Source organism: Lactuca virosa, chromosome 4 (assembly GCF_052849685.1).
Source record: "Lactuca virosa cultivar CGN04683 chromosome 4, Lactuca_virosa_CGN04683_v6, whole genome shotgun sequence".
Classification (NCBI taxonomy): domain Eukaryota; kingdom Viridiplantae; phylum Streptophyta; class Magnoliopsida; order Asterales; family Asteraceae; genus Lactuca; species Lactuca virosa.
This window is the reverse complement of record NC_136429.1, coordinates 245,202,789-245,274,877: the sequence shown is the minus strand read 5'-3', so window position 1 is coordinate 245,274,877 and position 72,089 is coordinate 245,202,789. Positions and strand designations below refer to the sequence as shown.

General features: G+C 37.6%; 3 protein-coding genes across 3 annotated transcripts; all 3 read left to right on the top strand.

Moving 5' to 3' along the window:
* Window positions 1-42,600: 42,600 nt before the first annotated feature.
* Window positions 42,601-44,774, top strand: LOC145108163 (protein NUCLEAR FUSION DEFECTIVE 4-like). The gene is made up of 2 exons (XM_079045162.1): window positions 42,601-43,124; window positions 44,495-44,774. Exons 1-2 carry the CDS (start codon window positions 42,657-42,659, stop codon window positions 44,504-44,506), a joined length of 480 nt encoding a protein of 159 aa, XP_078901288.1. The 5' UTR covers window positions 42,601-42,656; the 3' UTR covers window positions 44,507-44,774.
* Window positions 44,775-46,945: 2,171 nt separating this feature from the next.
* LOC145105773 (uncharacterized) lies at window positions 46,946-48,799 on the top strand. Its single transcript, XM_079042851.1, has one exon. The coding sequence runs from the start codon at window positions 46,946-46,948 to the stop codon at window positions 48,797-48,799; it is 1,854 nt and encodes a 617-aa protein (XP_078898977.1).
* A 9,674-nt stretch (window positions 48,800-58,473) lies between these two features.
* On the top strand, window positions 58,474-61,533 carry LOC145108162 (protein NUCLEAR FUSION DEFECTIVE 4-like). Its single transcript, XM_079045160.1, has 2 exons — window positions 58,474-59,154; window positions 59,497-61,533. The coding sequence occupies exons 1-2, from the start codon at window positions 58,684-58,686 to the stop codon at window positions 60,586-60,588; spliced, it is 1,563 nt and encodes a 520-aa protein (XP_078901286.1). The 5' UTR covers window positions 58,474-58,683; the 3' UTR covers window positions 60,589-61,533.
* Window positions 61,534-72,089: the final 10,556 nt, after the last annotated feature.

Sequence of the window (72,089 nt, the reverse complement as noted above, 5' to 3'; positions counted from 1 at the left end):
TTAAATGAAATTCCTAGATCTTTTAAGATTCATTGAACTTTTCAATGGCATGTTTAATCTCGATTATGCCCTTCAAGTTTGTGACTGGGATACCGAGGATCACAAAGAAGGTGTGAATAACCAAGCAAATTAGCTTCGTACCCTTGATGTCATTTACCACCTAATCAATGTGTCGGTTAACCACACACACTCCATTGATCAATGATAATTTACGAGTTACCCATTTCCACTCTTTGCTAGTCCAAGTCAGTGTGCTGGTTAACCACACATGCTCCACTAACGACTTGGCAAAGTGCAATGTGCAATTTCATGGATTAGCTCCAATTTCACATTTTCCTAAAGTAACTAAGATTGTGAATTTTATAAAACATTTAGCTACTTCATATAGATCATTATACTTATTAATGAGAGAATTAATGTCCTATCCTACCCGTTCGGCTAACGATCCTCCACCAATCAAGGAAATGGTGGGTGAGAGTGGACACCCATTCAACCGCCATTTTACAGGCAGTTTCCTTATACCCCCTTATAGATCGGTTTCGTGAATGAGGCCTACTAACGGTAAGACTGACTCATCTTATACATACATACATACACATACACACACACACATACACACACACACACACATATATATATATATATATATATATATATATATATATATATATTAAGCTTTTAATATTATAATAGTATAAGGGTGTATTATACTATTAAAATACCAGGGTTTTAGAATTTTAATATTTTAAGATTAAACTTTTAATTAAATTGTAAATTCCAAAACTCAAAGGGTGTCATTTGAAACTTTCAAAATTACTAGATCAAATTTCAAATAATTAAATTAATCAATTAATTGTGTCATTATCTAAAATTTGACCAAATCTATCTTTTTAGATAAGGAAATCATATTACCATGCAGGAAATTCAATTTAAGGCATTAAACACGAATTTTGGTAATTATCCTAATCTAAAACAGATCTGGAAGTGGAAAAATCAGCTAATAGACGAGCCAACTCGTCGAGTCAGGTCATGGACTCGTCGAGTTCATCATAGAACTCGTCGAGTTGTGCATATAGATTGCGAATTTGCATTGCTTTCTGCTTTGGACAAATCACTATTGCATCAAATATAACAGAAAACACCCTAGGCTCTGATACCACTGATGGGTTTTGAGCATAACAACATCATATGTAACACTAATTGCTTTGGATCTAAGTTTTCCTCTAGTTATACGTACAAATAGAACTTCCAAAGCAACAACCCTAATACTAGCATACAAAATCAAGATCTATATGAAAACTAGGGTTAGAACATTACCTTGCTTGTTATCTAGTAATAACAAGTGTTCCTTGATGATCTTGACTCTTGAAAGCTTTAGTGCCCCAAGTGTTGCACCTCTAATGGAGTCACAAACACTAAAAGCAAAGAATGAGTGAGAGCGAGGTTATGGAGCACTTGAATTTTCTGCTAGGGTTTCTCTTAGAAGCATACGCCGAAAATCACATACCAAGGGGGTCTTTATATAGTTGACGCTGCTAGGGTTTTCAGGTGGAAACCCTAATCTGATTGCTTAGGCCTTAAGCAGTCCATGGACCTCCTTTCTAGAAGCCTTGGATGAAATCTCTCTAGGGCCTCCTATAGATTTCGTCCAGTCCTCCAACAGGAGTCCATCAGCCCAACTTTGCAACTATCAATGATTTGCAAAACTAGTCCCCGTTCTTTTAATCAATTCCTTTAATCCCAAAAATTAAGTCCAAATTAATTTCTGATTAATACTAATTAAATATTATGATTACTAATTAATATATCATTCTTATAATAAATTAATAAATCATTAAATAACCTCTTTCTCCAAAAGTCATCATGTCAAGTTGCTATGGTGAAGGAAACCCAAAAGGACCATGCTCTAATCAAATCAAGCACATACCAATTATATTTATGGGATTAGACACCTAATCCAACAAAATTAACCTAAAAGTGTAATAAGATCATACCAAAATATTTTAAAATCATACCAGAATTAACCGGATTCTCATGAAATAATAATTAAAAAAAAATCATAATCATCTCTAATATATAAAAAAATCATAATTAGTGTCAAGTCCAAAGATAGTTAATTTCAGTTTTGTTAAAATTAATTAAAATTATAATATAATATACATCTAAAAAATTATACCAAAAAATATTCAAGATCATACGAAACTTAATAAGGATTTTACAACATTTTCATTAAAATAAAAAAATGATATCATACCAAGTTTAATTAGAATCTTAACATAACTGGTTGGGGGATCTCGATATATGCAGAAATGATTAAAAATGTATGATTTAAATTATAGAAGAAAAAGAAGCTGTTGATCTGGCTCATTTCATATTTTATATGGTTTATCATATCTGCATTAGGATCATTTAAGAAATACTTTATTTGTTGGCTAAGAACCCTTGAAAATTCATCATTCATGCCATAAGTCTGGGCTAATAATATTGCTCGACCATTAGTCCTGACAAACTTTTGATGAATGTCTTTAAGAAAAGCAAAAGGAATCTGTTCTACAAAAAAATAATGTATCATCTACGTTGTCCATATTCTGCAAATCATGAAGTGACTTGGTCAAGCAAAAAGATAACAGTTACATTGTTCAAAAATGTTACTGTGAGAAGTTTAGATTACCCACGATAATTTAATTCAACTTCCTTTTTAATTGCCTATTGTAACGCCTGGTTCCTGGTATGTATTTAATTTATAATTATTCACTTTTATATAGAAACTCGACGAGTTGGAGGCCCCAAACTCGTCGAGTGGAGATGAATTGGACCGCGAATTTTGGAAACCTACTCGACGAGTTGGGGAGCCTCAACTCGACGAGTAGGCTGGAAAAAATGAAACCCTAATTCCAGGGTTTGGCAACCTATTTAAACACCTTAACCCCAAGGTGTTGGCCTCATCTCCAGCCTCCACTGCCCAAAACCCTAATCTCGAAACCCTAAACCATTTTTGGTGATTGTGAGTTAATCTTGTGCATTCTTGGTGGGTTTGAAGAAGAAGAAGCTTGAAAGAGGAGCAAAGACGTGTGGGAGGAGAGTAGATCCAGAAGTTGGGCATCATTTCTGAATCATCTGAGGTATAACGCTTCAAACTTGTCCATCGCATGCTTAGTTCTTGTTTTAGGATGATTTCTTCATGTTTTCGTCTAAGTATGTTGGTTGTTGAGTTTTGTACGTCCCATGTGGGCAAACCCTTCAGATCTAGGGTCAAGAGGGGACTTCATGGCATAAAGGTGCCAACTTTATGGCCAAGGAAGTCCCATGCAACCTTTGGGACCATCATTTCGGCTTTTAAGCCCTTATTAGGTCATGCATGCGACCAAGATGGGAAATTTACGTGACCAAATCGTCCCTTAAGTCCAAATCTACGACCTCATGGTCTATCTTGAAGTTTTGATGGCTTTTGGAGTTAAGTCTAAGCCATTTTGAGTTAGGGTTAGAGCTCCATTCTTCTAGGGAGGGTTACAATGGGTAAAGTTGGAAACTTTACCCTCCTAGGTGTGTTTTTAACCCAGATCTGGAATATGGGACTTAGATTTGAAGAATTATGGCTTAAAGCACTAAGAAGGCTTAACAGACTAAAGAACTCGACGAGTTCATAAAGGGACTCGACGAGTTGGGTCGAAGTGTCCCGACTCTGTTTGAAGGAACTCGACGAGTCCAAGGATGGACTCGACGAGTTGATTTGAAAAGTTCGGATGCTGTTGATAAGGAAGAATTTGATGAGTTCATGGAAGAACTCAACGAGTTGGATCGCGAAATCAAAATTCTGTGATTCATAGAAAATCGGCGAGTTGAAGGGGTAACTCGACGAGTTGAGTCAACTCGGAGCGTTGACTTTAACTTTGACTTTGACTTTGACCAAGTTGAATCTTAAGGGAGTTATGATTATGAAAGGGTATTTAAGGAAGTCTTTTATGTTTTGGGATTGAGCTGGGTTGATATTGGGGCCAGAGACTGTGTAGCTACTTCCCAGTATTCGAGCTGAGTTACCTTCCTGTAGGACTGGGTCGAAGGCACCAATGTCAGCCCACTACTAGTTGTTTAGAGGAGAGATGATTGTCTTTGCGATAATTGTCTGGTATGCCGCTATCTGTTATGATTTATGTGCTATGATATTATGTGATAGTGGTAGGGGTGAAATAGACCCCGTAACCGGTTGAAAGAGACCGAAGGGGTAGGCCAGCACCCAGATATGCTAGGCAGTATATGATTTATATGCTTATGATAGGATACTATGTGATAATAGTAGGGGTGAAATAGACCCCGTAACCGGTTGAAAGAGATCGAAGGGGTAGGCCAGCACCCAGATATGCTCGGCAGTTACCGGTTGAAAGATACCGAAGGGGTAGGCCAGCACCTAGATATGCTCGGCAGTTACCGATTGAAAGAGACCGAAGGGGTAGGCCAGCACCCAAATATGCTAGGAAGTATATGTATTGTATGGTATGTGGTATGATGGGGGAACTCAGTAAGCTTTGTGCTTACGGTTTTCAGTTTTGGTTTCAGGTACTTCTTCCTCGAAGGGAAAGGAGCCGACATGATTGCAATGCATCACACTATGATTTTCCGCACATGAGATCTTTGGGAGTTGTACTCTGACATTATTTTGTTATGACATGTTTTGATTACTTGATGTACTAGTTTTGATTATGACATGGTTTGGTACTATTGATGTTTTAAAACTAATGGTTTTTATAATTACTTATTTAAAAATGAAATTTTTGGTTTTGAATTTTGGGTTGTTACAAGTTGGTATCAGAGCCTTGGTTTGAGGGATTCGGACACACCTTCGGGGGTGTCTGGACTCAAATCGAGGGTTTGAAACGATTTTTTTGATAAGGAAAATAATTTTTCTAAAATTAAAATTAAGGGTTTTCGATAAAGAACAAGGAGTGTGATGCATGCAATCGGCCGAGCTCAAGTAAGTTTCCCCAAATTACCCATACAAGTTTGTTATGATATGATATTATTATGAGAACAACATGCTAGATTAGGGCTAAGAATCTAGGAAGGATTCCTTGTATGCCTGCTATACGTGTATAAGAACTGCATGCTAGATTAGGGCTAAGGATCTAGGAAGGATGCCTTGTATGCCTACTGTATGAGCTTATAGAATTGCATGCTAGTATTGATTAGTCAGTGATATGATGGCCTGATTAGGATATGCTTGGTTTTGGTTACTCAATGCTCGAATGCTGCTTGCTTTGTGCTTTTAGGAGTTCCAGTTATCTTTAACTAAATAGTAAACAAATACGTTAGGTTACATATTACGAGGACTAAATAATTTAAGAAGGTTAGGTTTAGCCCTATTGCGCAGATCTTGTTTGAGTCCAACCGTTGTAGGGTAGAATCTCTCATTCGAAGAATTATCTAGTCTTAATAATATGTAATGGTATTTGCGAGCTAGTTAGGGAAAGGTAGCAGGGACTTCTTATGCAGCTGATGGCGGAGAGTGGGTCGGAGATTACCCTAGGGTAAGCCTCGGATGAGATTAGAGCGGAGGGAAGTAGTAGTGAAAGGGACTTGGTGGAGTCAAGGCAATTCTTGAGGAAAGTACGGATAGATGTGGAAGGTAGTATGGGCCCGTACTACTGGAAGCAGAGGATCCGTACTCGAGTCAAGGAGTGCTGACATAAAACCAAGGAACTGGTAGTGTGTGTGATCCCTCTAGTTATGATGAGTATTCTAATGATTGTTATGGTGTATTTTTCAGAATGGTGGTGACACGTCACGGAGCAGGAGGCTCAGGATCTTGGTCTAGTTCGGGTATAGGTTTCGAGCCGATTGATGATGGATTGTGCGAGTTCATTGCATCCGAGATTACGAGAGGCATCCTTGAGGCGACCCCAATGATTTTCGGGTAGATCAAGGAGGGTATCATTGAGCTGATGGAGGATCGCCTTAGGGCATTCAGGAGTGACATGGCACCTGGCCAGTCTCGGACTCGTACGCTCTCCTTCAAGGATTTAGGAGATGTGGAGCACCAGACTTCAGCGGGGTGAAGGACCCCATTGCAGGTTGTTTGAGAGAGCGAGCTTGTAGCACCTGGTTCCTGGTATGTATTTTATTTAAAGTGATTTTGCATTTTTGGCTTGGGACTCAGCGAGTTGAAGGCCCAACTCTGCGAGTAGAAGCAGAATGAGACGCGGGATTTAAGTGATAGACTCATCGAATCGGGTCCCGGACTCGACGAGTAGGCTCTGTCTGGACAAAACCCTAATCTGAGGGTTTGCACCCTATTTAAACAAAATTATACAGCCTCCATCGCCCTTTTATTCTCCCAAAGACCCTCCATAGCAAACCCTAGCCGAGTGTGTGAAGATCTTAAGGCATTTGTGGTGATTTTGGTGGTTTTGGTTCACAAGGAAGAAGGAAGAGCATAGAAGGATCAAGAGGAGACTGACGGATTCGAGTTTGGTTCATCATTTGCAGTCTTTGAGAGATATAAAGTCTGTACCTTGCTCTTTCATTTGATAGATCCCTTTTTTGGGGAGATTTAGGGCTTTTATAAGCCATTTTTGGTAACCAACCATGATTGCAAACATGGTTGGGGGTTGAGGCTTCGGAATCAGGTCTGTAAAGGGGTCACAAGGCAGATTTGGGTTGCTTTTGCACCCAAGGAAGGCCCCATGCAACACTAGAGCCATTCTAGAGCCTTTTTGGCTCAAAAGTCCCATGCATGCACGTAAAGTTCGTAACTTTACGTGCTAGATTGAGCTTAGGAGCTTGGATCAATCATTTGGTCAAGTGTTGTACATCAGAAATCGTGGATTTAGGGTGTGGACGTTATCGACTCGGCGAGTCCGTTCTTGGGGCTCGACGAGTCCAAGGCTTTGAGTCCCATATCTGTTGAGGGTCAAAAGAACTCAGATGGGTGTTAGAAGGGTTGTAGCAGGACAGAAAGAGTGACCCAACGCATTGGAATTAGTTTTAGACCTGGAGTTCATGGGACTCGACGAGTGCTAGAACAGACTCGGTGAGTCCAAGGGAATCTCCTTATGTTGAAGATGAACTCGACGAGTTGTTCATACAACTCGGCGAGTCAAGGTCAGGACTTGTTCATCAGTTGAAGGTGAACTCGACGAGTTGTTCATCTGACTCGGCGAGTCGGATGAAGGTTCATCGATGTTCGTATAGAAGGGGAAACTCGTCGAGTCGTTGCCAAACTCGACGAGTCGAGTCGTGGATAAGGACGAGTAAAGGAAAGGGACTTGATGAGTTGACGACCCAACTCGGCGAGTCGGGTCAACTGGAAGTTGAGTTTGACTTGGAATTGGTTGGGGGTAAAATGGTCATTTTACCCTAAGAGTAGATATCAGTTTCTAACTGAGTGTTTTGTGGGGATTGTAGCCGGAGGATTTCTGGAGCAGCAGCGGACAGAGGTTTCACGCACAGATTATCAGCAGCTTCTTGTACGAGGTGAGTTACCTTCCAGTAGGGGTGGGTCTAAGGCCACAATGTCGGCCCACCAAAGAGGAGTATTTAAAAGATGATTATCTTTGTGATAATTATCTTGGTCTGGTTATGTGCTTTGGTCACGAGTTTTATCTGTATGATATGTTACGTGTATAGTAGGGATTAGGTTCCCTGACAGTGGTCCTTAGGACCATAGGGTAGGTCAGTACCCGGATATGCCTGACTGTATGTTTGTACCTTGCTGTTGTATGCTAGTGGTAGGGGTAGAATAGTCCCCAGTTACCGGTTGAAAGATACTGATGACAGTTATCGGTTGAAAGATACCGATGATGATTACCGGTTGAAAGATACCGACGTTGGTTACCGGTTGAAAGATACCGATGACAGTTACCGGTTGAAAGATACCGACGATGGTTACCGGTTGAAAGATACCGATGATGATTACCGGTTGAAAGATACTGATGATATTGTATGGTATGTGGTATGATGGGGGAACTCACTAAGCTTTGTGCTTATGGTTTCGGTTTTGGTTTCAGGTACCTCTTCGTCTAAGGGGAAGGAGTCGGCGGCTTAGCATCGCATCACACACAAACATGATTTCCGCATGGAGTTTTCTGGGATTGTACTCTGATATGTTATTATTTTATGACTTGGGTTTTTAGACATGAATCATTGTTTTATGGGATGATGTGTTTTCACAATATTTTCTTATGAATGTTTTTATGATTCAATTAATTAAAAAGAAATTTTTGGACTCGAAAATTGGGATGTTACAGAGCTAGAGGCTGGTGGGAGGCAGTCGGTGATACTTTGGGAGCCCCATCCATTGAGGCCATGACCTGGTCGGATTTTGTGTCCATCTTTCGAGTGGAGTTTGCACCAGCTGTGGAGATTCAACAGCTGGCCAGGGAGTTTTTGGATATGAGACAGACTACTGAGACGGTGGCGGAGCTTACCGCCAAGTTCAGGGAGAGGGCCTTGTTGGTGCCTCAATACGTGGGTGATGAGGAGATGAAGAAAATCTGGTATCATGATATGCTGAGAGCTGACATTCGGAAATATGTCGGTTATTCAGCGTGCCCGACTTTGGATGATATGATAGCCAGGACACGAGGGAGGGATATTGATATAGAGCACATTAGGAAGAGGAGGGCAGAGGCTGGGCAGAGGACTGGGTTTCGGTGAAGAAACCCAAGGGATTCGACTCGAGCTAGAAGGGCCAGTAGGGTTGGGGCCGCTGTGGGAAATGCGGCAAGTCGCATGAGGGAGCTTGCAGGGCAGGGGGATCGGGCTGCTATAGGTATGGCAAGACTGGGCATTTCAGTAAGGATTGTACTGCCCCTACTCCCACTATTCAGACATCATATATGCTTTGTTTTCATTGCAATCAGCGAGGCCATAAAAAGGCCAACTGCCTGAGATTGGTATCAGGAGCGCAAAGTGGTGGCGCCAGCTGCAGCGACCTTGTGGATCACAGATGGCCGCCAGGGCAAGACAGATGCTCCTGTGGTGAGGAGCCGAGCCTTCCAACTGATCGTCGAAAAGGCGCGTGCCACACCGGATGTGGTGACGGGTATGTTTTCTTGTCCCTAACTTTTATTATATGCCGCTTTTGATATTTATATTCTATGTGTTTTGTTTAGGTTTTTATGATTCAAATATCACCATGCATGCTAGTTTAGGTTTCATGCTTTGGAAAATGTTTATTGCATGTATAATTAGAGAAAACTTAGATCCAAAGCATTAGGGTTCTATGTGCATCATAGGAATGTTAGAGTACATAAAACCCAACAATGGTATCAGAGACATGGGTGTATTCTATTGTATTGATGCAACTGTGTAATTTTCAAAGCTGAAAAACTGCATTTCGGGATTCTGCCAGGGCCAACTCGCCGAGTCCATCATTGAACTCGACGAGTTGGATGATTTTTTCCTTGGTTCATAAAATTTGATTTTAATGATATGGTAATGTTTATCCCCATCCAATAACATGATGTTTATCAAATTCTAAGATAACTACTTGTTTTTGTGATATACTAGTTATTTGTAAAATTTGAAGTTATCATGTAACATGATCAAATTAGGTCAAATTGGTAAATGATCATCATATCATAATTGGATTAGTTAATTTGATCTATATGTGTTCTTGAAAAGTTCCATAACTTGTTCTCAAGTTATGGAATATGAAAAGTCTTTATTTATGAAACCATTAACTAATGTAAGTTATAGAATTCAAAGAGTCTTGAAAGGTTTCATAACTTGTACACAAGTTTGGAATTGGAAAGGTCTCACTCATGGAACATAAAAGTCTTTAAGTTATGAAGTTCAAAAAGTTTTTCAAAAATTACAAAACTTGCCCTCAAATTTTAAAAGTTGAAAAGTCTCAATTAAGAAACATTGAATTCATAGAAACCCTAGGAATTCCAAAAGTTTTCAAAAAAAATGTAACTCATGGGTTCATAGCTTAATATTAATTAAATAGTTTTAATTTGATGTTTTGAATAGTTCAATTAACTCTTGTGGACTTTATTAGTAGTTAATTAAATGTTTAATTAAAAGAGAAGATTAATAAATCCATAATAATAACATGGTTTAAGTTTTATTAAATTAAGAGTATAATTTATTAATTAAACCATCAAGTATTTTAAATGTTTAAAATACACCCTTATACTATATAAAATTAAAAGTCTAATATATTATATATGCATAAGTTAAAGGTCAGTCTTACCGTTAGTAGGCCTCATTCACGAAGCCAGTCTATAAGGGGGTATAAGGTTACTGCCTATAAAATGGTGGTTTAATGGGTGTCCACTCTCACCCACCGCTTCCTTGACTAGTGGAGGGTCGTTAGCCGAACGGGTAGGAAAGGAAACAAACTTCCATCAAAATTATAATGAAAATACTAAGTAACTAAACACTTATAAATTCCCAATCTTAGTTACTTAGGAAAATTGTGAAAATGGTGCTATTCCATGAAATTTCACTTTGCACCTTGTTAAGTCGTTAGTGGAGCGTGTGTGGTTAACCGGCACACTAATTTGGGACTAACAATGTGTGGCAAAGGTTAGCTTGGTTTTAATCATGGATCAATGGAGAGTGTGTGGTTAACCGGCACATTGATTAGGTGATTTGTAACATCGAGAGTACCAAGCTAATTTGCATGCTTATTCACACCTTTTTTGTGATCATCGGTATACCAATCACAAACTTGAAGGGCATAATCGAGATTAAACATGTCATTGAAAAGTTCAACGAATCTCAAAAGATCTAGGAATTTCAATTCATTTAAAACCTAAAGTTCATTTTCGTTTTTCATGGTGGAAATTGGTAAATCGTCATTTACCTACCTTCAAATAGTTTACAATTGGATTACGGCATCCCTCTTCCGAATTGTAAATTATTGTGTTGGGTCCTAGCCTTAATATTTCATTTAGGTGTTATATTAAGGACTTAAATCAACTAAACTTGAATTTCTCCCTTGTAGATGTCTAGTTCTGACAACTATGGTCTTCCCGAATCTTTTGGAAAAAGCTTTCCTTATGAAGATGATGTCCCACGATTGGATCGTGGAAATTGATATCATATTTCACTTCCTCCACCTCCTCCAATAATTCTACCTAACCCACATTTTCAAAGACTTGAAAAGTTCAAGGTCACTCAAAACCTATTGGCAAGCAAACACCAAGATGGAAGGTCTGTGTGTGCACATGTCTTGGAGATGAAGTCACACATTGACAGGCTGGGAAAGTTATGAGTCGATGTCTCGAGGAAGTTGGCTGTTGACTGGGTTCTTCAATCACTTCCTAAGTTATATAGTGAGTTCATTAAAGATTACTATATTACATACCGCGACATGTCCCTTATCCATCTTACCTATTTGCTAATTGTTGCTGAATCAAAAATGATTTGGCGCGCGGGTAATGCAACTCTGATTGGAAGGTCTACTTCCCACACTTCCATGGACATTGACAATGGAAACATTGGAAGTCCAGAAAAGATTTCTCTTCCCAATGGAAAGGGAAAGGCTAAGTCTGAGATTGTCCCATGTACCATTCCAAAAGAGTATGTTTGCTTCTACTGCCAAGAGAATTAGCATTGGTTGCGAAGCTGCCCTCACTACCTGAGAGATCTAAGAGATGGTAAAGTCAAAATTTATGACTCTGCTTCAGGTAAATCCACTATCTAACTCTATTAGGTTCCTATTTGGAGATTCTTAATACATGGTGTGATAAGATTACATTTTGATGTTTTGTAGGATCAAAGAAGAAAAGAAAGGAAGCTTAAAGAAAGAGCAAGTTGAGTCTGGTCGCGGAGAGATGGATTTCGATCGCATGGTTCGATGATCAGAATTTTGAGTTGCTGCTTAAGAGTTATGATAGATTGCTTAGGAATAAATAAAAACATAGTTTTCATTTGTAATTGCATTGTAAGGACAAGGTTTTCCGCACCTTTTATAAATAAAGAAAAATTTTCATTTCATATTATTTATATTTTCTTGCAATGGCATTTGTGAAAATTGATGTTTGTATGTTTCTATTTTTAGCAATATGGATTTTATTCTTTCGTTTGTGGTAGTGTCTAAATTTACCAAATAAGGAAAGATTCCCATCAACCAAGTTTCATTTGGACAGAAACTTGGAATCATGCAACTTGTATTGTATGATGAATGAGAACCTTCATCTTTGGGAAATTAAGATTAATTCCTTGTTCGCATGTGTATGTGAGTCAAGTGAAGGACTAAGGAATCTAGTACACATCATTGTGCACTGGTCAGGTCCACCACAAAGAACAATAAGGCTATTCGTCATGATTTAATAATAGCTTAGTAAATATAGTTATGCTTACAAGATTAAGTGTAATTCTGAATCATTGAAAAAGTTTCAATGTATAGCAGAACGAATAAGAGGAATCAAATTAGGCAGAAAGATAAAAGTTTCTCCAAACTGAAAAGTAGGGAGAGTACTTTAGCATCATGTTTTATTATTATCTTAGTGATTATGAAACCATATCACACTTGATCCTCTAAGGACATCTTAGTGCATTTGTATGGCTAAGAAGAGGAATCGTGAATTGTTGAAATGGTTAAATCAATTAAGGTGAATCATACTTCGTTCCAAAACCGAGTCTTGAGTTATTCTCCAAGATTATGACTTGAGTGACATATCTTAAGTAGTTTATAGCACATTTGAAATTGGTAAGTTGTGATGTCTTCGATAAGACAGAGACCAACTAAGACCAATTTTGTGAAGTGTTTTTCTTGATAAGAATCTTCACTAACTTAGGAATATTTGTTTGTCAAGGAATGTTTCTTGACAAGAGAATCTTATATGTCAAGAGGACAGTGGGAGTCTTAAAGATCTTGAATAGTTTCAAGAACTAATCAAGAATAAAACCTATTGTTTATCACTAGCACACGACTTGAGGTTTGTAACTTATCGTGTTGACATATTCTTGTTTCCGTGACCATTCCAGTTGAAGTTGACAATTCATGTGAGTTCTATGAGTGATCAATTGTTCGCATAACAACTTGGAAGCAACGGTAGGCCCTTGTGCTGGCAGGTGGCAAGAAATTAAGATTGAACAAGTTCAGTCCATATGAGTTTGGATTTGTCACTAACCTTGTCTTGTGATTATGGTTATGACAAATTCTCATGGATAGGAACACATACACCATTAATCTAAGGGATAAAGGTTTCTCTCCGCTTCATGAAAATGATTGTGAGGAAACATTTTCACTAAGTGGATTTTAAAGAGTTAGCAATTGTGTTAATTGCATTCTCAAATTCGATTATGATTATGGCATCCCTCTTCATAGTTCGAATTGTGAGAAATGGCAAAAGGTCTAAACATTTGAGACTTATTGTTGTAAGTTCTAGAATTGTTTAGACACACATGTGAGCTATCTAAAGAAAGGTGTGTGAGTTTAAGAAGCCTAGATAAAGTCTTATCGAAGCATCTTGTATCAAAAATCTGAACTTTGGTAAGAAAGTCAACAAGTATTGATTTCTAGAAGTCCAGCTTATTTATGGGTACATGTCAAAGCTAGTGGGAGCATAAGTGTTATGCTAATAAGAATGTAATTATTATGCTAGTGAGAGCACAATTATTACGTTAAGTGTTGCGACTTAGCAATGTTAATTATAGAAAACAAAAGTTTCAATTCGCAAAGTTGCAGAGTTTGAAAAGTTGTTTTGCTATAATTAAGGGAGAGGATACTTATACTTCATTTCAAATCTAAAAGCTTAGATTGAGATTTTAGTTAATATTAGTCAGGGACATATATAAATGTTATGTTGGAATGGTTCAACATAAGGAAATTCTATATATGGAAATATTATAGAAAGAGACTGGTATAGTATCATGTCTTTATGTAAGGCATTATGAATCGTGTCCCATATGCTTCAGCTATAGGATCGATTGCATATGCTATAATAGTTATGTGTTCTAAATTTTCCAAATTCCTAAGGCATTAAGAGGGAAAATGGACCAGAACTGTATATGACTAAAGTTGTTAAACGATTGCTAAGAACAAATCCAAGGTTCCCCAAAGATTGGTTTCTTATGGACAATTGGAAGTATAGTAATGGATGGACCATATTGACATGATTTTGAATAGATAGGATTCTATTAAGAATGGATTGTCATATGGCAAGTATGGAAATGTTTCCATACTGGTAGTTGGATATTAAGAATCTATGTGTAGGTTAGAAACTTTTATGCAAGAAGGATGTTCAAACGAATGTACTTTGAATTTGAGACTTCGCTTCCATGGAATGGTTTTGTATCAATCTCCAATGGAATACTTTGTAATTTCATTGTTCAAGTCTCTATGGCTTTGGTGCATTGACTTTACAGAAGGATCATTGCATAAAGGTTAGAGCCTAACACATTCTAATAGTGGAAAGAATTTGACATTATTACACTTGTGATAAAGATTTGGAGTTGTGAAATAAGTTTTATTGAAGATGTATTCAATTGATCTATTTCACAAAGAAATGACCATAGGTAAACATAGTATGCATGCTTGGAGCATGGGATAACTATTGTTTTAATTCAAGTATAAAGTTGATAAATCGAAACATTAAACAATGAATAATGTGTAATCAATATGGTGATTAAAGAAAAGGTGTTTTATTTATATTCTAAAATTTTGAGAACATATTGGATTCGATTATTCTTGTGTTTCACTTTGCATGTTTTGACTTCCAGAATAATAATATTATTCAAACTATCCACAGTCGATCATACTTTGGAAGTAGGTTATGAAAGAAGACTGTCATGAATGGGTTTTTGTATGATTGTCTAAGGTGTTAGACATAGAAAAAGATTGCTACAAACATTCATGAGTGCTCTTGAAATAAGATTTGAGTATTGGACTAAACCCACGCTCACATATCACTTCATGGAATTTATCACGGGTGATTGTGAGACGATAATATTGTATAATCTTCAAACCAAGATATATGAGTTGGCGATTATTTGTTGATTGTACATTAATAGTGTGAAACCGCATCAGTAACTCGATGTTATAAAACGTGCTATTATGTATGATTCAATGAATAGTTAGCTCAAGCATATAAGTCAAGTTTTATCTGTTCCTTTTATCCTAAGAGGATTAAAAGCGATATCTTGGGCCCATTGATGATTTTGTTTTGACTTATGTACCGGGCCCAATCAGAACTCTATTGATGTGTTCAATTATGTTCTGTGTCAGACAAATCGGAAATCGGGAAACAAACTGCAGGACAATAAGTATGACTATGTTCCATGTATTTGTCCACATGATATCTTGTAGAATAGAGGATTATATGATCACTTATCTAATGGACGCGTCAGAGTTCGACAACGGCTTTTTGAGAGCTATGATTGCTAATCGGATTTTAAGTTACATTGGCAATTACAGTTATTAGACTTATCCAAGTGGGAGACTGTTGGAAAAGGTGTCTAAGCCCATAACTATAATTGGTATGTACTTGACACGATAGTAGCGTGGTCCATTTGGGTTGCATTCATCAAAGCAATATGTTAGGAATGATATTTGAGTAAGAGGTAATTATGATTTATTAATATATTATAAGTATAATATATTAATTAAGGAATCATATTATTTAATTAGTATTGATCAAGAATTAATTTAGAATTAATTTAGTTATCAAAAGAGACTAATTAAATTGATACATATGAGTTGGGCTAATGATCCATGTTTTAATTTGTGATGGGCTTATGGGTTAATCCATGAAGTATTTATCCAAATCAAATGGATGGATCATGGGCTGATGTGTATGGATTAGGGTTACACATGACCCTTGATGTTGTACATATATATATATATATATATATATATCTAAGTCCAAAATCGACTACCACTTGTATTTGAAGAGTAAGAACCGGTTTTGGAGTCTCCATAACCTCTCCATATTCATCTTAATTGTTCTTGGTGTTTTGTGATTCCATTTGAGGCATCACACTTGGATTGCTAAGCTTTCTTGAGGCCAGGTTATTCAAGCTACTACACAAGGTAATATTCTAACTAGGTTTTTATGATTCAAATATCACATTGCATGCTTGTTTAGGCTTCATGCTTTGGAAAATGTTTATTGCATGTATAATTAGAGAAAACTTAGATCCAAAGTATTAGGGTTATATATGCACCATAGGAATGTAAGAGTACATAAAACCTAATAATCCTCTCCCGAGGATTGATGATTTATTTGACTAGCTACAGGGTACATCTTGGTTCTCCAAGATTGATCTTTGATCGGGTTATCACTAGATGCGAGTCAGGGACGATGATGTGCAGAATACAACCTTCCAGACTCGCTATGGTCATTACGAGTTCGTGGTGATGCCGTTCGGGCTCACCAATGCTCTTGTCACATTCATGGATCTCATGAACCGCGTATGCAGACTAGTGTTGGATCGGTCTATGATAGTCTTTATTGATGACATCTTGGTTTACTCCAAGACGCAGGAACAGCATGAGGAGCACCTGAGGGAGGTGCTGGAGACGTTGAGGAGGGAGAGAGGTTTCGCAAATTTCTCCAAGTGCGAGTTTTGGTTGCGTGAGGTGCAGTTTCAGGGGTACCTTGTCAACCAGAACGGTATACTGGTCGATCCGGCCAAGGTAGAGGCCGTGATGAGATGGGACGTTCCGAGGTCTCCATCCGAGATTCAGAGTTTTCTTGGTCTGGTGGGTTACTATCGGATATTCATCCAGGATTTCTCCAAGATTGTTGTTCCACTGACCCGACTGACCAAGAAGTCAGTGACATCCCGCTGGGGGCCTGAGCGGCAGGCAGCTTTCGAGACCTTGAGGCGGAAGTTGTGTGAGGCACCTATTTTGACCCTGCCATAGGGCGTTGAGGATTTTTTAGTATATTGTGATGTGTCTATCTCGGGTTTGGGTGCAGTGTTGATGCAGAGAGGGCACGTCATCGCTTACACCTCGAGGCAGTTGAAGCCTCACGAGACGAATTACCCGACGCACGACCTGGAGTTGGGGGCAGTTGTTTTTGTTGGATTAATGTCTAAGTCCATAACTATAATTGGTAAGACTTGACCCGACTCGGCATGGTCCATTTAGGTTGCATGGCATCATGCATTTGGATAGACTATAATGAGAGAAATAACACTTAAGGTTGGTTAATATATTATAAGTTCTAATATATTAATAAGGTTATTTAATTAGTATTGATCAAGAATTAATTTGGAATTAATTAAGTGATCAAAAGGAGACTAATTAAATATATGGGTTGATTGTGTAAATCATTCATTCTTATATATGTGGGCTTGTGATCCAAGATTCCTTATGTTGGACTAAGTCCATGGGGTGACCCATGGATACTCCATGGAGGTTAAAATCCATGGAGCATAAGGAATGGGTAAAGTTATGAGTTACATGGTGTAACCCTAATAGCCACCATATAAAAGAATCCCATGGCTCAAGAAATCGTGCACTAATGTGTGAGTGTGAGGGCTAGACGATTTCAAGGAGTGTTCAAGTTTCTCTCAAGTTATTCCAAGTGTATTTGGTGTTGTGTGAACCATTTGAGGTGTCACACTTGGGGCACTAGGCACTCAAGCTTCATGAAGACATTCTACATCAAAGAGGTATGTATTCTATCTTGTTATATTTATTATTTTGTATGCTAGATTAGGATAATACCTTGGATGTTCATAATTGTATGTATAATAGAGAAAACATAGATCCAAGGTATTTAGGGTTGCATGTACACTTAGGAGTGTTAGAATGCTCATAACCCAACAGTGGTATCAGAGCCTAGGCTTGTTTTCTTGTTATACTTGCAAAAGTAGCTGACAAATCGAGTTGGATGCATATATTCGATTGTTTTGGCTGGAATTGGACTAGGAACATTACCCTAAGATGTTTTTGGACTTATAAACTTGTTTTTGATGTGGTAATGTTCATGCTAATCCAATTTCTAAGATAATTGTCATAATTTCAAGATTTGTATTAGTTTGTATGTTCATGCTAATTTCTTGAAGATTGATGATTTGAATTATCTTGTTCTTATGAGGTTCTTAGATTAATAGAAAATTTGTGTGAAATAGTTGTTTTCAATCCATTTTAATCTAAGAGTTGATTCCAAAGTGTGTTTTTGTAACTTGCCCTCAAGTTATATGAAAAGTCACATTTAAGAATCATAAAACTCATAAAAGTTGGCAAAGGTTACAAAATGAAGAGTCTAGTTCTAATTAAATGGTTTTATGACTCCATAACTTGTCCTCAAGTTATGGAGGTTCAAGAGTCTCTTCATTAAATTAAAAAAAAGTGTAACCTTAATTAGTTCCATAAGTTACAATAAAAAAAGTTATTTTTTTTATTAATTAGTTTAAAGTCTTCCATAACTTGTCCTCAAGTTATGGAACTTGAAGAGTTTTTTTTTTAATTAAAACTACTTTAAACTCATAAGTTATGGAATTAATTAGTTTTGAATAGTTTCAAAACTTGCCCTCAAGTTTTGGAATTTGAAAAGTTTTCACTTATGAATACTTTAATTCCAAGTTAGCCCTTAGAATTTTAAAAGTTAAAATTCAACCCTTATACTTTATAATATTATAAGTTAATAATATTTATATATATGTATAAGAGTAAAGTCAGTCTTACCGTTAGTAGGCCTCATTCACGAAGCTGGTCTATAAGGGGGGTATAAGGTTACTGCCTATAAAATGGCAGTTTAATGGGTGTCCACTCTCACCCACCGCTTCCTTGACTGGTGGAGGGTCGTTAGCCGAACGGGTACGACAAGGACTATAATTCTCCCTTCATTAAAAGTATTAATGATAAATACTAAGTAACTAAACACTTATAAATTCCCAATCTTAGTTACTTAGGAAAATGTGAATAAGGTGCTAATCCATGAAATTACACTTTGCACTTTGTTTAAACCGTTAGTGGAGCGTGTGTGGTTAACCGGCACACTAACCTGGATTTAACAAAGTAGGCAAAGGGTAACTTAATATTTATCATAGTATCGGTGGAGCTCGTGTGGTTAACCGGCACATCGATTGAGGGGTAAATATTAAGGGTACCAAGTATATTTGCATGGTTACTTCACACCTTGTTTTGTGATCCTCGGCATCCCAGTCACAAAACCTGAAGGGCACACTCGAGATTGAAACATGCCATTGAAAAGTTCAATGAATCTCAAAAGATCTAGGAGTTTCAAATCCAATTAAAAACCTAATTACATTATTTCGTTTTTCATGGTGGAAATTGGTAAATCGTCATTTACCTACCTTCAACTATTTTATAACTCGGATTACGGCATCCCTCTTCTAAGTTATAAAATAGTTTGTTGGGTCCTAGCCTTAATATTTCATATTTGGTGTCATATTAAGGACTTTAAATCAACTATCTTGAATATCTCCCAAAAAGATGTCTGGTCTAGACATTTATGATCTTCCTAAATCTCTTGAAACAAGCTTTCCTAAATAAAGATGATGTCCCATGGATATCATACTTCTTTCACCTCCTCCAATTATTCTCCCTAACCCATAAGTTCCTAAAAAGTTTAAGGTCACTCAAGCCCTATTGGCAAGGCAAGGTCTAGGTGTGATCACATCTTGGAGATGTAGTCACATATTGACAAGCCGGGAGAGTTGGGTGTCAAAGTCTTGAGAAAGTTGGTGGCTCAACTACTTTCTAAGTCACATAGTGAATTCTTTTGGGAATCCTATGAAACAGACTAAGACAAGACCCTTAATGATCTTATCTATTTGCTAAGATCAACTTCCTAAAACGCTATGGACATTGACAATGATGACATTGGATATCCAGTAAAGCTCTCTCTTCCCAATGGAAAGGGATCGGCCATAGTCAACTCGGTTGACCCAATGGTAAAGAGAGAGGCGAAGTCTGAGATAGTCCCATTATCAAGGGTCCATAGGTAACTATTGCCAAAGGAAGGGGCATTGGTTGCGAAGCTACCAAATTTACCTAAGGATGTTAAAGTCAATAAGTTTGGCTCTACTTCAGGTAAAGTCCATTGTCTAACTCTATTAAGTACATGCTGATTCTGATCGCGAAGATGGATTTCAATCGCATGGTTCGGTGATCAGAATTTTGGGCTATTACTTAAGAGTTATGATATTTATATTGCTTAGGAATAGATAACAACAAGGTTTTCATATGGATTGAAAGGATAAGTTTTTCCGCAAAGTTTTAAAATAAAAGAAAAAGGTTTTGATTTTATTTATTTTAAGTATCCTTACAATGGCATTTGTGAAAAGTTGTTGCTTATAAGATTCCATTGATAGCAATATTGGAAAAATGGATTTGATTCTTTCGGTTGTAGTAGTGTCTAATATTACCAAATAAGGAAAGATTCTCATCACCCAAGGTTCAATTGGACCGAAACTTGGAATCATGCAAGTTGTATAGTATGATGAATGAGAACTATCAGCTTGGAAAATTAAGACTAATTTCTTAGTGGAAGCATGATAATTATGACAAAGGTTGCAAGTTAGCAATGTTAATTATATAAAACAAAAGTTTCAATTCGTGAGGTTGCAGGGGTTGAAAAAGTTGTTTTGCTATAATTAAGGGAGAGGAAATTATACTTCATTTCAATTCTAAAAGCTTAGATTGAGATTTTAATCGTATTTAATCAAGGATATATATATATGAATTTCATGTTGGAATGGCTCAACATAAGGAAATTCTATATATGGGTCCATTATTTGCGTTCTAAAATTCGATTATGATTACGGCATCCCTTTTCATAATCTGAATTTTGAGAACTTGGCAAATTGAAATGGAAATATTATAGCAAAAGACTGGTTTAGTCTTTATGTGAGACATCATGAATCGTGTCCCATATGCTTCGGATATAGGATCGATTACATGTGCTATATTCATCCTTTCTAAAATTTTCCAAATGCCTGCGGCATTATGAAGGGAAAAGGTCTAGAATTGGATATGACTAAAATGATTAAGCAATTGTCGAGGACAATCTAAGGTTTACCAAAGATTGGTTGCTCAAGGACAGTTGGAAGTATAATGTTAATTCTGGAAGGACCATATTGACATAATCTGTAAGGAGGCAACTCTTGTTCAGAAGTGATAGTCAAAATGGAATATGGAAATGTTTCAAAGTTAAAATTATTCAATCTGTGTAAGATTAGGAAACTTAATGAAAGAAGGATGTTTCCAAGGAGCTGATCTCCTTTGGAATGCTCTGTAATGATTGTTGTTAAGTCTTTCTGACTTCGTGCATAATCATTAAGAGGATCAATGCATATAAGTTTAGAATCTAACAGATTTCAGTAAATGGCATGAATTTGGAATTCTTGCATTTGCAGTAAGGATTTGGGACTGTGAAAAGAGGATCATTGGAGTGATGTTCAATTGATCTATTTTACAAAGTAAAGATCATAGACAAACATAGTATGCATACTTGGTGTATGGCATGACTAGTGTTTAGAAAACATAGTGTACATGCTTGGAGCATGGGACAACTATTGTTTTAAATTCAAGTATAAAGTTGATAAAACCGAAACAATGAATAATGAGTAATCAGTATGGTGATAAATAAAAGTGTTTATTTATATTCATAGGGTTTGATACCATATTTGATTCATTTATTCTTGTGTTTCACTTTGCATGTTTTGACTTCCAGAATAACTAAGTCGCTCTTCCTGAATGATTAAGTTATTCAAACCATCCACAGTCGGTCATATGTTGGAAGTAGATATGAATCAAGACTGTCATGGGTTGGTTTGTAGAGGTCCAAGTTGGTGGACAAAAGTGGTGCTACAACACTCATGAGTGCTCATAAGTTCTGAGTATTGGATTCAACCCGCGCTCATTTGAATCACTTCATGGATTTTATCACGAGTGATCATGAGACGATAATATCTTATATTCTTCAAACCTAGAGATATGAGTTGTTACTATGAGTTGGTTATACATTGATTGCACGAAAACGCATTGGTAACTCGATGTTATAAAACGTGCCTTTGTGTATGATTCAAAAAGTAGTAGAACAAGCCATATGAGTCGAAGTTTATCCATTCCTTTTACCTTCGGGATAAAAGCGATATCTGTGGGCCCCTCGATGATTTAAAGATGATACATGTGAGTGCTTGGCCAAGCCAGGACTGATTTGATTTGTTCAATCAGTCAGTCATCATGAATCGGAAATCGGGAAATAACAAATGGACAGAGAGAATGATTGATAATCCATGTCTCAGTCCATATGATATCTATAATGGAGGAATATATGATCCCTTATCTAATGGACAAGTCATTGACAAAGGTCAGAGTTCATCGACAAGGTCAGAGTTAGACAGAAGCTTTTGAGAGCTACGATTGCTGATCGGTTCCTGAAGTCATACGCAATAATAGTTTTAGACTTATCCAAGTGGGAGACTGTTGGATTAATGTCTAAGTCCATAACTATAACTGGTAAGACTTGACCCGACCCAGCATGGTCCATTTGGGTTGCATGGCATCATGCATTTGGATAGACTATAATGAGAGAAATAACACCTAAGGTTGGTTAATATATTATAAGTTCTAATATATTAATAAGGTTATTTAATTAGTATTGATCAAGAATTAATTTGGAATTAATTAAGTGATCAAAAGGAGACTAATTAAATATATGGGTTGATTGTGTAAATCATTCATTCTTATATATGTGGGCTTGTGATCCAAGATTCCTTATGTTGGACTAAGTCCATGGGGTGACCCATGGATACTCCATGGAGGTTAAAATCCATGGAGCATAAGGAATGGGTAAAGTTATGAGTTACATGGTGTAACCCTAATAGCCACCATATAAAAGAATCCCATGGCTCAAGAAATCGTGCACTAATGTGTGAGTGTGAGGGCTAGACGATTTCAAGGAGTGTTCAAGTTTCTCTCAAGTTATTCCAAGTGTATTTGGTGTTGTGTGAACCATTTGAGGTGTCACACTTGGGGCACTAGGCACTCAAGCTTCATGAAGACATTCTACATCAAAGAGGTATGTATTCTATCTTGTTATATTTATTATTTTGTATGCTAGATTAGGATAATACCTTGGATGTTCATAATTGTATGTATAATAGAGAAAACATAGATCCAAGGTATTTAGGGTTGCATGTACACTTAGGAGTGTTAGAATGCTCATAACCTAACAGTTTTTTCCCTCAAGATTTGGCGACACTACCTCTATGGGGTCTGTTGTACTATTTACAAGGACCATAAGAGCCTGAGATGCCTGATGGACCAGCCAAATCTGAACATGAGGCAGCGATGTTGGTTGGATGTGTTGAAGGATTATGATTGTGAGATCCTCTACCACCCGGGGAAAGCCAATGTGGTGGCCGATGCTCTTAACCGTAAGGTATTCGCAGCCCCAATTTGAGACATCTATCTGAGGATGACAGTGATTACTCCATTGCTGGAGCAGATTCGGGAGGCACAGGTAGAGGCCATGAAGGAAGAGCACCGGAAAAGTGAGCACAATGTGGGTCAGTTGGCTTCCTTCGATTATGATAGTTGTGGGTTATTGACCCTGCATCGGAGGGTCTGGATGCCGTATCTAGGTGGTGTACATCAGGCTCTGATGGAGGAAGCCCACAAGTCTAGGTTCTCCATCCATCTTGGGGCGATGAAGATGTACAGGGATCTTCCTCCTGATTATTGGTGGCCCTGCATGAAGCGGGATGTAGCTTGGTACGTTAAGAACGGCTTGACTTGCAGGAAGGTCAAGGCTGAACACCAGAGACCTCAAGGCAAGATGCAGCTGTTGGATATCCCTGTGTGGAAATGGGAGGACATTACCATGGACTTCATTATGAAGTTGCCTCGGACGGTGCGCGGAGTTGATGCGATTTGGGTCATCATGGATCGATTGACCAAGAGCGCCCATTTCATACCGATTCAAGAGATTATCTCGGCCGAGAAGGTGGCAGACATCTACATCAGAGAGGTAGTAGCTCGACACGGGGTGCTAGTTTCTATGATTTCTGACAGGGATGTGCGGTTCACTTCCAGATTCTGGAAGAAATTTCATGACGAGTTGGGTACTCGTCTGCCCTTTAGCACGACTTTCCACCTGCAGACGGATGGTCAGATCGAGCGGACCATCCAAACCTTGGAGGATATGTTGCGGGCGTGCGTTCTAGACTTCAGTGGTAGCTGGGATACCTACCTTCCCTTGGCAAAGTTTTCCTATAATAATAGCTACCACGCCAGTATCGACCGGCCTCCCTTCGAGATGCTTTACAGGAGGAAGTGCAGGACCCCAATATGCTGGGGTGAGGTTGGTCAGAGGTTCATGGGGAGTACCGAAGTGGTACTCAAGATGGCGGAGAAGATCCAGCAGGTCCGGAGTAGACTCCAGACGGCCCAGAGTCGGTAGAAGAGCTACACCGACAGACGCCGATCGGACTTGTAGTTTCATATCGGGGATATGGTCCTTCTGAAGGTATCACCTTGGAAAGGTGTCATCCGCTTCAGAAAACGGGGCAAGCTGGGCCCTAGGTATACCCGACCATTCAAGGTTATGTTGGGTTTTGAGCATTCTAACACTTCCTAAGTGTACATGCAACCCTAATAACCTTGGATCTATGTTTGTCTAATAATCATGCAAAGTTGAATTCCAAGGTTATATTCCTATCTAGCATACATGGGGAACATTTTTAACTTGAATGAAAGATAGAATAACTTACCTTGTTGTTGATTATGATCCTTGAAACCTTGTGAGCCTAGCACCCCAAGTGTGATGCCTCAAATGCTTCACACAACACCAAATGCAAAGGAGTAAACTTTGAGAGAATCTTACACTTGCAAAATCGGCTCTAGCCCTCTTGTTTCTTAGTGTGTAGCCTATTTTGGTAGAGAATGGGTTTCTTATATAGTGTTGACACATCTAGGGTTACACCATGTAAACCGTAATGTGTCATGACTCTTCATTTCCATGACTCATGGGTAACTCCCATGGAGCATCCTATGGGTGGAACCCAACTTGATAATCCATGGAGCCTCTTAGCCCACTATATAAGATATGGAAGATTTACATAATCTACCCATATATTTAATTAGTTATCTTTTGATCACTTAATTAATTCTAAATTAATTCTTGATCAAACTAATTAAATAATATTATTAATATATTAGAACTTATAATATATTAATAAACCATAAGTGTTATTTCTCTCATTTTAGTTTATCCAATTGCATGGTGCCATGCAACCCAAATAGACCATGTCGGGTCGGGTCAAGTACATACCAGAAATAGTTATGGACTTAGACACCTTATCCAACAGTCTCCCACTTGGATAAGTCTAATAACTATAACTGCAACACTTCAGGAACCGATCGGCAATCGTAGCTCTTTCAAGGTCTCTCGGAACTGAGAAGATGATGATACGCCATTTAAGATAAGTGATCATATAATCCTCTATTCTAGATATCAGCCGGACAAATACATGGAACATTGTCTTACTTTATGTCCAGCAGTTTGTTTCCCGATTTCCGATTTGTTTGACATAGAACTCAATTGAACACATCAACTTAGTTCTGACCGGGCCCGGTACATAGGTCAAAACAAAATCATCGAGGGGCCCAGATATCAGCTTCAAATCCAAGAAGGAACAGATAAACTTCGACTCATACGTTTGTTCTACTACTCATTGAATTATACACAAGAGCACGTTTTATAACATCGAGTTACCAATGCGTTTTCGTACAATCAATGCATAACCAACTCATAAGTAACAAATCATATATCTAGGTTTGAAGACTTATATGATATTACCGTCTCACGATCACTCGAGATAAATTCCATGAAGTGATTCCAGTGTGCGTGGGTTGAGTCCAATGCTCAGAACTTATGAGCACTCATGAGTGTTGTAGCCATGTATAACAACTTAGACCTCTGCAACCAATCATGACAGTCTTGATTCATACCTACTTCCGACATATGACCGACTGTGGAGGTTCGAATAATATGATATACCAAACATAATTATTCTGGAAGTCAAAACATGCAACAGAAATATAGTAAACGATCGACAAGAGATAGCAACACTTTACTCATAAATAAAACACCTTTTATTCATCATCTAATGTCAATTATACTTTACAAATTTCAAGGTTATCTAACTACTAAATCTAATATCATCCTTCAGCCCTATGCTCCGAGCATACTGGAGATGCTTAACCCGAGTCAGTCCTTTCGTGAGGGGATCTGCTGGATTCTCATCCGATGATACCCTCTTTGCCACGAGGAGTCCTTCTTCTATTCGATGTCTGATGAAATGGTATTTTATGTCGATGTGTCTGGATCTCCCATGATCCCTTGGTTCCTTGGCTAAGGAAACTGCACTTTCACTATCACAGAAAATTTCCATTGGCTCTTTAATAGCTGGTACAACTCCAAGGTCTCTAATGAAGTTCTTCAGCCATATCGCCTCCTTTGCTGCCTCGCTAGCTGCTATATACTCTGATTCGCAAGTTGAATCAGCCACTGTCTCTTGCTTGGAACTCTTCCAAGAAATTGCTCCTCCATTTAAGGTAAAGACCCAGCCTGACTGAGAGCGGAAATTATCCCTATCAGTCTGAAAGCTAGCATCACTATACCCTACAACTCTCAAGTCTTCACTCCCACCGAGGGTAAGGACCCAGTCCTTAGTCCTCCGTAGGTACTTGAGGATATTCTTTACCGCAGTCCAGTGTGCCTTGCCAGGGTTCCCCTGATACCTGCTAACCATGCTCAAAGCAAAGGCTACATCAGGTCGAGTACACGTCATAGCATACATGATCGATCCTACAGCCGAAGCATAAGGTATTCGACTCATTTCTACTATCTCAGCCTCAGTACTAGGGCTTTGTGTCTTACTCAATCTGGCATTACTCTGGATGGGTAACTATCCTTTCTTGGAGTCCTGCATGCCGAATCTCTTCAACACCTTATCCAAGTAAGTACTCTGACTAAGTCCAATTAGTCTTTTACTCCGGTCTCTCAATATCCTTATCCCTAGAATATAGGCAGGTTCTCCTAGGTCCTTCATAGAGAAACACTTCCCAAGCCAGGACTTAACTTCCTGCAGAGTTGGGATGTCATTTCCTATGAGTAGTATGTCATCCACATACAATACCAAAAAGCTAACTATACTCCCAATAGCCTTGACATATACACAAGATTCATCTTCACTCCTAGAAAAGCCAAATTCTTTGACTTTCTCATCAAAGCAAAGATTCCATCTGCGAGGTGCTTGCTTTAACCCATAAATGGATTTCCCAAGCTTACACACTTTATTAGGGTACTCTGTATTGACAAAACCCTCATGTAAACATCCTCAGCCAACTTTCCATTAAGGAAAGCGGTTTTGACATCCATTTGCCATATTTCATAGTCATGAAATGCAGCTATGGCTAACAGAACCCTAATAGACTTAATCTTGGCCACTGGAGAAAAGGTCTCATCATAATCAACTCCCAGAGTTTGTGAGAAACCCTTTGCAACCAGTCGTGCCTTATAAGTGTGTACATTACCATCCATGTCGGTCTTCTTCTTGAAGATCCATTTGCAACCTATAGTCTTACGACCTGGTACATTCTCAACCAAGTTCCAAACTTGATTGTCATACATGGACTGTATCTCGCTGTCCATTGCCTCTTTCCACTTGGCTGACTCAGGGCCTGCCATGGCTTCCGCGTAACTGTTAGGTTCATCCAGACCTATCAGTGTCTCATCACTGATAAGTGTATCACCTTCTGCAGTAATATGGAATCCATAGTAATGCTCAGGTGCATTCCTAACCCTTGTGGAACGCCTCAGAGGTACAGACTTGTCAATAGACTCTTGAATTTCTTCAAGGTCAACTTGCCTCCCACTGTCTCCTTGGCTTATGAACTCTCTCTCTCGAAAGAAAGCCCTCCTAGCTACAAAGACCACATTTTCACTAGGTCTGTAGAAGAGGTAACCAAAGGATTTCTGTGGGTAGCCGATGAAAATACACCTCTCACTTCGAGGTTCGAGCTTATCATGAGTCTCGCGTCTCACGAAAGCCTCGCAACCCCAAATCTTAATGTGGTCTAGTTTGGGTACTTTACCGGTCCACATCTCATGAGGATTTTTGGCAACTTTCTTTGTGGGAACTAGATTAAGGATATGGGCGGCAGTCTCTAAGGCATACCCCCAAAATGAGATTGGTAGCGAAGCTCGACTCATCATGGAACGAACCATATCCAACAAGGTTCGATTACGCCTCTCATCTACACCATTCAACTGCGGTGTCCTGGGAGGTGTCAATTGTGAGACAATCCCACATTCCCTAAGATAGTCGAGGAACTCTGAACTAAGATACTCACCACCTCGATCGGATCGAAGCATCTTAATGTTCCTGCCCAATTGATTCTCGACTTCCTGTTTAAACTCTTTAAACCTCTCAAAAGTCTCTGACTTATGCTTGATTAAGTAGACATATCCATATCTACTGTAATCATCAGTAAAAGTCAAATAATAACGATTAGCATCCCTTGTGGCATGTTTGAAGGGCCCACACACATCCGTGTGTATAAGATCCAACAAACCTTCACCCCTCTCACAAGAACCTGTGAAGGGTGACGTTGTCATTTTTCCAAATAAGCATGATTCGCAACTATCATCTGACTTTAGGTCAAATGACTCCAATACTCCATCCTTTTGGAGTTGGCCTATGCGCTTCTTGCTTATATGTCCAAGACGACAATGCCATAATGATGCTTTATCCAAGTTATTATCATTAACAGAATCAATACACAATACATTATTTCCTAAGTTATCAACCACAGATACAGTTTCATACACACCATCACAAGGTAATGCTTTAAAATAAAGAACATTATTAAAGAAAGCATTAATCGAACCAACTTCATTATCAAATGAAAAGGTGAAACCTTGTTTATACAATGCATGAAAGGAAATAATATTTCTTGCCATTTCTGGCGAATAACAATATTTATTCAAATCTAAACTAAACCCACTACTTAGCGATAAAGTATAAACTCCAATCTTGGTGACAGGTAAAGCTTTCCTATTCCCCATGATTAAGTTTATTCTTCCATGCTCCACATTCTCACTTCTTCTTAGTCCCTGCAAATCAGAACAGATATGAATACCACAACCGGTATCAAGGACCCAAGAGTTAGAATGGGGTGAGTTATTAGATAAGATAGTGTAAATACCTGCATGGTTGGGTTTAACTTTCCCATCCTTCACATCTTGCTGGTACTTTGGGCAGTTCCGCTTCCAATGTGACTTTTCATGGCAATAGAAGCATTCAGCCTCTTTAGGGTCAGAAGAAGGAGTGACAAAACCTTTCTTGGTTCCACTTGAAGAAGAGCCATCAAGGGTCCTAGCCTTGGTACCCTTCGAAGAGCTCTTCCGCTTCTTCCCTCTACCTTTCCCGATTGCCAAAACTGGGGCGGAGTTTGGAGTAGGAGTGTTAACAACCGACTTACCCTTAAGACCTGTTTCTGCGGTCTTGAGGAGTCCCTGAAGTTTGCTGAGTGTGACCTCTTCCTTATTCATGTGATATGTCATGCGGAATTGATCATAGCACGATGGTAAGGAGTGCAAAATGATATCTATTGCAAGCTCCTCAGGGAAGTTCACATTAAGCTTCAGCAACCGATCCACATACCTTTGCATTTTCTGCATGTGGCTCGTGACGTATTCCCCGTCCTTCATCATGGTTGTTATGATAGAGCATATGATTTCATACCTCTCTTGTCGTGCACTTTGATGGTATCTTTCCATCAGGTCTTGGTGCATTTCAAAAGGGTAGAAGTCCTCATAGGACTTTTGGAGTTCCGCTGTCATGGTGGCCAACATGATGCATGCCACTTTTGTAGCACCCCTTTCATGTGCCCGGAAGTCAGCGATCTCCTGGGGAGTTGCAGTGGTCTCATCAATCTCCTTAAGCTCCTTGTCAAGGACATATTCTTTGTCCTCGTAGCGGGTAATCATCCTGATGTTTCTGATCCATTCAATGAAGTTGGATCCATCAAAAGTGACTTTCCCACACAAGTTCATAAGGGTAAAGGAGTCATTAGGATTAGAGCCAGAAGCAGCATTGTTTGAAGACATCTGAAAGAAGAGAACAAGATTAGTTTAGATATTAAGAGAGTCCTTAATAAAACACCCAAATGTAATATTAAGGCTAGGATCCAATCACAATATATTATAACTTAGAAGAGGTATGCCGTAATCCAAGCTATAACATATTTGAAAGGTAGGTGAATGACGATTCACCAATTTCCACCATGAAAAACGAAATATAAATATTAGGTTTTTAATTGGTTCTTAGAAATTCCTAGATTCTTTTGAGATTCAATGAACTTTTCAAAGGCATGTTTCAATCTCGAGTGTGCCCTCCAAGTTTTGTGACTGGGATACCGAGGATCACAAAACGAGGTGTGAAGTAACCATGCAAATCACTTGGTACACTCAATTTTTATTACTCAATCGATGTGCCGGTTAACCATACGAGCTCCACCGACCTATAATAAACTTTAAGTCACCCTTTACCTACCTTGTTAAGTCCAAGTTAGTGTGCCGGTTAACCACACGAGCTCCACTAACGACTTAAACAAAGTGTAAAGCGTAATTTCATGGATTAGCACCTTATTCACATTTTCCTAAAGTAACTAAGATTGGGAATTTAATAAAAGCATTTAGTTACTTTATAATATTCATCATACTTTTAATGAGAATTTATAAGCCCTTGTCCTACCCGTTCGGCTAACGACCCTCCACCGATCAAGGAAGCGGTGGGTGAGAGTGGACACCCATTAAGTTGCCATTTTATAGGCAACAACCTTATACCCCCCTTATAGACCGGCTTCGTGAATGAGGCGTACTAGCGGTAAGACGACTTGACGTTATACATATATATATATTAGTAACTTATAATATTATAAAGTATAAGGGTTGAATTTTAACTTTTAAAATTCTAAGGGTTGGAACTAAAGTTTTAATCAAGACTTTACATGTTCCAAAACTTGAGGGCAAGTTTTGTAAACTTCCAAAACTTTTCATTTCTTATAACTTATGAATTAATTGAGTAATAAAAATGAAGACTCTTCATTTTTATAACTCTTGTGTTCTTTTAATGGCTTTAATAAAAGTGAGACTTTTGGTTTTCCATAACTTGAGGACAAGTTATGGACTCCATTAAAACACATTATGATCATGAATTAAACTACCATGAAGGTTACAAACAATTCCTATGATCATCTAATCTTCATAAGTTCAAGAACATGAATATGAACACTTTCAAGAATCAAAAAATTACACTTAAAAAAACTTGTAATTTTAATAATTGTCATTGTAAATGGATTAGCATAAACATTACACCATCTAAAACAAGCTTTAAAACATCAAAACAGTTTAGGGTAATGTTTCTAGTCCATTTCCAGCAACAAATGTGTAAACTTTCATACGAGCAGAAAACAGAAAAACAATTTTTTTCAAGCTGTTTGCACACAAAAAAAAACAACAAACAAACCTAGGCTCTGATACCACTGTTGGGTTTTGAGCATTCTAACACTTCCTAAGTGTACATGCAACCCTAATAACCTTGGATCTATGTTTGTCTAATAATCATGCAAAGTTGAATTCCAAGGTTATATTCCTATCTAGCATACATGGGGAACATTTTTAACTTGAATGAAAGATAGAATAACTTACCTTGTTGTTGATTATGATCCTTGAAACCTTGTGAGCCTAGCACCCCAAGTGTGATGCCTCAAATGCTTCACACAACACCAAATGCAAAGGAGTAAACTTTGAGAGAATCTTACACTTGCAAAATTGGCTCTAGCCCTCTTGTTTCTTAGTGTGTAGCCTATTTCGGTGGAGAATAGGTTTCTTATATAGTGTTGACACATCTAGGGTTACACCATGTAAACCGTAATGTGTCATGACTCTTCATTTCCATGACCCATGGGTTTGTAACTCCCATGGAGCATCCATGGAGCATCCTATGGGTGGAACCCAACTTGATAATCCATGGAGCCTCTTAGCCCACTATATAAGATATGGAAGATTTACATAATCTACCCATATATTTAATTAGTTATCTTTTGATCACTTAATTAATTCTAAATTAATTCTTGATCAAACTAATTAAATAATATTATTAATATATTAGAACTTATAATATATTAATAAACCATAAGTGTTATTTCTCTCATTTTAGTTTAACCAATTGCATGGTGCCATGCAACCCAAATGGACCATGCCGGTTCGGGTCAAGTACATACCAGAAATAGTTATGGACTTAGACACCTTATCCAACAGGTTATAGCCCAGGTAGGCAAGGTGGCGTATCGGTTGGATCTCCCGGAAGAGCTTAGACAAATCCACAACACTTTTCATGTTTTGCAGTTGCGGAAGTGCACAGTCGATGATATCGTGGTGGTTCCTTTGGATGATATTCAAGTGGATGACAACCTGAACTACATCGAGACATCGGTAGCCATTCTCGACCAGAAGACGAAGGATCTAAGGAACAAGAGGGTAGAGTTGGTGAAGGTGCAGTGGCAGCACCGCAAGGGCTCGGAATGAGATGAGGGAGCACTACCCAAAGTTATTTCCAGCCGCACCAGAGTTCGAGGAAAAAGTCTTAGATAAGTGGGGGAGAATTGTAATGTCTGGTTCCTGGTATGTATTTAATTTAAAATTATTCACTTTTGTATAGCAACTTGACGAGTTGGAGGCCCCGAACTCGTCGAGTAGAGACGAATTGGACCTCGGATTTTGAAAACCTACTCGACGAGTTGGGGAACCTCAACTCGACAAGTAGGCTGGCAAAAATGAAACCTTAATTCCGGGGTTTTGCACCCTATTTAAACACCTTAACCCCAAGGTGTTGGCCTCATATCCAGCCTCCATTGCCCAAAACTCTAATCTTGAAACCCTAAGCCATTTTTGGTGATTGTGAGTTAATCTTGTTCATTCTTGGTGGTTTTGAAGAAGAAGAAGCTTGAAGGAGGAGCAAGGACGTGAGGGAGGAGAGTGGATCCAAAAGTTGGGCTTCATTCCTAAATCATCTAAGGTATAAAGCTTCAACCTTGTCCATAGCATGCTTAGATCTAGTTTTAGGATGCTTTCTTCATGTTTTGGGCCAAGTATGTTGGTTGTTGGGATTGGGACGGCCCATGTGGGCAAACCCTTCAGATCTAGGGACAAGAGGGGACTTCATGGCATAAATGTGCCAACTTTATGGCCAAGTAAGTCCCATGCAACCTTTGGGACCATCATTTCGGCTTTTAAGCCCTTATTAGGTTATGCATGCGACCAAGATGGGAACTTTACGTGACCAAATCGTCCCTTAAGTCCAGATCTATGACCTCATGGTCTATCTTGAAATTTTGATGGCTTGTGGAGTTGGATCTAAGCCATTTTGAGTTATGGTTAGAGCTCAATTCTTCTAGGGAGGGTTATAATGGGTAAAGTTGGAAACTTTACCCTCCTAGGTGTGTTTTTAACCCAGATCTGGAATATGGGACTTAGGTTTGAAGAATTATGGCTTAAAGCACTAAGAAGGCTTAAGAGACTGAAGAACTCGACGACTTCATAAAGGCACTCGACGAGTTGGGTCGAAGTGTCCCGACTCTGTTTGAAGGAACTCGACGAGTTCAAGGATGGACTCGACGAGTTGATTTGAAAAGTCTTCATGCTGTTGATAAGGAAGAACTCGACGAGTTCATGGAAGAACGCGACGAGTTGGATCGCGAAATCACAATTCTGTGATTCATAGAAACTCAACAAGTTGAAGGGGTAAGTCGACGAGTTCAGTCAACTCGGAGTGTTGACTTTGACTTTGACTTGGACTTTGACTTTGACCAAGTTGAATCTTAAGGGAGTTATGATTAAGAAAGGGTATTTAAGGAAGTCTTTTATATTTAAGGATTGAGCTGAGTTGATATTCGGGGCCAGAGACTGTGCAGCTACTTCCCAATATTCGAGGTAAGTTACCTTCCTGTAGGAGTGGGTCGAAGGCACCAATGTCGGCCCACTAGTAGTTGTTTAGAGTAGAGATGATTGTCTTTGTGATAATTGCCTAGTATGCCGCTATCTTTTATGATTTATGTGCTATGATATTATGTGATAGTGGTAGGGGTGAAATAGACCCCGTAACCGGTTGAAAGAGACCGAAGGGGTAGGCCAGCACCCAAATATGCTAAGCAGTATATGATTTATGTGCTTATGATAGGATACTATGTGATAGTGGTAGGGGTGAAAAAGACCCCGTAACTGGTTGAAAGAGACCGAAGGGGTAGGCCAGCACCCAAATATGCTCGGCAGTTACCAGTTGAAAGAGACCGAAGGGGTAGGCCAGCACCCAGATATGCTCGGCAGTTACTGGTTGAAAGAGACCGAAAGGGGTAGGCCAGCACCCATATATGTTAGGTAGTATGTGTATTGTATGGTATGTGGTATGATGGGGGAACTCACTAAGCTTTGTGCTTATGGTTTTCAGTTTTGGCTTCAGGTACTACTTCTTCGAAGGGAAACGAGCCGGCATGATCGCAACGCATCACACTATGATTTTCCGCATAAGAGATCTTTGGGAGTTATACTCTGACATTATTTTGTTATGACATGTTTTGATTACTTGATATACTGGTTTTGATTATGACATGGGTTGGTACTATTGATGTTTTCAAACTAATGGTTTTAACAATTACTTATTTGAAAATGAAATTTTTGGTCTTGAATTTTGGGATGTTACACATATCTAAGAAAACAAAGAAATGAATTTGATTTTCCAGTTTAAATCTCTATATTTTGAATGATAATAAAGGCTAAGTGGAATAGAAATTCAGTTTACGCAAAATCCTGAATTTTTAAAATTTCAACACTCAAATTTTTCTAAGATCAAAAATCTATGGAAGAAATTCAATTTAAACACGCAATTAACAATTCTTGTATATGAGATTAGATTTAAAAATGAATGACAGAAAATTTTGTTTTAAAATTGGGATGCTTTTATTGGAATTAAATACATTTCATTTCAAAAAGATAATTGATTGAAAGATATTAAAGATTATTGAAATTAAATGCAGTGAAGGCTGATGTCAGCAAAATATCTGTAGGTGGAAAAGATAGGGATGAAATGCAATCAAGGGCTCTTATTGTTTAAGTTGATATCGTAAGGTTTCTATTTTAATATATATTAGAGATGAATGCTCAGTTTTCAACTTTATTCATTAAAACCACAAGGTTATAATATATATATATATACACATAACACTATATATAGTGCTCCAGACCCACAATATACCTAACATTAGTATATAGTATTCAATTTTAGAGTAACACTATATGTAGTGTTTTTTTTAGTGTAACACTAAATATAGTGTTGAATAAATAACAATATACTTATAATATTCTTTTTAATATTAAATATAGTGTAATGGGTTAGAGAACTTTAGTGTTTACACTATCTTTTACATTATAATTATAGATATAATATAAAAAAACAATGTTAAGGGTTGGAGTTGGTCTTAATTGTAACGTCCGTGTTTCTAGGCTAAGCATTAGTATGATAATGTAATAGTTAGGGTCAACAATTGTGACCTATTTTGAAGTAATAAAGAAGAATTATTTGAATATTATGTGATTTTATGTGCATTATCCTTATTTATAAGGTATAATAACTTAAGAATAAAAATAAGCGTCAAAAATAAAATAATAAATAGACCCAATATCTATGAAGAAAGTTGTAGTGTTCGTGACAAGGATTTCGTAGATATAACGAACACCGAAATCCGACTTATAATGAAGAAGTTATGATCTGTCGAAATTTCGCGACAAAACCGGCACGACGCTGTGTGATGTAAAAAGTGAGTTTGCGATAAAATACTTTTAGCCTTAGCGATCTAAACAAAAGTCGTAGTATACGTTAAACCGTAAGCTTGCATAAAAAGAACGCCCAAATCTGACTTCGTATGAGGAAGTTATGATTTTTCTAAGATTTGGCATAATAGTATGCAGCCCAGAATTCGAATATTAGATCGAACGATTTTTAGCTGACACAACCTAAACGAGAATCGAAGATCTCATTAATAGGAGCTCAACGATAAAAAGACAGACGAAAACGGATGTCGGGTGACAAAGTTATGAATTGTTAACGGACTTTACATGTCCAGGCCTATTAAAATATAACTTAAAAAATCAAAATTAGCCGACGGAGTCTAAACGAAAGTTGTAGAATACGTCTCTACCTACACGTGGATATAAAGAACGTCGAAAACGAAGCTCATATGCGAAAGTTACAGAATTTAGAAGTTGGAAGAGGCTGTTGTGAGGGTACATGTGTACGCCCCCGCGTACACAACATGTACGCCCCGCGGTCTCGCATACTCCGCTTAGAAGTGTCCACGTCACCCCATCTGACATTCGCCATCTGTCCCTCGTACACGAAGTGTACCGAAGTACGCCCAACACTCTCCGAGGAGTACGCCTAGCGTAGTCCGAGGTTGGCGCCTATAAATAGCATGCAAGGGCTGCCACCAAAACTCACACCATAACCCTTCTCTCTCTCTCTCTCTCTCTCTAACTTCTCTCTAAACCTCTCCCAAGCCTTACTACTTCCCAAGTGCTAAGAGGCGAGTCCCGGAGCGCCATAAGGCTCCGAGAAGAAGAGCTTTTCGACTCGGAAGTTCTGCCCCCGCAGAGCCCGGTTCCTAGCCAAACCTCCTGGTAAGTGAGTTATGCTTACCTTACTTTAGGTATAGCTTTTGTTTAAGTTTATTATCGTTATTATGAACTTATAAACAATATATATATATATATATATATATATATATATATATATATATATATATATATTAAAATATAATATACAAAGTGTTATTATAATATCTTTTAACTACTCGCGGTACGGGGAATCTGGTTTGAAAGGCCGCATAGGTTTGTTGGATTTCAAAAGTGTTATAATGCCAAAATGGTCATGCCCTCCGGTGTTTCATGTATGGCCCCTGTCTGTACATAGTGGTTTAAAAGTATTGTTTAACACTTATAAAACAAAATCGCTCGTAATTAGTCACAATAAATATTAGACTAAAATCTAGTGGTAATAATACTAGGTTTCGTCGAAGGAAAATAAATTATTAGAAGTGAAGCGCTGCCCGAGTTTGGAATCATCACTTTAATAAGTGAGTACATAGTTACTTTCATCTTACACATAGATATGAAGTATTTAATATAAATTACGTACTATGTGTGCATATTATTTGTGTTCCTGATATCTATGCTGGATGAACGATTTATACATGTTTTAAATGATTTAAACTGTATATGTATTTTATATCTACGAATATGTTGGGTAGAACATGGGTGATGAAATAAAATGATGAGAGGCCTCGATGTTTATGATGATCCAGTCATCTAGCGGAGTATAGATGACGACTACAGACTATTCTAGACAGTCTAGTGGAACGCTAGCAGGCTCGCAACCTGTAGGTGTTTGTGAACGATGTGTTCACCGGTATACTCCATCCCCCTCATGGTTGCCTTACGAACATATATTGTTGCGGAACCCCCTTAGCAGTAGTGTCCATCCCGATGAAAATCCTCACGCTGGGTCCCTTGAATTAGATGCTTTAGGGACAGAAAGTGAGGATAGCTGGAATGGGTAATTGGGTTGATTGATTTGATGAAACTAATGAAATTAATTATTGTGAGTTGAAAACCTTATGTGGTCACCAGACTCCCAAGCCTGACCCACTCAGTTTCTTGTATACAGGTAGTGGAAAAAGAGCACAGGAGTGATGATCTAATGAGAGATCAATGGATTATATGCCACTAGAACAAGTAGATGTTGTAAGGCCTATGTTGTTTCTGTTTATGCTTTTGATCTGTATTGACAATGACATCCTGAGGTTTTTAATATATATATATATATATATATATATATATATATATATATATATATATATATATATATATATATATATATATATATATATATATATATATATATACATACGTTTCTTCATAAATGCTTTTATAAATTCTTTATCATATTTTTGGAAACAAATTCCGCAACATATTTTTTCAAAAAGTATACTCTGATTTTCAAATAAAGCATAACCAAATTGGTCTTTTCTAGACGTGAAAATGGGGATGTCACATTAATGTATTAACCATATTTTCTAGTTTGGTCCCTCAAAACTTGTCATATTGAGACTTTAAACACCAATCCCAAAACACTACACTCTAACACTTTCAAAAATATCACTTTAACCCTTGGACTTTCTTTAAACCTTCTATAGATTATATTTACCCTTAATATTCCCATAATTTAATTAATTAAATTGTATACCCTTTATTTATTATCTAATTATAGTAAATATAAATGAACACCTATTAGTAAAGTTTTCTTTGAAATATTTGAAAATGATTTTGGAAATTTTCTTGTTTGAAAAGTAATAAGTCTTAGCCAGCAAAAAATGAATTTTTTTTATGAAAGAGTAAGCAAAAGGTTTTAAAAGACAACTATTTTAAAATAAATGAACTCTGTCATGAGTAATGGTTAGCTAACTACGATTTATTATGCGGATTGTTAAGAAGGATTAATAAAATATATTTTACAGTTAGGAAATATTTGAATGTTTTATTATGCAATGTTTTTATTGGTACTGTTCAGCATGTCATCTGCGTGTGATTGAGTCAATAAAAGAACATAGATGATCATGCGTCATACCAGTGACTTGTAGGGCCTTTCCCGGATAATTTGTTCTCCAGTAAAGGTCATCGCCAAATGTCACTTTATGTGACCAACCTGATATAGGGCGTTTATTTGTCACTGAGGTGACCAAACTGGTTAGGGTGTATATTGTCACTTTATCTGAACAGTCCAATTTGGGGGGTCAACTTGTCACATGTGGTGACTAACCCAATTTGGGGTAGTCCTTATAGACATTAGACTCAACAAGTAGCTAAGGCTCGGAAAGGCCCAGAAAGATTTGAAATAGGTGAGGACATGCATAACATGGTCAGCATGGTTTTATAAATGTATGTCAAATGAGTTTTATAATAATTTTATGTCCAAACCCATGTATCTCACGATACAATGATTGACTTACGTATTTTGTTTAAATGTCATGTATGCAAGGTATTGATTCGAAGCATAGAAGGCTATGCTGAGACAAATATCGAATAGTCGATGGATAGAACCTAGACACAGTTTCCATGACATAAGCAACCTTGCAACTTTAATGTGGTTTATTTGTATCAATCGTAATACCCAAATTTGATAGTTACAAATATATTTGTAAATGAATTGCAAATTTGAATCAAAAGAGAACGACAAATGTTTGTCGTTGAATGTGTAGTTGAAAGGTCGGCCAATTGTTTTTTATTACCCGATGCGAGATAAGAATTTTATGCCCTTATATATGTACCGTACGATAGAGAAAACATATATATAAAAGATTTATAAAATTAACAATATAGTAAATTTTATAATCAAACAAATAGTACAAGCAAAAACCTACAAAAATCACCTAAAACGATGTCTTCGTGTACTTTTTTAAGCAAAAGCATCTCTTAATTTACAATAACCAATATTTTGTAAAAAAAATCACTTTTGATACTTATATTTTTTAATCAATTCAATCTTTCTTGAGGCATGGTACTGCGAAGATACGGTTTCAAGAGCTTCAATTTTGAAAAACTTTTTTCCACGGAAACAACCATAATCGGCACAACCAACAATATCATATATGCAACCAACACATTAGGGAACATATTCATTTTGCATACACCACTATTTTTGTTTTTTTTTCGTTTGCTATTTTGAGCACCTTATGGTTGTTTTCGTAGAAACATATTTAAAAATCAACAAATCTAATTATAAAAGTTAAGCAACGAAAGATACAACCTGAACAAAGTTTATGTTTTTCCACTTTTTAGATGTCAAGAGATCTGAAAAAAAAATACATAATAAGAAATAAGAATATATTTTTCAAAACTCATGTATTATAACAACAATGGAATAAATTTATACCTCTCTATTGCCTCTAACAGTCTAAATAGTAAAACAATAGAAATCATAACTCAGAAGTTCAATAGATAATTAAATGTCTTTTTGCTTCCTGATACACATCAAATAAACTAGAACACAAAAGTTTAGAAGACAAATTCAACAAAAAACGAGGAGAATGCAATAGATTTCTCTTAAAACATAGGTGATATTTATACATTTTTACCGCCTCTAAAATTCAATCCAGATAATAAAAAAGAAAGAAATCATAACTTAAAAGTTCAATAGATAGTTAAATGTCTTTATGCCTCCTAATTCACATTAAAAAACAATAACACATAAAAGATTTAGAAGACAAACTAAAAAAACAAGGAAAATGCAACATAAATTTTACTTGAATAGATACAAAGCAACAACAGTTTGACTTAGAAATCTTAGCTTAAATAAATGAATTCGATACAAATCATCAGCGAATTTTGATTTAAATTAATCATATTATCTATGAGACTTTAACTCTTTTTAGATAAACTTGAATTCAACATGTAAAGATAAAAAAAATCATCCAAATCAATGAAAAGAAATCATAAACCAAAAACAAAAAAGAAAAAAGCAAGTAAATAAAAACTAACAAGAACTCATTGAAGAGATGAAGAGTGAAGAGATTCAGTCATTCAACAATCAGAAAAATCCAACAGGTGGCAAGTCCTTTATTTAGTTCTTTCGTTGTCCTTGTGTTGTAATTCCTAGTCAGAACTCAGAACTCGGAACTCAAACTGCGAGATTGAAACTTGAAAAAAATCGAACTCTAACAGCAGTTAATGATCGATTGAATGCACAAAAGGTTTAAAGAAAGTGATAGAATAGAAATAAGACATCTTTTTGATTTAGAATGTGAAATTGAGAATAAAAATCATATAATGATTTACGGATTTAGAACTCAACTCCTCGATCTCCACATATCATTCAAGGATTTTCAATTTTCATGGGTGTTACTGAATACCGATTTTGACAATTGCAATTCTCAAGAACTTTGATTATTAGGCAGATGCATTCAGTGAACTTATGCCCCCAGACGTTGACCTTTCTTGGACGCAGTTGACGGACTTAATATCGGGCCAACATAATAAATATATATACTAATACATATTGGATAAAAATTATGATCCTATTTTTAATGTCTTGGGCCTTGGCCTAACTCGTCATATATTGGGCAGACTCTATGCCGTTGCATCTCTTCTCAGTTCTCAGTCTTTTTTTTTTCACCATAACACCACCCCAAAATAATGCATGAGTATGGTGTCATCGGCAAAATGGAGTCTATGGAATATTGTACCATCACACCACACCATTCAAAGAAAATATTGGAACCCTTTATATTTTAGGGAAAATGACTCTGGAGGGTAACTAACTGTTGCGTTTGTTCTCATTTGGTCCCTTTCCTTTTTTTGTACTCAATATACCATTGAACTTGTTGTTTGTGTTCACCATAACCCTTTTTGACCGGCTTTTGACCTGTGATAGCCGGTCAAAGGGTTATGGTGAACATAAACAACAAGTTCGATGGTATATTGAGTACAAAAAAAGGAAAGGGACCAAATGAGGACAAACTCAACAATTGGTTACCCTCCTGAGTCATTTTCCCTTTACTCATTTACAGCAAATCTCACGTCATTTTCCCTTTACTTATATTAATGACTTTAAGAGATTCATTTTTGCTTCTTTTCAAAACATAACCCACAAAAGAACATTATTCATACATGTACAACTTTGTAATGCACTTGAATATTTATTAGGGGAATCTTGACTAAGAAGGTGCATTTCATGACTACATTTACATTTCCAATCAAATGATTTATCGTATCACGGATTCTAGACAAGTCTACAAACAAGTGGAATCACAAGTGCTGTGATTTTTGAGTTTACATGGCTTTAAGATCGAATTCATGGGATAAGATACAACATCAATATATATAATAACATGCAACTTTTGCAGACACATCACCATAATATACCTTGAGGTAAACGTTTATGCTGATAAATATATCTCTCATACACGGTCATATCCTTTTGCAGAGAGGTGTTGACAGCTAATCGCAGTAAGCATAGCATATACCATGTTTTAACGAAGCTACCCATCCGAAATGCTCTTCATGTACGTTATCGCCAAAGAAGGTTGTAGTCTTTGATAATTTTGCAACTTTAATTTCATTTAACTTTTTGGGGAAAATGACTCGGGAGGGTAACCAACTGTTGAGTTTGTTCTCATTTGATCTCTTTCCTTTTTTTGTACTCAATATACCATTGAACTTATTGTTTGTGTTCACCATAACCCTTTGACCGGCTATCACAGGTCAAAAGCCGGCCAAAAGGATTATGGTGAACACAAACAACAAGTTCGATGGTATATTGAGTACAAAAAAAAAGGAAATGGACCAAATGAGAACAAATACAACAGTTAGTTACCCTCGAGAGTCATTTTCCCTATATTTTGTTTCAAAACTTGACTAATATTCCTGGCCAATATCTCTTCCCTCTAGTTTTCGAGTTAATCATCTAGTTGTTAGTTCCGTCTCTATTTTATAAACAATTAATCCACGCCACTCGGCCACTATCAATCGATACAGACACGTATTTATTGGAATTGACATTTACGGGATAAAAATTCCCCCTTTTTGGAAAATAAAAAATAAAAAATGGAAAACAGCAAATGGTTAGCTACGGTGGCGAGCATATGGATCCAATGCAGCTGTGGTGCCTCCTACGCCTTCAGAATCTACTCCGCTGCCCTCAAATCCAGCCAAGGTTACGATCAATCGACTCTCGACACCGTCTCCGTCTTCAAATACATCGGTGCTAATATCGGAGTTTTATCCGGTCTCCTCTACCACGCCGTTACCAATAACCTCAGCGATTCAACGCTGCAGTCTCGTTTCGGATCCGGACTTTCGTTCGTCTACTTGGCTGGAGCGATTCAGTGCTTTGCCGGTTACTTCCTTATGTGGTTGTCCGTTACCGGAGTTATCGATAGGCCGCATGTCCTGTTCATGTGCCTCTTCATGTTCATGGTGGCACACACACAGACTTTATTCAACACCGCAAATGTCGGCATCACCGTCCGGAACTTTCCCGATTACGGTGGAACAACCGTCAGCATTATGAAGGTAATTCATTCAATTTCTGTTTTTGATTGTTATTCATCGGTATTTTACTCCGCTCACATAATTTTATAAAAATTCCCTAAGATCAAATTGTTACGTTAGATTCCAAATTTCTATGACCTGTGAATGTTTTTAGTAGAATTTTCTCTCAAGCGCAAGAAGTTAAAAGTGATTAAGATAAACATAGGATACATAATGATGAATCAAACTTATCCAAAGATTCAAATCAAATGCAGTTGATAGTTGTACCATACTTTTGAAGTTTCATCACTGTAGGTGTTTAAAATAGTCAGAATGTACAAATTTTCATCCACTGTTTAACCAAATCTACTAATACTTTAATCAATCAAGGGTTTCTTGGATTAAGCAGAGTTATACTAATTCAGATCTACCAAACTCTGTTTTATGGCAAACCAACAACCTTCTTACTGATGCTTGCTTTGTTTCCAATCATCGTCTCTCTACATGGCTTATAGCTTAATGAATGAGTAATTGATTGTTATCAAAGTATGCTAATGTTTGTGGTTATAATATCACTCAATGTCATCATGTGAAAGAAATGTTACCTATGCTAACATTTGGAAGTGTAATGATTTGAGTAAATGATGATAAAGTAGAAAATATTGTCATAGTGTATTACCTGGGCTATATGTTGGTTTCCATAGCATATTATCGGGTCCATATATCGGTTGTGATAGTGTGTTGTCGGGGCCATATGTTGGTTGCCATAGTGTATTACCGGGGTCATATGTTGGGTTCTAGAGTGTATTATCGAGGGTGATATATTGGTTGCCATAGTGTATTATCGGGGTCATATGTTAATTTCCATAGTAATATTGGGTTCTAGAGTGTATTATCGAGGGTGATATATTGGTTGCCATAGTGTATTATCGGGGTCATATGTTAATTTCCATAGTGTATTACTGGGTCCATATGTCGATTTCCATAGTGTATTACTCGGTCCATATGTTGGTTGCTATAGTGTATTATCGGGTCCATATGTTGGTAATCATAGTTTATTTTCTGGGAAATATGTTGGCTTGTAGAGTTTATTGTCGGGACCGTATTTTGGTCGCCGTGGTTATTTGATTGTATTGTTATGAGTCGCCGTAGTTATTTAACGATACTATTATGATTTGTAGTAGTTAGTTGACGTGACTGTTTATCAGCAGTCGTAGTTTAGTTTTGGGACCGTACTCCGGTTGTCGTGGTTATTGAACGATGACATGTACAACATGGTTTGTATTATGTTTATAAAGGTATCTCAAGGACAGATTTATCGAATAATTTGGATAATGGTTTGGTGTTTAAACTCTCGTAACTCACAAGACAATTTTGTCTTATGTATTATGTTTAAATGTCATGTATTTCAGGTTCTGAGATAAATAATACGAGCCAATGTTGAGGCGCATATAGTGGAGAGCCCATGGATAGGAACTGGGTTTAATTCCCACAACGTAAGAAACCTTGCATCTTTACTATGGTTTAATTATATCAGTTGTAATACCCGTAATAATATTCATATAAATGTATTTGTAAATGAGTTGGAATATTTGGGACCATATTTTATAAATGAGTCCTATACTCCTATATTTAGAAATTTTTATAAACCAAAGTATTTCAATGTATAAAGATTTAGGGTGTTACAGTTAAGCCTAATATTTCCATGTCTAATGTTGTTAACGTATCCCTTAGGGGAATGTCAAAAAAGAAGTCAAACTAACACCCAATCTAAAGCCAAGTCCGGGCCTTCGCCAATGCGAAGAGCACTGATATGGCGGTTAAGGTGCAGAGCCGCGCCTTAAACCCTTCTCCAGGAAATCATACCCTTGCAAACGTGGGACCAATAAGAGAGTCCCACTCGCCCATTAGACGATAGCCACGATCTTCGTAAACATTTGGAAGATCTCCTTCCAACCAATAAAAGAATGAGGAAAAAGACGTGATGGAGGACTCTCCAATACGGGTCCGCCACGTCGCACCTCACGAGGGAATCCTCAACAGAATCAGTTGAGGGACACGCCTCTTAAACAGTTATAAAAGGATCCTTCTTCCTCATGAAGAGGGGGACAAAATTCTCTCTTTCCTATAATCAATTACCATCTCTCTCAAATCTCATACTAACTAGATCGTTGGAGCTTCATCCCGGGAACCCTGCTGGGTTTTGAGCACTATAACATCCCTATGGTGCACATACAACCCTAATGCTTTGGATCTAAGTTTACTCAAGTTATACATGCAATTTTTATTTTTCCAAAGCATGAATCCTAACTAGCATACAACATTGATATTTAAAACATAAAATAAGTTAGATGATTATCTCTTGGTTGTAGCTTGTAGAACTTGGCCTTAGAAGAGCTTAGCACCTCAAATGTGATGCCTCAAATAAGTCACAAAACACCAAGAACAAATGGAGGACAATGTGATAGAGGCTAGGAGGCACCAAAATCGGCTAGCTTCTTCTTGGAATACACAAGTGCTGATGTTAGGGCTTAAGGGTTACATTTATAGTGTAGAATTCCAAGGGTCACTTGTAAACCCTAATTCCATCACTTAGGCTTTTAATCCAATAATTCATTTGATAGCCTTTTGGACTAACATTTCATGGACTCACACATAAACTTAGTCCATCATTAATCAATCATGAATCATTGGCCCAAACCTATATGTATCACTGATTTTCATAATCAGCCCCATGTTAATTTAATTAGTCTCTTTTTATCATTAAATTAATTCTTGATCAATACTAATTAAATAATATGATTTCTCAATTCATATAGTATTCTTATAATATATTAATAAATCACAAATAACCTCTTTCTCAATTATCCATCCTTTCAAATTGCTCCAGTGAATGCAACCCAAATGGACCATGCTACTATCGGGTTAAGTACATACCAATTATAGTTATGGGCTTAGACACCTAATCCAACAAACCCCTCTCATATGTCGGCTAACGATCTATTTCCTGTTTTGTACTGTGATATCAGGGGAAGCCGTTCTCACATAGTTCACCAGCAAACCTGACCCAAACATCTTCAGCATATCACAACATTTGGCACCATCCAAACGTATCTCTAGAATGATACATCCACGCAACAAATTCAACGAGCAAAAAAGGCAGGCAAAAACCAAATAGTGTCTGGAACACTAGAAAAAAGCCCACTGTGTCCGATGTAGTCACTAGAAGGAGGGCAAACTTTCGTTTAGGAAGGGCACGCATCAAATCGCACTCCAGTTTTACAAATGCCATCTACTTCTGCAGTACAGACGACAACAAGTCTCATAGCCAGCCTCTGGCGCCCAATAAACAACACAATTCCACAAGAGGCGATCGTAACCACAACCCCACAAATCGCCATAGCACAACAAACAGAAATCCCTGTTTCACAACAACAGTCTCTCCCACTTACCTCCGGCACCGGGACGTGGATCTCGCACACCATTCAACCACAGCCACAGTATTCCCCACTGGTATACCCGCAAGCCACCATAGCAGGTTTGCCTTACATGTCGATATATGTACAACAACTACCGATCCTCGACACATGTGTACAACACACACCAGGTCCAATCCCTGCACTGTTCCAACCGCAAACCACAGGCGGCCAGATCTCGACAAGCCAGGGATCTGGTTCCTATGGACCCAGACAGTTCCCAGTATAATCCGAGTTTAATCCCTTCATGACAATGGCTCAACCTTTTACACCACACGCTCAATAGTATACAGGAGCAAGCCCGCATATGAAATCCAGCAATTTGGGCTGACGCCAAACCTAGCATAGTATCAGTCGTACTTCTCGCCAGTGGTCATGCATAACCAGATGTATGCAAGCCCATACCAAATGCAGCAGCACATGGGTTATGGCGGGATGTCATACTCATACATGGACAACCCCATGCGAAGCGCCAACTCTAATTTCAGCCACGAGCTGCTGCAATACGAGATTCCGCACACGGTGATGATCCCAAACATGCCCAAATATGACTGTACTATAGACCCAGACGACCACATTGACAATTATGAATGGACGATGACATCCCTTAAGATGGATCTTCGCTTCACCTGCACTTATTTTCCTTGCACCCTAACCGAAAATGCAGTCAAGTGGTTCAAGTCTCTGAGGTTGGGCAACATCTCCAGTTTTGAGCAACTGAAATACCTTTTCCTTAACAATTTCATGCAGTTGAGAAAAGGCAAGGGGGACGCTAATTCTGTAATGGCATGCAAGCAGCGAGAGGGGGAATCGATTCGTGAGTATTATGATCGATTCACGCTGGCCACCTTGAATGTTCCAGGACATGAAGAGTTCCTGGTAACAGGCACTTTCACCCAAGGTTTGCTCCTAGGGCCCCTATTGAAGAAGATGCAGGGAACTGTCCCCAGATCCCGGGACGAACTCAAGTTTCGTGTTAAAAAATATCTTAGGCAAATCGAAGGGGAAGATCGAAAGGAGGCCAATATCAAATCTATAGCCAATGAATATGCCAGACAGGAGGAGGCGGTGTCGCGGCCAATCTCGGCCCAGCAAGGAAGGCAAGATGGCGACCAGCAGCGACACAATCGTCACTCCCGGCACATGTCTAGAAGGTATAGGCCATTCAACAGGGACGATAGCAAAAGCGGTCATACCAATGTTCATGCAATCAACAAGGCTCCAGCCAAGGAAAACAAAGACAAGCCCAAGTTCTGTGAGTATCATAAAAGCAAAACTCACGATGCCAATGAGTGTACAGTGCTAAAGAGGGAGATTGATGAGAAACAACTGGTTGGGAACATAGTTGATATAGAAAAAGACCTCAGGGAAAAATTCGACGAGGATAAACACCAGCCCAAAAATCAAAAGGATGGAGGAAAAGACCGTGAAAAAAGGGCGGAGATACTTACCATCACCGGACCTCGCTCATGCAGCAATCACCAAAACCGATATACAGGTACAGGGCTGTACCACCAAAACATCCTCAACATAGCATTCTCAGTAAATGACCCTAGGCCAGAACATTGGGACCACAATGACCCATTGCACGTCACCGACTTTGTTAGTCAACACCGTGTAGAAAAAGTTTACATCGACAACGGAAGTAGAGTCAACGTGGTCTACGAGTGTTGCCTTCGCCAACAACCAAACGAATGGAAAGAGTACCTACAGCCACCGCGCCAGGGCCTGCTAATTGGCTTCACTAGCCACCGCATCTGGCCAACAGGAACAGTCAGACTCCCGTTCACATTGGTTAGCCATGACGGGGAAAAGGAGATAACAAGGGTGCTCGAATTCTCGGTTGTCGGTTGCCCAGCAGAGCAGAACATTCTATTAGGCCGGCCTGCGCTTTTCCAGTTGCAAGCAGTTCCATTTACTCTCCACGGTGTTCTCAAATTCAGCACGAGTGATGGGTCAACAACGGTTGTAGCGACCAAGCCGACAATTGGGGGTGATGCCCAACGAGGAGTAAGGCATGAAACCCTATCGTGTCAAAACGAAGGTTGCCAAAAAAGAGAAAGCTCACAAAGGAAATCTGCCATGGCACAAGTGCCAGTCCACGAGACCAGGAAAAGACAGCAATATGTGTTCAGCCGACTCACAACATCTCTCCCACAGGAGGGAACTAACGCCGACCCAAGGAGCGTTCAGCAAGAATATAGAGTGACAAGAACACTGCGAAGAAACACTGGCCCATAGGCAACGGCGCCTGCCTGGCCCATAATTGACAACCAGACAATGCCTAGCAAAAGATCAATTCGAGCTCCAGATCAAATCTTCGTCGATGTTAGACATGAACCAAAGCTCCTCATAACAGAGGGTGCAAATGCAAGAAACAACAACAACGGAGGTGGAATGCCGTTCTTTTTAACAAGCAGGTTCTCCCGTAGGAAAGCGCCAACAAGGGCCCCCGGTAAGCAGAACAGCACCTCCAGTGATAGCGGGAAATGCAAGGAGGATAGGTGTGCAGAGACGCACGGGAGGCACTCTCACCCGGCCAAGGGGAGACGCTTCCCATGGTCGCAACACACATCGGGTCGCGAAGAAAGACAAGCAAGAGCACCCCCAGGGAACGAGAAACGAAACATAACCCCCCTCCCCACATCGGGCCCCGCTGGGGGAAATGAGAGGAAGCCCCAACCTATGAAGACCCACCTACATCAGGTGTAGAAAAGACGTCACCACCAAACAAGAAGTATGGCCCCCACTCCACACAGGATAGCCATACTTCAGGCGCCAAAGCGAAGACCGGGCACATGCCCTGACATTTAGACATTCAGAGTCTATTGTCTCGTGTCTTTCTTTTCTCCTTCCAGAAATAATATAATTTGCATTTTGAAAAAACTTTCCAGAATTCTGTATTGCAAAAACACAAAGTATAGAGTTTGTGCATATTTTTCAAGTAGCAACAACGGCTGATCACCTACGCCACTTGAGCAAAATCTATGCAAGAATGCAGTCGTAGGTCTTAACAGAGTCATAATCTTTACCTACAATATGCCAATGAAATCTCAGAGCTGAGAATGTGTAAATGGCACAGAACGAGGGGTCATAAAAGATTCATAACCTTTCCCCCTGAGAATTGAAAAACAAAGGCCTTGAGATGACGATCTCAGCCAATGTATTGGTAGCTAAACCATACAACATAGTCAACAGTATTGACTACTATTTCACTGCTTAATATCATAAGCCTAATTAAACATACAAGTCAGAAGAACATATCTCGGTAGTAGCAGCTATACAACATCTGAAGCACACGTTATCAGATTAACGCTAACCCTAGAATAAGGGAATGTGCAAAAAAGAATTACAGTAGAACAACCCGTCCTCAGAGATACCTCAGGATAATTCAAAACATGTGCATACATACAAAAAAAAAGAGGGGAAGAGAGCACTTCCATGTTAAATACATAACAAGAAAACACAGTTTATGGTTATTAACAACCAGTGTTTTACACTATACACATAGTACATAGAACAGCAGCTACATTACAAAACAAACAAAAGGGGCAAACACAAATCAGCCCTCGGAGTCTGAGGAAGAACCTCATGGGCTTAGCTTGCCACAAAACTGACGGAAGCCATCATAATCTAACTCCCCTAAATGGAAGAGGCCAACAAAATCCATCTCGGCAAAGGATATAAGGGCAGCGTCGACCTCCTTCGCACTGCTCGCCACTTGGCCAGGATCCGCGGCTTCGGATTTACCGGAAGATGTGGAGCGGCCACTCAGTTGCCTCCCCTTCTCAAACGCAAGGGCTTCACAAGCCTCACGAACATCCTGGAACCCTTTGGCAAACTCAACACTCTCGATGACTCTGTCAATCACACGAACCACCCCCTTCTCCACCACCCATTGCAAACTACCTCGAGTAACGACACCTTCAGCACGGGCCCGAGCTAGTTGACGTTGACACCTTGCTAGTCTGTTCACCAGCACATCCTTCTCTCGAGTGAGAGAACTCACTTGGTCCTCAAGTCACTCTGACCGGTCCTCCAAAGTAGCTACTTGATCCTCTAATGCGGCCTTCTCGCAGGCCACAATGCTGTTCTGCTCAGCAAGAACTTGACGCGCCGCCTCTGAATCACGAACCTCCTCCCTCATGCCTGCCAACGCACCCTACAATACTTTCAACTACACCTGATTCACACCAGCACGGCGAACCCGATCGGCAGCAGCGACCATAAGGGCAGAGGTCTGGGCCGCGGCGTAACAAAGGTAACCAGCCATACGAGCACTGGATTGACCTGTAAGAGAACTCATTGTGGTCGGAGGATGAGCGCATCTACTCCACTCCTGGGCGGTAGTGTCCTCCGACAGTAAGGAATCCCTAGTAATCGCCCAGCCCGGAGCGTAGGCCGTGAAAGACAGGGAGTGAGATGAAGTCCTTGTTTCATCGATCAGGGAAGGCTTCTCGCGCTGAAGAGAACCTCCAGGTGAACTCGGCGCACCCCCAGACATAGAGCCGGAACCGGGATTAACCAAGGGCGAACCAGCGGACAGAGAGGGTGATGCCTCCGGAGAACTGGTCACCACCACTACCTCTTTCTGCTCAGGCATAGTAAATTGACCACCGAGAATACCCCCGATACCGGCAAGAAGCCTGGCCACAGACACAATCCTACGAGCTCTGCGAGGATGAAGACTCGCATCGTCGGATTTTGTCACTTCATCCGACGACGGCACCACACGCAAGCTTTGCCTTTTCCGAGTAAGCACACTACCTCTTCCTGCTTGTACCTGCACAGGCAAACCAAAAGGAATAGAAACCGACGAGCGAACTAGGGAAACGAACCCAACGGCCTGCCGGGAGAGCGACGCAGGCCCGCTAGAACCTACATTTCCCCTTCCACCAAGAGCATTCCAGCAAGCTCCCGCATGCGTCTTTCAGACACAGGAGGAGGAAGAACCTCTACGATACCGATCTCCCGATGACAAAGATTTCCCTGATAGTGACCACGCAGGGCCATCTCCAAAGAAATATCGGCCTCACTCTGTTTTCAAAAAAAGGGGGGAAGGAGATGAGTTAATACCGCATCTCACGACGAACATCTGCGCCGTCTTCCCGATAACCCTCCAGGCGGCACTCATACCGGCCGCGACAAGAATAAAGTCTTCCCAGTTTTCACCATTAACAGTAACGTTCCTTAAACGTTTGCTGAGAGTCTGATTGTCCCCAAAGAGTCTGGGGAGACAGTCGGGAAAGTCTCGTTTTCTACGATACCCATTCCCCAGGAGGTTCTGGTCAACCCAAAGCCATTGCCTTTGCCAGTTTTTCTTTGAAGTATCCAGTTCAGAGATCAGTTGATGAATGCCCCGTCGCTTCGCTAGGGTACGGACGTCAGAGTTTGTAGTTGAACAGAAAAAGTAACTGAAAACCCAAAAGGTGGGAACGCGACCCAAAGAGCGACATATCAGTTCAAAACCGATTATCTTATTGACAATGCTCGGGGTTAACTCGTCAACAGTAAAACCGTAATGTTGCACGATCATATCGAAAACATCCGATGTCGGCAGGCGCAACCCTGCTTCGAAAAAAGGAATGGGGACTCCAACTTTACCTGGAGGACGATCGTAGATCGATACTCTCTTTGCCGGAATTACTATGCCATGCTCCGGTAAGAAGCCGAAGCGGTCTTGCAGAAGTCGGAACTCCTCAGCAGTAGGGACTCTACCGTAACGGTCCATCATCAACAAAAAGATGGATAATCGAAAAGGAAATTAACGTGATACCCGAATTGATACATCAAAGTCGAAATGGAGATATGAGGATGAAAAGCCTGGGGGGAAAGGGGGGATTTTAAAGGCGAAACTGGAGTCATGAACCGTTTTCCAACGGGACTGATGGCACTGCCCAAGGCCTGTCAAACGATAGGACTAATCCCAGGCATACACGCGTTAAGATATAGACTCGAACGGCGACGCCGTCAAGCTGACGCATACACCTACGAGTCTAAGGGACTTGTTAACGTATCCCTTAGGGGAACATCAAAAAAGAAGTCAAACTAACACCGGGCTCGGCCTGGTCAGAACCCATTCTAAAGCCAAGCCCGGGCCTTCGCCAATGCGAAGAGCGCTGATATGGCGGTTAAGGTGCAGAGCCGCGCCTTAAACCCTTCTCCAGGAAATCATACCCTGGCAAACGTGGAACCAATCATAGAGTCCCACTCTCCTATTAGACGATAGCCACGATCTTCGTAAACATTTGGAAGATCTCCTTCCAGGCAATGAGAGAATGAGGCAAAAGACGTGACGGAGGACCCTCCAATACGGTTCTGCCACGTCGCATCTCACGAGGGAATCCTCAATAGATTCAGTTGGGGGACACGCCTCTTAAACATGTATAAAATGATCCTTCTTCCTCATGAAGAGGGGGACGGAATTCTCTATTTCCTATAATCAATTACTATCTCTCTCATATCTCATACTAACTAGATCATCGGAGCTTCGTCCCAGCAACGCCTCCCGGACGTCGGAGCTTCGTCCCAACAAATGTACAAGCATATTTCTTTTGTTTTTAAGACATAACCAGACACCTAATGGATTTATTGATTATTTCCAACTTAATCTAAACCATTATCTAAACATCATCTGGTACATGGTTGGTTATATATATATATATATATATATATATATATATATATATATATATATATATATATATAGGCTTAGGTTATCTTGTTTTTACTAACTATTGTGTGCCAAAATGCACAGATCTGGACCACCGGATGAATAGAATCAACAATCATGATCTGATGGTCTATGATATTACAATAGGGTGACATGTATCATATAATCACACAAATTTCAGCAAAAGGGTATTTTGGTCAATTAACTTATTTTAAAAAAGGAAATTTTCGGAATTTAAGGGATCATTAATTCCCTTATTTTTAAAAAATCTGAATTTATTAAATTAATTCTAATTAAATTTTAATATTAATTTTAATAATAACCGATTTTATTCTGTCAAAATGACAAAAAGTCAACAATAAACTAGTAAATATATTTGCGGTTTATTCTTGCAGAATATTGTTTCATTCAAGATACTTTTTATATTAAACATGATTAAAAAATTATACAACATATTATCAAGAATAACATTTTCTAAAGAATACGGATTTTATTCTTTAAGAATCACTATTTACATTCATCCATAAAGAAAAAGACTATAAACAATTATTACAATCATTCTAAAAAAATTATGACTAATAATGGTTTAAGGATTACATTTATTCTTAAAGATTAAAAATAAAATGGTTAAAAAAACAAAAAAAAAACATCAAAATCTAACAAAAATACTACTCTATTCCGAAAGAATATTATTATTAAGAAATAATTTATAAATTCTGACAGAATACATTCTATTAGAATACAATATCGTTCTCCATGTTTTCATCATTTTCCACATTAATGGCAACCTTTTCAAAACCTAAATTCACAAGGAAAACATAATCAACTTTCAAATATTAAAAATTTTAGTGCATTAAATAGAATAAAACAATAAATTCTAATAGAATGTGATATACATTCAAATAGAATATAACTATAATTTCTACAAACCAACATTAACAATCATCCCTAAACTTGAAATGTATATTATTCTGAAAGAATGTAATGTTTCATTATTTAGGATGTCATTCTATAAGAATCGAGACCAATAACAATAATAGAAACCAATTTTATTCTGAAAGAATTGGTTACAGTAATTCACTGCTTAAGTTAACAAGGAATTCAAGATTCTATTCTGACGAAATTAGAATTCGATATTCCATTCTAGCAGAATGATCGACATTAAGATGCATTAAAAAAAACCTAACGATCTAAATAGAAAAAAGGACTATGAAATTGAAATAGCAGGATACATAGAATGCATAAACATATATACTTATCTGTTGGTTAAAAAACTGATGATTGTGTTCCAAAATCAAAATCAACAAGCAATTTGACGTAAAATCTATTTTCAGGATTGAGGTAATAATTTCTACAGTTAAGCACAAGTTACTACATCACATGAACAATATTTTGTTTTCCAGTTACAAAATACCTAAATTTCAATTATGCATTTTATCGAACACGTGGTGTGCTTCTTCAGTTTCTTCAAAAAAAAAATAGTGAGAGTCTTACCATTTCAATCATCATCTCCATCCATCAAGTATTCTTTATGATGGTAATACATAAAGGAAAAACCAAAAAACACCAAAACAATATATCATACAGAAGGAATAAGGAATAATCGTTTGCAGAAAATGAAAAAGGTCGAAGCTCTATGGAGGGTGTGCATATAGAAACTGATATTGGAAATTGGAAGAAGGAAAATTAGGTTAAACAAACATCTAATTACTTGGACGTCATCTAATTACCTCGGTTGTGCATTAAACTTGATGAACAGTGGTACCTCCGATTTCGATTGTGTTGCAGGCAGCCTCCAATCTTAATCCAAAATAAAATTGAATAGAGAAAGAAGAAACCTGCAGAAGGGTCTCACCTGAATCCCCTCTTCGTATGCAACTATTTGCAAAAGACCCAAAACAAATTAGAAACAACGGGAAAGCAAAAATGTGGCTAGAGTCGAGGTTAACAAAGAGATACACGAATCGATTGAGACACACATATAAGATGGAAAGAAGTACGTGAAGATGAATTCCAGAGAAAGAGAAAAAGAATCGACTAGGGTTTTTTTCAACAAATTTTGACTTTGACATCCCATATTTAAAGGAATAATAAACAAAATATTAATTATCTACCATAATTAAATATGCAAAGATTACTATAATACCCTTAAATGATTTATTTAATTATTTATGTTTTCCTAAATTCCTATTGGTGCATTCATGCACACAATATATATATATATATATATATATATATATATATATATATATATATATATATATATATACTTAGGTTATTGTGTTCTAACTAATTATGGTGTGGATGTATGAATGATTGTGAGCCAATCATTTTAGTTATTTTAAAAAAGTGATTAATATATATTATTGAATTAAAAATAATTGAAAAATACCATCTAATTTCATTATAAGGGTATTTTAATCAATCAACATAAATTTAAAAAGGGAAAATTTCAGATTTTTTGGGATAATTCTCTTGATTTATAAATTCCAATTTTTTATTAGTTAAATTTTAATTGTAACGTAGTTTTTTAATTTTACCCGATTTTATTCTGTCAGAATGATATTCTACAAAAATCCTAGGATACATATTTCTGACAGAATATATATTTTGCTTAAATGAATTTCTTCAAGAAAAACAACATTCTTGAACCATCGGTTGAAAAATAATAATATCCTTATATATTCATAGACATTTGAATATAAATATGAATTTGTACATATTCTTATAGAATAGTAGTCGAATATATTTTAATACAATTACACATATTCTAACCGAATGTCATAAAAAATAAATAAAAGTCGTAAAAATAGCATTCTTAATAATATAATTATTGAACGCACTTGATCATCTTGAATGATCCAATCTTACGAAAATGACATTCTTTGAGAATAACATTGGTAAGAATGATTTTTTTTTTTTTTTTTGTACAAATACCATTCTGTGAGAATATATATTTATCTTCATCATGTAACATTTGCAATGCATCTGTCTTTGCAAAATAAAAATAAAAATAATTACTGATTAACTTTATAGATGGTGGCTTTAAAGTTTATAGATGTATGACTTGAACTTGAGTCCATCTTAATATATCGACTTTCTGTTCATATTATCTTTTTATATTATAATTGGAACAAAAAATCTCAAATAAGTAGTGATTAACCCTCACCTTTGGTATCCATGTTTCGATGAATTAAGTGATTCACAATAGAAGTTTCTTGCAAATATAGGTACTTGAATTGACTAACTTAAGTCTTATAATAATTATTCTTATAAGTTTCTTTACAAATTACTTGGTATAAGCATCTTATGCATAAGCCATCTCCCCAATAATTGCAAAACTTGATAAAAAGCATCCATGTTATACAGAGACTTAAAAATAGCCAAAAACCCCTAAATCATAAATTCATTCTTAAAATATAGAAGAAAGTTATATGTTTAAAAAAAAACGCACTAAATAAAAATTTATGATGCATATATAAGAACCAAAGAACAATTTTACGAGATTGATAACGCCGGCAAAATCAAAAGTGAACCGTAACAATATGAAGGAAAAAATCAATTAAGAAAACTGAAAATTAAAACACATCATAATGTACAAATGGTGAGCATCAAGCCAATAACAAAAGAAAAGCTAATGAGAAAAAACATACATTTTTTGTCCAGCGATATATGTGGTAGGGACGAAACATGGAGAAGTCGTAGTACAGGGAAACGTTGAAATAAGAAGATACATATATATTTTTTTATAATAGGTCCAGGGGAAGAAGGTTGCGTCCTAGGGAAGAAAGACGTGGCGGCGGTGGTGGTGTCGTTTGATTTTTATGCCTATGGTGGAGTCGTATGATGTCGCTAGTGGTGGAGCTGTGTGTATCGGTGATGTTCATGGCCTAATTGTTGGAGAGAAATAACTGGTAGTCGGTAGCCAGGGAGGCTCCTTGGCGTCGGTGGTTCGGAAAGAAGAAAAACGACGTGTGTGTGGCTGGTGATGAGAAAGGTTGATGATTCTTAAACCATTTTGCCTAAATTAAAGGGATTAATTAAATATTAACTTAATTATCAAAATTAAATAGTAGGTAAGATTACAATTTTACCCTTATCCATGTTTTTAAATTGATTGGTCCACATTAATCCCTACATCCGCACAATAAATAGTTACAACATATAAACCTAATTATAGTTACAATATATATATATATATATATATATATATATATATATATATATATATATATATATATATATATATATATATATATGGGTGAATTGTCGTGAGAGAAGCTTAAAAAAACAATTAAAAATGAGCAAATGCAAATTTATAAAAGTTGAGATGCCAAATTTATAACTTTTGAAATGATTTACTAAATATTTAACTTCTAAAGTTGAAGGGCCAAATATATAACTTCTACTAATTTACTAAAAAAGTAAAGAAATAAGGAATCCAAGCCTCGCGAGAATAAGTGATTAGGCCGGATTGTTAACTCAAAATAGATAATTTGGCTTAAACTCGGAACTTATTTTTTGGCCCTATGTCAGTGTACACTTTGCAGCACCTTAGGATTGGATATGATATCAAGAAATGTATGGTAGTACATTCCGCCTCCATCGTTGTACCCTAAATCCATCAGCATGTCATGTAATTTGTTAAATGAAAATGCATCCATATCCAAGAAATCAATGTAGTCCACTCTGGTATAGATATAGGACCTTCCAAGACACTTGTTAAACAACCAATCATGATGGATATATGACAATGGATAATGGTCAGAGAAAATGGGTAAAATGGCAACCACTGAAGCAAATGTTAGATACAATAATTTCAGCTAAAAAAAAAAAACACTTTCTGTATTCCTCTTCCAAGTCGGGTTTTGGGGATGATCTTGGTTGTCTAGTCCACACTGTAAGTTCATGTTTCACTACCACAAAATGCAAAAGCGAACAGAGAGGACCATACTTGAAAGTTGAATAGTCGATTGATCTTAATTATGACATGAGAATAAGAACTAAAATGACGAAATGCTCTCACATGAAGAAAACGACTCTGTCATTAACGGGACAAATCCAACACCGGCTGCCATAAACACCATAATTGCAAGGGTTTTCCTGCTTGGAGACTATGTCTATGTGTGCAATAAATTGTTTATAAGGACCAAATTCGATACATTTTACAAATCTTAAGGACCATTTATCTTGTTATGTATTTACTTTATTAGTTTATTATACAAAATTTTGCAACACTTTCTATTTTATTTCAAAACTCGATCAATATTCGTGGCCATATCTCCTACCTATACCTGTCGCGTTAAGCATCCAGCTGTTAGTTCCGTCTCCGTCTCTTGCCACTCCCAATAGCCTAAACAATTAATCCACACCACTGTCAATCGATACAGACAGTATTTAATGGAATCGACCTTTACTGGATAAAATTTCCCCTTTTGGAAAATCAAAGAAAATGGAAAACGGTAAATGGATAGCTACGGTGGCGAGCATATGGATCCAATGCAGCTGCGGCGCCTCCTACGCCTTCGGTATCTACTCCCCCGCCCTCAAATCCAGCCAAGGTTACGATCAATCGACTCTCGACACCGTCTCCGTCTTCAAAGACATCGGTGCTAATATCGGAGTTTTATCCGGTCTCCTCTACCACGCCGTCACCAATAACCACCGCGATTCAACGCCGCCGTCGTCTCGTTTCGGATCCGGACTTTCGCTCGTCTACTTGGCTGGAGCGATTCAGTGCTTCGCCGGTTACTTCCTTATGTGGTTATCCGTTACCGGAGTTATCGATAGGCCGCATGTCCTGTTCATGTGCCTCTTCATGTTCATGGCGGCACACGCACAGACCTTCTTCAACACTGCAAATGTCGTCGTCGCCGTCCGAAACTTTCCCGATTACGGTGGAACAACCGTCGGCATTATGAAGGTAATTCATTCAATTTCTGTTGTTGATTGTTATTCATCGGTATTTTACTCCGCTCACATACAAAAATTCCCTAAGATCAAATTCTTACGTTAGATTCCAACTTTCGATGATCTGTGAATGTTTTTAGTAGAATTCTCTCTCAATCGCAAGAAGTTAAAAGTGATTAAGATAAACATAGGACACATGAATGATGAATCAAACTTACCCAAAGATTCAAATCAAATGCAGTGGATAGTTGTACCATACATTTGAAGTTTCATCACTGTAGATGTTTAAAATATTCAGAATGTACAAATTTCCATCCACGATTTATCCAAATCTTCTAATATTTTAAACGATCAGGGGTTTCTTGGATTAAGCGGAGCTATACTTATTCAGATCTACCAAACTCTGTTAGATGGCAAACCAACAACCTTCTTACTGATGCTTGCTTTGTTTCCAACCATCGTCTCTCTACTATTCATGAATTTCGTTCACGAAAACCCCTCAAACACAACTCACGACAAACACCATCTAAACAACTTCTCACTAATCGCACTTGCCATAGCCACATACCTAATGATCATCCTCATCTTCCAAAACATCTTCATCTTCCCATCATGGGCTCACTTCCTCACAACCATCATTCTTCTCATTCTCATCTCCTCACCTCTTCAAATCGCACTCACAGCTCAAAGAAACGAACAAGAGGAATCATCAACTTCACCAACAACAACCCCATTGATTGTAGCTTCAGAAGCTCAGGTGGATTCACATTCACCAGTAGTTGAAATGAACCTGATACAAGCAATGAGCACAGTCAACTTCTGGCTCTTATTTCTAGCCATGATTTGTGCAATGGGATCAGGGTTAGCGACAATCAACAACATATCTCAAATAGGCGAGTCTCTTAACTACTCAAAAGTTAAGATCAACACAATGGTGTCTCTATGGAGTATATGGAACTTTCTAGGAAGATTCGGAGGTGGATTTGTGTCTGATTTGATTTTACACAAATACAGCTGGGGGAGACCACTGTTCATCTCTCTTACACTAGCAGCAATGGTGATTGGCCATTTGATCATAGCATTAGGTGGGAGTTTATACTTTGGTTCAGTGATTGTAGGAGTTTGCTATGGAGCACAGTGGTCTTTAATGCCTACGATTACTTCTGAAATATTTGGGGTGAAACATATGGGGACGATTTTTAACACTATAGCTGCAGCTAATCCTGTTGGGTCTTATATATTTTCTGTGAGAGTGATTGGAAGTATTTATGATAAAGAAGCAAGAGAAGAAGGGGGATTGTGTTTTGGGACTCATTGCTTTATGGTTTCGTTTTTTGTGTTTGCTGGGGTTTGTGTTTTTGGGATGTTTGTTTCATTGGTGTTGTTTTTTAGGACAAAGGGGTTTTATGTGTTGCTTATGGAAAGAAGGTCGAAGCACCTTGAGTAATATGACCCGAGAAGATATTTGAATTGTACAAGAGTTTTGAGTATTTGTACAATTGTTTATAGATTTGTGTTAAATACAAAATATCTGTAAATGGCGAGTAAAATCATTTGGGCAAGTTGAAATATGTAAAGTTTTAAGGATTGTTTTTGAGTTTATTCATTAAAGGGGAATGACTGAATAAATATTAAATAGTTATTGCTATTTAATTTATGTAACTATTCATTTTTTAATATCGTTTGATGGTGTAATTTGCACGAGATCTTAAATCAACGAGTTGGCTGTGTCTTTCTTACTTTACTTTAAGTATTCATTTTTTTATTTTTTTTAGTCGGATATGTTATTTGTAAGCAACTAAAACTGTCGATCATCTTGTTAAATTATGTTATAGATATATTCAATCTGAACAATGAAATATATTCAATCTGAACAATTAAATTATGTTTTTAACATGTCCTACAATCCTAATTACCAAAAATCAAGAGTGGATGCTGCTGAATTATTTTGGTTATTGCAGATTTGTTGAGGGACTGAAGTGGAATAAGTCTGAAGTTTGTGGGTTGTCTTGAAGATAATTGTGGTTGAGCAAGATTTATTGCAAAGAGTACAACACAAGAAAGCATGGATACATTAAAGGCTTTTAAATGAAGGTCAAGTAACTCGTGTATATTTCGTCCCATATCGGTTACAAATAAGTTTTCTCTATTGTCTTCTAGAATATATATACAGAGCTTATTACATTGAGAAAAAAAGAAGAATCGGGTACATTTGCTATCATATCATATTTAGAAATTCTACAGAGTATATGTTGCCTTCTTGCTGTTCGCTATATAAACACAGAAATGTGACTGTTGATTTGTTAGGTTAGTGTGATTTGGATAAGATTAGAGTGAGGATTTTTTGATGTAAAGTATATGAAGATCTTTTAATATAAATATCTTCTTCTTATTTGTGACGTGTTCATAATTTTATAACGTCTAATGTTCCTCTTATCCTATTTTATGTGACGTGTTCATAATTTTATCACGTCTAATGTTCCTCTTATCCTATTTTATGGGACTTGGATTTTATTGTTGCTGTATTTGTTGTATTGAATAATATATAGTTATTGGATTCTTAAAGAAAATAAGTAGCTGGGCTTGAATGAGCTTAGATCATTAGATAATTAAATTGAGTCCAGTTAATTAATTCGAAAAAAAAAAAAGATATTACTTTTGATCTTTTATGGGCTATTAAAAATAAAATAATAAAGTAAATGATAAATTCTTTTTTCATTACGATGGGTGACAAGGTTGTAATAAGAGGTAGCTGGCGCCGGTAATGGCGTCGGTGGTTGGATTTCATGGTGGTCAGCACTCCGTATTGACCACTTGTTTTAACTATTGCATCAATATCTTGAAAGATAACGTTAACGTTCTAAATTTTAGAAACTATTATTTTTTATTGCACTTCTTAGTTCTCAGTGCATGTTAATTAGGGTTTAAGAGTTCTAAATACACTTTTGTGATGAAGTTAATAAGCATAAAAGATTTATGTGTTTATGGTTTCTTTGAGTCTAGAATCACAATTTTGATTTGCGGACTTTTTGTCAACTTGAGGTTAGCTGATGAATTATATAAAACTTACATGTAATTTGTTAACACCCTGTTCCCGAGTTCAACTTAACGAGAAAAAAGAAATGAAATTAGTAAAAATGAGAAGAAAGTAAATGAAATTGGTGTTCCCGAGTTTCATTAAAGGTAGGAGGTGGAAGGAAATGAGGGGAAATGGAATGATCGCTTTCCCTCCTAAGTTTCCTTTCGATTTGGAAAGAAAGAACAAAATAATTTTCATTCCACTTATCTCCAACTCGGAAACACAAATGAAAATTTTATTTTCCTTTCCTTTCTCTTTTTCTCTCTCATTACTTTTTTTTCTCTTATTTTCTGTTCTTTACTTAAACTCGGGAACTAAGCATAATAGAGGATGAATTGAACGTAAGCATTTGATATACCTACTTTATAATTTAGGTGATGTCATTTGTGTGATGTCATTCCATTCGTGGAAAGACTCTTGTAACGTAAGCATTTGATATACCTACTTTATAATTTTGGGTGTGTTTGGATAGGGAAAAAAGTGGCTGTTTATTGCTTATTGCTTATTCTCACCACAATAAGCTGAGTTGAAGTGTTTGGATAGGAAACTTAAAAAATCAGCTTATTGTGGTAGGAATAAGCTAAATAAGCTGATTTTAATAAGCAAGGGGGGAATGCTTATTGCTTATTGCTTATTGTGGTAGGAATAAGCTAAATAAGCTAATCCAAACACTTTTTAAAAAACTGATTATTTTCACCGCAATAAGCTAATAAGCAATAAACTAATAAGCTAAAAACATATTTATCCAAACACCGCCTTAGAAACTTGACAATTGTGACATCTCTATTTTTACGGCTAATTAAAAAAAACATTTATGCTTATTTAATTCAGGGTATTTATTTATCACAAAATTTGTTTCCAAAAATATTATTTTAATCAAAAGATTTCGAAGAAACGATTTTCATTAATAGAAAAAATTTGAATTGTCATAACTGATACAAAACATAAACATAAATTTTTCTGAATAGACCTTACAACATCTTATTATATGAATGCCCTTTATCTTCTCGAATCCCTCATAATGTTCTTTCGTATTGTTACATGTGATACCATAAAATTGAGTGAGTCAGGCATGGGAGGCGTGTGAGTACATAGGGTTTTCAATCCATAATGATATAATTAATTTGTTTAGTTACATATTTCACATCAAACATTTAACCCGATTACTCATTTCCTTTTTTTTATATATTCACCTTTAAGGACCTATCCTAAGGATCATCTCGAACAATGAGTAGACAGTACTGCTTTGGGGATTCCTCTGTTATACATGTCGGTAAGGAATAGAGTACATTGCATAAACACGTAGTTTATCACTCAGAGGTTGCGAAACTGTCTGTGTTCCACTGGACTATCTAGGATAGTCAGTGGTCGTCATCTATACTTTGTTAGATGATTACATCGTTAGTACAATATTACTATAAAATTTGTGGCCTATTATCACTAGTTTCATCTCTCATCACCCATCACCATCATCATTTTTCATCTCTCATTACCCATCATTACCTAATATATTATAAGTATGAAAATACCTATATGGTTAAGTAAAAATCATCTCATATTGAATCATCTAACATAGAACATCTTAATCACATATAATAAGCACATATAACATTTTATTATTTAAAAACTTCATATCTATGTGTAAGATGAAAGTAATTATACACTCACTTGTTAAAAGTGAATGACTTGCGATTTGGGCAACGATTCGTCTAATACTTTAGTTTTTCCTTTGATGTGACCTAGGTATTCACATTACTAAGTCTTACTCTTATATTACCGGTGACTAATGAAAGTCTAGATTCCTCAACAATCCCAATGTCTACAGATTTGCAGTTGATAATGAGTAACCATGTAAGATCATATAAGATGTAGGGTCTGTTTGGTATACAAAGTATACTGTTTGGAAATCCCACTTTAAACACCTCACTAAATCTAGCGTAGACATCACCCCACTAAGTAGATCAATCAGCATTATGAAACATAATCATTGATAAGTCTTATTTATAGGTTCATAATAACTACTATGAAAATAAATATAAGTTACCCATGAAGTATAGTAAGTGCAGCTTAACTTATAAGAATTTTAGCGAAAAGTTCAAAAGTGCACTGGCAGAACTCCGACCCGATAGCTTCTACCTATTTGACGACTCAGGGGCTCTGCTAAAACCTTTTAAAATCAAGGGGAAATCGAGCTAAAACTTCAGAGAATTGCAGAGAGAGGTTTGTATATGTGAGGAAGGGAATGAAGGTTGAGTTCTATTTATAGTAGATTTTGGACCATGAGTATTGCACATATACAGGTGTGCGCCGCGCTGTACACTCGTGCTACGCTACTCCTTTAGGTTGTTGCCATGTGTCGCAAAGGTGGTGGTCCACGCCGCCCTTCTAGAAAGTGTGTGCTGCACATCCTACCTGCGCGTGGTGCTTCTTGAAAAACTTTAGAAAATCGCATCTTTCTCATACGAGCTCTGTTTTCGATGTTCTTTATATCTACGTGTAGCTATCGACGAGTACTATAACTTTCTTTTAGACTGTCAGCTAATTCTCTAGTAATTTATAAAGTTATATTTTTAGAGGTCTTAGACTGTTAAAGTCCGAATAAAAATCATAACTCTTCCATACGAATTATGTTCTTGACTGTCTTTATATCGACGAATTCCTATTCACGAGATTTTCAAATCTCGTTTAGATTGTTTTGACAGACAATCAACCGTTTTGAATTTTTGATTTCTGTGTTTGATTCTGCTGCGCCAAAACTTCAAAAAATCATAACTTCCTCATGTGACGTCAGATTTAGGTGTTCTTTATATGCACGCTCTCGCTTTTATGATTACTACAAATTTTATTTAGTACTTAGGCTAATTAGCAACTTATCTCCAATTCGTATTTTACGATGTACTTTGCCATAGGTTTGAACGCGGAACTTCAAACATTCATAACTTTTTTATACGCAGACAGATTTATGCGTTCCTTATATCCTTGAGATCATCATTACAACTACTACATATTTAGCTAAGATTATTTACTATATCTTAAATTTGTAGCCTGGATTTGTGGGCGTTACAACATTGATCATGATATATTAACAATTCAAGTAGATGTTAATATTGACAAGTTAGTTATACTATTTAAATAATACATTAGATGTTATATATAAAGAAAGATATGCAAGTTACCATTTAGAAAAAGTAGGAATGTCAACAAGGACAAATGGGATGAGAATTGCATCCCCTGGCCCCACCCCCAAAATTCCCCCATTCCCCCCACCCTGACCCTGAAATCTCCAACCTTCCCACCCCTGCCCTCACCCTCGAATTCCCTTTATTACCATCGCCCTTTTGGGCTAAAAGAAGTTGTTGTTTGAGCTAAAAGAAACTATTTTTTGCGTAACACATAGTTATTTTAAGGATTAGCATAATCGGGTACCCGCCTATTTTAGTTGGAACCGGAACCGCTCCCAAAACCGGCGGTTCTTAAGTTATAGGTACCGGAACTGAAACCGCCTACACCGGTTCCTAAAATGTTGGAACCGCTCCCGGAACCGCCAAGACCGGTTCTGGTTCTGGGTACCCGACTTCTTGAATATTAAACTTGTTATTTATAAATTATAGAGTACATGCCATGGATTACCAACAACAGAAGTAGAAGATATAAAAATAAAACAATTACAAAAACATAGATCTTTTAAATAACCACCTATTAAAATTTAAAAACACTTCCTACAATACAAAAACATCATAGAAATTAGAAAACATTTTCCATCACGTAGAATTTAAGTTTTCAGCAAGTAGAGATGAAAAAAGTGACAAACTATAATCAATAAAAACAAAACAGCAACAGGAAAAAAACAAAAAAAAAAAAAAACTAGAAACACTTCTCAGCAACAAGCAAAAACAGCAAAAGTAGCATAGCAACAAGTAGCAAACAACAAAAACAACACATAAAAAAACAGCAACAACAAAAACAACACATCAATGGCAGAAACAAAAATAGAAAAAACAGCACAGCAACAGCAAAAACAACATAGCAACAACATCAACAGAAACAACAAAAACAACATAGCAACAACATCAACAGAAACAACAAAAACAACAACAAGCAACAATGTCTCCTATCATATTGTCATCCTGTGCAACCTGTGGTGTTATTATTATGGCATAAAAAACTAATATCATGTAATTACTTATTCCCCCGTAAGAGATCTTCCATACTACGACTGATTTTTGTAATGAAATGAAGCACAAAATGTCAAACTAGAATAATAAATATTATACAAGAAACATAAAATAAAGTAAAAAATAATTGTGTATCTTCCATTTTACCTTCCTCATATTTTTCCATATCTTCCAATAACTGTTCAAACTAATTGTGTATCTTCCATTTTACCTTACAAAGCAATTAATTATTCCCCCGTAAGAGATCTTTCATATTGTGGTTGATTTCTGTAATGAAATGAAGCACAAAATGTCAGACTAGAATAATAAATATTATACAAGAAACATAAAATAAAGTAAAAAATAATTGTGTATCTTCCATTTTACCTTCCTCATATTTTTCCACATCTTCCAATAATTGTTCAAGGTCAATACAAACATTTGATGCCCTCAACCAATCTTGAGTACATATCAAACTTCCACCATCTTTGGAAGCAAATTACTACGAAAGTCATCCACCACATGACCAGATGTACTAAAAGTGGACTCACAGCAACCGTAGAAACCGGAATGGCGAGCATATCCTTTGCCATTGATGCCAACACCTTGTATGTTGTGCATTTGTCGCTCCACCACTTCAAAATATCGAATATTTCATTATTCATTTTTCGGGTGGAGCATCAAGATATTCCTCCAATTCAGATTTTTCCATAGCATCTTCAACATCATTTTCATAAAACTCATCATATATATTTCTCATTTGCTTATTCTTAACCACACCTATAAAATTTTGGCCATCATTATCACTCGTATTGAAGGAACTAGAAGCATCATTCTTGTTTGTTGAACAAAACATTACAATAATCATTATATAGTTTTTTCAAAACCTCAAACACTTGAGCATATAGTTCTTCAACCTTCTTAAAATCTAAAAGATAGATTTTTTTAAAGAAAACTTTACAAACCTCATCTTATGATGGGATTTGAGCATAACTACAACCCTATGGTACACATGCAAACCCTGAATCTTTGGATCTAGTTTTTCTAATTGTACATGCAATAATCATCCAAAGCTTGCAAACCCTAATCTATCATATAGAAATCGAAATTAACATAATAAACAAGTAAGAATGTTACCTTTCAATTGTAGCTTGAAGATCCTTGCCTTTGAGATCTTAGTATCACAAATGTAATACCTCTAATCGATCACAAACACCACAAGCAATTGGAGAATGTTAGAGAGAGAGAGGGAAGGGATACTAATTTCGGCTCTAAGATCCTTAGGGTTCAAGTGGCCAAAAATTAGATGCCCAAGGGTTCCTTATATAGGTGAGGAATTAGGGTTTCAGTCAAAGACCTAATCCGGTTGCTTAGGCTCTAAGCAACCCATAGGAATCTTCCAGAATACCTAGCCTTGGACGAAATCCTTATGGGCTTCCATAAGATTTCCTCCACCTCTTATCCAAGAGATCCTCAGCCCATTTTGCAATTATCTTATAATTACAATATCAGTCCCCTTAATTCAATCAACCTCTTTTTGACCACACAATTAACTCCAAATTAATTCTTGACCAATGTTAATTAAATAATATGATTTCTTCTTTAATATATTATTCACATAATATATTAATAAATCATAATTAACCTCTTTCTTCATAATTCATCCAGTCAAGTTGCTTTGGTGAAGGCAACCCAAAAGGACCATGCTACTATTGGGTCAAGTACATACCAAATATAGTTATGGGCTTAGACGCCTAATCCAACAGTCTCCCACTTGGATAAGTCTAATAACTATAAATGCAAGTACAACTTTAAAATTCGATTAGCAATCGTAGCTCTCAATAGCCGCTGTAGAACTCTGACGCGTCCTTTAGATAATGGATCACGTAGTCCTCCGTTCTCAAGATATCATGCAGACAATTACATGGAACATAGTCATACTTATTGTCCAGCAGTTTGTTTCCCAATTTCTGATTTTTCTGACATAAAACTTAATTAAACACATCAACTTAGTCCTGACCGGGCCCGACACATAAGTCAAAACAAAATCATCGGGGGGACCAAGATATCGCTTTTACCCTCGTAGGATAAAAGGAACAGATAAACTTTGACTTATATGCTTGTAATATTCACTTATTAAATCATACACAACAATACCTTTTATAACATCAAGTTACTGATGCGTTTACACATTATCAATGCACAACCAACTCGTAAACAACAACTCATATATCTCGGTTTAAAGACTACACGATATTATCATCTCACAATCACTCATGATTAATTCCATGAATCATGTGAGCGCATGTTTAATCCAATACTCAAATCTTATTTCAGGAGCACTCATGAACGTTGTAGCAAACTTTTGCAATGTCTAAACGCTTAGACAATCTACAAGCCAATTCATGACAGTCTTCTTTCATACTTACTTCCAACGTATGATCGACTGTGAATAGTTTAAATAATCTTACTATTTAGGAAGTCAAAACATGCAAAGTGAAACAATAGTAAATAATTAACACAAGACAGTAACATTACTTATAAATAATACTCCTTTATTTAATCATCAAATGTCAATTACAATTTATCTATTACAAGTTTCTAGAAGCTAACTAATCACTAAAACTAATATCGTCCTTCAGTCCAATACTCCTAACATGCTGCAAGTGCTTAACCCTACTCAGTCACTTCGTAAGGGGATCTGCTGGGTTATCCTCTGACGATACCCTCTTCACTACGAGGAGTCCCTCTTCTACCCGATGTCTAATAAAGTGATATTTTCTGTCGATATGCCTGGATCTGCCATGATCCCTCGGTTCCTTGGTTAAGGAAACCACACCTTCGTTATCGCAGAAAATCTCCATAGGCTCCTTTATGGCAGGTACAACTTCAAGGTCTCTGATGAAGTTCTTTAGCCATATCGCCTCCTTCAACGCTTCACTCGCTGCTATGTACTCTGATTCGCATGTTGAATCAGCTACGGTTTCCTGCTTGGAACTTTTCCAAGTCACTGCTCCTCCATTTAGGGTAAAGACCCAGCCCGACTAAGAACGGAAATTATCTCGATCGGTCTGAAAACTGGCATCACTATACCCTCGCCCTCTCAAGTCATCGCTCCCACCGAGGACAAGAGCCCAGTCCTTAGTCCTCTGCAAGTACTTAAGAATGTTCTTTACGGCAGTCCAATGTGCTCTACCAGGATTCCCTTGATATCTGTTGACCATGCTTAAGGCGAAGGCCACATCAGGGCGAGTACATGTCATAGCATACATGATTGAGCCAACTGCGGAAGCATATGGTACTCAGCTCATTTCTGCTATCTCTGCATTGGTACTCGGACTCTGATTCTTACTCAGTTTGGTATTGCTTTGGATTGGTAACTCTCCTTTCTTGGATTTTCCCATGATAAAACGTTTCAACACTTTATCCAAGTAAGTACTTTGACTAAGTCCTATTAGCCTTTTACTCCTATTTCTCAATATCCTTACCCCTAGAATATAGGCAGCTTCTCCGAGGTCCTTCATAGCGAAGCACTTCCCAAGCCAGGACTTAACTTCCTGCAAGGTTGGGATGTCATTTCCTATGAGTAGTATGTCATCCACATACAAAACGAGAAAGCTAACTATACTCCCACTGGCTTTGATATATACACAAGACTTATCCTCACTTCTCAAGAAACCAAACTCTTTGACTTTCTCATCGAAACAAAGATTCCATCTGCGAGATGCTTGTTTAAATCCATAAATGGATTTCTCAAGCTTACACACTCTATTAGGGTGCTTCGCATCGACAAAACCCTCTGGCTGTTTCATATAAACATCTTCAGCCAACTTCCCATTTAGGAAATCAGTTTTGACATCCATCTGCCATATTTCATAATCATGAAACGCAACTATGGATAGCATTACCCTTATAGATTTAATCTTCGCTACTGGTAAGAAGGTCTCATCATAGTCAACTCCAGGAGTTTGAGTAAAGCCCTTCGCAACCAATCACACCTTATACGTGTGTACTTTCCCGTCCATGTCAGTCTTCTTCTTAAAGATCCATTTGCACTCGACCGTCTTATGACCTGACACATTGTCAATCAAGTTCCAAACTTGATTGTCATACATGGACTGAATCTCGCTGTCCATTGCCTCTTTCCATTTTGCATACTCCGGGCCTGCCATGGCTTCCTTGTAGTTGTTAGGTTCATCCAAATTTATTAGTGTACTATCACTAATAAACGTATCACCCTCAGCAGTTATATGGAAACCATATAATACAGGTGGAACACTAACTCTACTGGAACGTCTTAGAGGTAGGGACTCGTCAATTGGTTCAACAGGAGTTTCCTCCTTGGGCTGAGCGCCAGTGTTAGAGGTTCCTTCATCGCTTGATTCTTGAAGCTCTTCAAGATCAATTTGCCTCCCACTGTCCTCTTGGCATATGAGTTCTCTCTCTCGGAAAACCCCTCTCCTTGTAACGAAGACAACATTGTCACTCGGTCTATAGAAGAGATATCCAAAGGACTTATGTGGGTAGCGGATGAAAATACACCGCTCACTTCGAGGTTCGAGCTTGTCGTGAGTCTCTCGTCTTACGAAAGCCTCGCAACCCCAAACCTTGATATATGCCAACGAGGGAACCTTCCCTGTCTACATCTCGTGAGGTGTTTTGGCAACCTTCTTAGTTGGGACTAGATTAAGGATATGGGCGGCAGTCTCTAAGGCATACCCCCAGAATGAGATAGGTAACGAAACTCGAATCATCATGGAACGAACCATGTCCAACAAGGTTCGATTGCGCCTCTCAGGCACACCATTCAACTGCGGTGTCCTAGGTGGCGTCAATTGCGAAACGATTTTGCATTCCTTGAGGTAGTCATGGAATTCAATACTAAGATACTCACCATCTCGATCGGATCGTAGCCTCTTTATCTTCATGCCCAGCTGATTATACACTTCTTGTTTAAACTCCTTGAACTTTTCAAAAGTTTCTGAATTGTGCTTGATTAAGTAGATATACCCATATCTGCTATCATCATCGGTAAAATTCACATATAAGCGGTTCGTATCCCTTGTGGTAGATCTAAAGGGTCCACATACATCCATATGTATGAGATCCGATAGACCCTCACCCCTTTCACAAGTACCAGTGAAGGGTGACTTGGTCATCTTTCCAAGTAAACAAGATTCGCACGTGTCATCTGATTTGAGGTCGAATGACTCCAACACTCCATCCTTTTGGAGTTGGGCTATGCGCTTCTTGTTGACATGTCCAAGACGACAATGCGACAAGCATGCTTTTTCCAAACCATTGGACGAATCAATATGCAACACCTTATTTCCTAAGTTGTCTACAACATTCATAGTTTCATATACTCCATTACAAGGCAATGCTTCAAAATAGAAAGTACCATTCAAGAAAGCATTAATATAACCAATTTCATTATTAAACGAAAATCTAAAACCTTGTCTGTACAAAACATGAACAAATAATGTTTCTCGCCATTTCTGACGAGTAGCAACAATCATTCGAAAACTAAACCTAACCCACTACTAAGCACTAAAGAATAAACTACAATCTTGGTGACAGGCGATGCTTTCTTATTACCTATGATCAGGTTCATCTTCCCATGCTGCACATCCTTACTTCTTCTTAGACCCTGCAAATCAGAACAAATGTGAAAACCACATCCTGTATCAAGGACCCAAGAAATAACATGTGATG

Bases quoted from the DNA above. Each gene is read 5' to 3' on its own strand.
- LOC145108163 (XM_079045162.1), top strand. From the start codon at position 42,657: ATGGAAAACAGCAAATGGTTAGCTACGGTGGCGAGCATATGGATCCAA.
- LOC145105773 (XM_079042851.1), top strand. From the start codon at position 46,946: ATGTATGCAAGCCCATACCAAATGCAGCAGCACATGGGTTATGGCGGG.
- LOC145108162 (XM_079045160.1), top strand. From the start codon at position 58,684: ATGGAAAACGGTAAATGGATAGCTACGGTGGCGAGCATATGGATCCAA. The intron at 59,155-59,496 runs GTAATTCATTCA...TTAAACGATCAG, and splicing joins CAACCGTCGGCATTATGAAG to GGGTTTCTTGGATTAAGCGG.